This window comes from Pelophylax lessonae (genome assembly GCF_965119305.1).
Source record: "Pelophylax lessonae genome assembly, chromosome: 2".
Classification (NCBI taxonomy): domain Eukaryota; kingdom Metazoa; phylum Chordata; class Amphibia; order Anura; family Ranidae; genus Pelophylax; species Pelophylax lessonae.
This window is the reverse complement of record NC_138769.1, coordinates 391,639,563-391,711,651: the sequence shown is the minus strand read 5'-3', so window position 1 is coordinate 391,711,651 and position 72,089 is coordinate 391,639,563.

Here is a 72,089-nt window from a genome sequence, read left to right as displayed (position 1 = left end):
TTTACTGGCATTTTGATAACATCCAGTGTGCATGAGGCCTTAAAACGCTCTAAGACCTCATTGCACACTGGACATTATCAAAACGCCAGTAGATAGCTGTAGCTGTAAAAGGAGTTTTTCGGCTTTTTTTTGCAGTAGCGTTTTTTAGCTTTTTTTCAGCGGTGGTGTTTTTTAGCTTTTTTTTTTTTTAACAAAACTATACTTCCACAAAAACTTATGGCTCAAAAACCTGGTGTAGCACCCTACAGGTAGGTGCTAGGTAAATGTATAGTGGGCTTTGTCTGCCTAACAGCAGGGCCATGATTTCTTTTAATAGGGTGTCATGGTTTCCAGGTGTGTCTGCTTAAGGAGGAGTCTCCCCACTGGCTCTGTGAGAGGCTTCTCATAGGGCAGTGGAGGAAACCCAATCAGGGATACATTCAGGCTTGTAACTACCCCAGAAGGCAGATTCTGCCGCAAAGGATTCTGGGAGTGGGTATAAGTTTGAGGGAGAGCATGACTCATTGTCTTTGGCGGGAGGAGGTGGATGTCTTGGGTGCTGCCGGAGAATCCAGAGAGTGCTGAGTTGAGCTGAGGGGGATCCGGTATGCTGAGAACCAGCGGAGAGTGAGAGGTGTCCAGTCCCAGGAAAGCCTACACAGGTCGTGAGTACTGAGGATTGCCCCTGGTGGTCTGCCTAAAGTCAGTGGGGACCACTCCGGAGAAGGTTCTAGGATCCAAGTGTCAGCTAGCAGTAAAGAGGGTACCTAGTCAGAGGACCCTGAAGCATCAGAAGGGGTACCTGCAGCTTGGGCCCTGAAGAGTTAATGCACAGTGGGAGTGCATCAGTTGAGGGTTGCAGCCATACAGGAATACACAGCAAGCTACCTCAAGTCAGGGCAAGGCTGGAGAGAGTAGTCAGTGACTTTGCAGTGCAAGCAGTGTCAGATGTTCATGGTTCTACAGTCCTGGATCTGCTAGACTTAAGTCAGGGTTCCAGAACAGAGATACAGTGTGTTCAAAGAGTTAGTAAGCGTTGGCTAGCGTCGGCTGGCGTCAAGGCCACGCTAACGGGCATTTTTGCTACAAAAGTCCCAGAATTGTACATAGTCGAGCCAAAGGAGTATCCCACTCATTCCCTTCTCCCATCCCCTAAAACTACAATAAAACAACCAAACAAAGATGCCGGAGTTGTCAATGTGTCAGTTCTCACACCCAGGGCTGCAGCTCACATGGGCTGGAGAGGTAACCGGTATCAATGGCAGACCCACCGCAGGCCTGGAAACCTTGATACACTTGATAAACACTGAATAGCCGCGTTTTTTGGCATTTCTCAGTTTTTATCAGAGTTAGAGCGTTTTTACAGCTGAAAAACTCTGATAACAGCCTATATATGCATGAACACATAGGAACATATGCTGGGGAGTTTACTGGCTGCAGAAAAAAACATCTGACGCCAAAAACAGCGGCTGTAAAAACATCCAGTGTGCATGGGACCTAACTCTGATAAAAGCTGAAAGTAAAAAAACTCTGAAAAACATGGCTATTCCGCATTTATCAACGTTTATGAACCATAACCTTTTGTAGGAGTATAGTTTTGCTAAAAAAAACAAAATAAAAACGCTACAGCTGAAAAAAGATAAAAAACGCTGAAAAACGCTACTGCAAAAAAGCTGAAAAACTCCTTCTACAGGTACATCTTTAACTGGCTTTTTGATAACGTCCAGTGTGCATGAGGCCTTATTTGCATGTTATTGCACCCTCACTTTTATAGCCTTAGTGCACTCATAGAAGATGATTGAATATTTACTAAATAATTAAAGAACATATAAAAAATACTAAATATATGTTGCAAGCCTAATGTTATATGCTCCAATATAAACAGCTATTAAAGATACAGTATTTAAACTGCTATAATACAGTTTTATAGTGAACCTGTGCTTTGCTTTTACAGGGCAATATATTGTATGAGGTTGCCCCACCAGCAGTACACATTGACCTACCGTTCCCTTCATTTACTCAACCACTGGAATGAAGAGAAATAAATGGTACTTCCAGGTATGGGGAAGCATGTAACTCACTCCCCTCCCCACATATGGCAGGCTGGTACTTGTTAGCGGGCTGCTCCAGCACCAAGCACTTTCACAAGAAGTTGGGGAGAGAGTTTTTATTCCTGTATAAGGCCTAAATCATGACTTTGAATTTGCACAGGGCTAACTCTGGCACCTAATGGCAGCCAGATGGCACCCCAAGGGAGTAAAAAGAAGGCATGCACTTTCCAAACGTGAACCTATGCTTAATGTAGACCAAAAGAAAAATTCCCCTAGAGAGTGGGACTTTAAATGGCAATGACCAGAACTTGAGTAGTAGATATATTTAAATAATTTTATTAGCAAATATTATAAAAAAAATAAGTTACAAGAAAACATGATACAATAAACAAACACTTAAAAACAAGTGGCCATGAGTTACGTCTCAAGGGCTGGAGGTGGCTGAGATTTCCAAGAGAGACCAGAAGCGTTTCGGTCAATCGCCTTTCTCAACGGTCCAAAAGGAACAAATCTCAGACACATAAGAGAGTCCTAAACAAGACGAAAGGGGGGGAGGGCACAAGGATTATTAAAACAAACAGGTAAAGACCTGTGTCCCGGAGAACCCATATAAATGGGTATATATTGTTGTTCCATAATGAGGAAGGCCAGATGAAGGACCTAGAGATTGGCAGAGATTATGGAGCAGTATGAGGGTGATTTTAGCAGCAAGGATGGCCGCAACTGTCCAAAGAATTCCCACAAGGATCCCAGGGATCAGTCCACATCAGGGGGCGTAGTATTGTGTATCTCCGTCTGTAGACTCCCAGTAGGGGTAAATTGTATGCAAATATTGAAAATGGGGGGTCCCTGTAGAGAGGATCCCTGGTGTCTGGGGGAAGAGTGTGTAATGGCGGCGCGCTTAATGTAGGTAGAACACAGGTTCATACAGTGGTCGGCAAATAAAATAAAATAAAAAAACATTTTAACAGAAAAATATACCGTTTACAATGGCTAAAACTCTACTTTAAATTTATGCCATTCTGTTTACTTTTATTTTATTCATATTTAGGAACAAACATGTTTTTTGTAATATTTTTTTAAATTATATTTAAAACTATTTATAGGACATTTATCAATCCTGTCCTAAAGCTAGCCAATCTTAAGAAGGAGCAATGGGGCAGATTTAACCACTTGCCGACCGCCGCACGACTATCTACGTCGGCGGTCAGCCCCTCACAGGCAAAGTGACGTAGGGCTACGTCGCTTGCTTGTGAGGGTCTAGGGAGCGAGCGCCCCCGGAGGTGCGCTCCCGCTCCCTCGTGGTCACGGACCCCCCCGCACGTGTGACCGGCGGACCTGATGTCCGCCGGCCACTCTGCGATCGGCGGGGGAGAGGGAGAAAGTCAGGCAGCTTGTGTAAACAAGCTGCCTGTCATTCTCCTCGGTGTAAAAACACTGATCACACGGATCTACTATGTAGATCCGTTGATCAGTGTCCTTACAGCTCAAGCCACAGCCAATCACAGTAGAAAGCACACCCCTAGGGAAACACACAGCCCCTCCCTCTCAAATAAAGTTAACCCCTTCACTACCAGTGTATTTTTGCAGTAACAGTGCATATATATAGCACTGATTACTGCAGTAATGTCACTGGTAACCCCAAAAGTGTCAGCAAATGTCAGTCAAGGGTCCGATCTGTCCGCCGCAATGTCGCAGTACCGCAAAAAAAATCGCAGATCGCCGCCATTACGCGTTAAAAAAAAAACAACAAAAATGACAAAAATCTTTCCCTTTGTTAGTAAACACGATAACTTTTGCGCAAACCAATCAAAATACGCTTTTTGCGATTTTTTTACCAAACATAGGTAGCATAAAACAAATTGGCCGAAAATGTTAAAAAATTTTGATTTTTACATTTTTTTGGGGGGGAATTTCATATAAAAAAAAGTGAAAAATATTGCTATTTTTGCAAAATGTACGCTCTTTTTTTGTTTATAGCGCATGATCAAAAAATTGCACAGGTGATCAAATACCACCAAAAGAAAGCTCTGTTTGTGGGAAAAAAAGGACGCCAAATTCGTTTAGGTACAGCGTCGCACGGCCGCGCAATTGTCCGTTAAAGTCACGCAGTGCCGAATCGCAAAATACCCCCTGGTCAGGAAGGGGGTAAAATCTTCCGGGGCTTAAGTGGTTAAGACATTTATTATACTTTGGCAGCTTCATACCACCTCACTAGTCTAAAATTGGATTGTAATGGAATAAAGTTTGCCCCTAACCACTTCTTAATTGTGAATCTGTCTGGAGTGAAATTCTTTCTAATGTCTAGTGCAAATCTGTCACAGTTGGCTACCCATGATTACAGGTCAAAAATAGACATAAAAACTGCCTCACGGCAGGGGCGTAACTACAGGGGTTGCAGGGGTTGCAATCGCTACCGGGCCCCATGCTCCAGGGGGCCCGGTAGCAAACCAGTGGGTGAACTTCCAGGATCGCAAAGGTCACACTTGCGACCGGACCCTGGAATTGCACCACTGTGGGGAGGCCCCAAGATTGCAGGAAGGGGGCCCACAAGATTGCAGGAAGGGGGCCCACTGCAGAACTTGTGAAAGAATCCTGCTGCGGGACCGTAATAAAAGGCCATGCAACGAGTGTAAAGAGCCCCAGGATTAGTGGGAAGAGCCCTGGGCTTGAAGGTAAGGGCCCCGGCCAGGGGTCTGGGGGGCCCTTCATGGTTTCTTGCATCAGGGCCCTGAAGGTTCTAGTTACGCCTCTGCCTCACGGACCTTACTAACTGACAGGTAGCCTAGTTTACTTTTAAATGTATACAGTAGCTGGTTTGTATGATTTATGCCACTCACTGTGTTTGTAGGCAGTAAGAGAGATGGCTGCCCTGTACAAATAAAATATCAAAACTAAGGGGCATACTTTGAAAGCAGTGAATGTGACTTTCACCAAACATTTACAGGTGGTGAATCAATTACTGGCAATTAACACTCATGCACCAGGAAGAGTCACCTGCAGTGAATGCTTGGTGAATGTCACATTCACTGCTGTATGAATATTTACATGTTTGGCCTGTTGCTGCCTGCATACTTTGCTGACATAGACACTGGCCCTCAGGGGGTAATGTAATAAATCCAACCATGGCTTTACTAACTGCTATAATGTGAGCAGGGGCCAGATGCAGAGATTCTGATACAGTATATTACCATATGCTGTAGCAGTCACAATATTCTCACCACCTATTACAATGTCTACAACAGGAAATTAAATGTGTACAAAATCTTATCTTCTTTTGTACATGTTCTATTCCAGATTTTCTATTGTTACAGACATTGCTTGTGATGATTACGGTAAAAGAAGATAAGATTATCAATAAGACACAAAATGTATTTGTGCATCACGTATCTAAACTGTACCCGTAATGCACAGTATATCAAATAGCCATTTATTATTTTAAATCTATAGCTTTCATGGGTTCTCTCGGTAATACATGCACAGTGACACATTCTATTTGTACATGCAAGTCGGCCTTGGTCAATAGTCGTGGCCACTCAGTGATGTTGCCTCCCCCCCTTTAGCTATTAGAAAAAAATGTCAGACGGTGGAGCAGGCAGAATGAGGAAGCCTTCAACAATGTTTTTTTTTTTCTGGTCCTTTGGGGAGGGGGGCGGTGTGATTGACGAAAGATTTATACCAGGGGACATTTTTTTTTATTTTTTATTTTTTTTAAAAAGAGTTGTCAAAAAACTTGTGTTGTGTCTTTGCTCACTTTTTTGGTGAATGGGTAGGGGTATTATGTACTGCATAATCATTCACATAGGGAGGGGGGGCAGGATCGGGGGGGGCCTTCTTGTTAAAGTGGGCTTCCATTTTCCATTAAGCCCCGCCCACAGACCCCCATTAACATGGGGACAAGGTACTTTGGGGGGCTGAGCCACTCCGCTCCAGAGCATCCCCCCCATGTTGAGGGCATGTGGCCTGGTATGGTTTAGGAGGGGGGCGGTCGCTCCCCCCCCCCCTTTCCTGGCCTGCCAGGCTGCATGCTAAGATAAGGGTCTGGTATAAATTATGGGGGGACCCCACGCTTTTATTTCAGAATTTTTCATTGCGGTATTCTTTTTTACATTCTTTTTTTACATTTCAGCTGTCAGTAGGGAAGCCCGCTACTGGTGGATGATAGGGGAGCAGAGAACTCTTCTATCATCACTGTGGCAAAGGGAAGGGAAGGAGAGTGCCTTTTATTTTGCTCATTTATTTTATTTTTTCATTTTTGTACTATCTATCTTGAAACTGGGGGGATTTTTGTACCTAGAGCCCTATGAATGAGGTTTTTTACTGTCCATAGAGCATATACACAACATGTTTTTCTCTTCTTTTTCATTTGCTGGGACAGCCCTCTATATGTGTGTTCTATGAATGCGTCAGCGCTTTGATATATTTGGTATATACTATAAATATGGTATAACTAATGATGAACCTTAATTTAGTATTGTGCTGACGTATGTTTTATGTAGATTCCTATATCTTTTTATCCCTATGTTGAACAGTTATTTTAGTGAACACAAGAATGTGTGCATATGAAAAGGAGGGGGCCTAATGTGCTACCAATGAAGTATAAGAGAAGTGAATGAGAGTGTACTTGAGATGGGATATAAATGAAATAGGGGGGCAAAAAAACCACAGCCACACAATGGTGATAAGGAATAAAGCTGCCAATACAGGTAGTGTCACCACATACAATGCAAGGATAAGTGTAAATTTTAATCGGCGCTCAATTCCAAGTGCATGAATAAATAAATAAATACATTCAGCACATAAGTGAATAAAATATGAGAATATGAGTAAAGTGCAAAATATGAAAATGGATACAATATACTGTATCAATGAATAAATATAGTGCACAGTGAATCAACTGCAATAAATGCAATTAATCAATAAAGTGCTGCTAGTGCAAGATAAAGTGATCCGTGAACTATACACCACAACTGGATAACGTAAGAGGAAATATGAATCGGTGCTATTTCCTGAGTGAGAAAAAATAGCCCACTAATATAAATACCTGTTAGTTCAATTATATATTCCTTACAGCGTGTTGTGGAAAATATAACACAATTTATTATATATCTCAAAATAAAGTGATTGGGTGCAAGTAGGTGCAAATCCAAAGGGTGATGAAAGTGTCAGTGCAATACTGAATACAATTATGAACTTCCCAAAAACATGTGCGATCCTAAATTAGATAAAATCATATAATAAACGATATTGCACTAAATAGATAATCAATCGTAAGATATAATATAATCAGTCAAAAAAATGTCCATGTGCCCAGTGCAAAACGGAAACAATAACAATATATTGCACTAAAAATGCAATAAAGTGTCCATGTGCATAGTGCAAAATAATAGATAAATCAAAAAGGTGCTCCAGATGTATGAGACTCATGGATCTTCAGTTTCCACAAGGTGTGTCACCATATAAGTGTATCCCAAGACAACTAAATCCAAAAATGAGTGAAGTGGCCGCTCACCTCCAAAAACACTCACAAGAGCATTGTTTATAAGGTAGACTGTTCTGGATACTCCTCTCTGTATGCACTGGTAGGGCCTAATCCTCAATCACTCGCTTCCAAATAGGGACTGGTTAAAGCCACTTGTTGTCACAACACTTTCAGGGGCTCGCGGAAAAACTTCCTTCATATTCCCCTCATGGTAAGGATACAAATGGGGACAACCTCATGGTGCAGTATGTAGCAAACTTCATTTAAAAAAAAACGAGTATAGCCTTACAGTTCAGTAAGGATAAGCAGGTAAAAGACACCGCAAATCGTGGTGGAATCGATGCTTCCAGTCACGGCCGTAGACCGGAAGTGACGTCACCCGGCTACTCCCAAAGCCTTGCGTCACAACCAAACGTGACTTTCTCAAGCTTTTGGTACAAAATTCCTGACATAATCATACCGCCAAGGAGGTTAATAACCCTGTATGCCAATCTGTGTTATTACCATTGTTAATCCATTTCTGTGCTTACTTCCTTACCAAGCATATCAGTTGATTACACATAGTTTGATTATAGACATCCTAATGGACACCTGTACTAAGAAATATTTAGGCTGGCATTGATCTCCTTCTGAAAATGCTGGCTATCAAAAAGATCCAGTGGCTTGGATTATTTTAGTTACTGGTTTGGAACAAATTTGTCTTCACTGGCTGAATGCTTGTCCTAAATCAAGAACTAAAACCAGAGACAGTCGGACAATTAAAAATATGTCAGCAAAAGGCGGCCCACATATTTTAATAGTTTCCTTTACAGTTTAAACATTTCTGTTTAATATACACTGCTCCAAAAAAATTAAAAGAACACTTTGAAAACACATCAGATCTCAATGGGGAAAAATATCATGCTGGATATCTATACAATTCTGCACTGGGTAAGGGGACCCAAATGGGGACAACCTCATGGTGCAGTATGTAGCAAACTTCATTTAAAAAAAAACGAGTATAGCCTTACAGTTCAGTAAGGATAAGCAGGTAAAAGACACCGCAAATCGTGGTGGAATCGATGCTTCCAGTCACGGCCGTAGACCGGAAGTGACGTCACCCGGCTACTCCCAAAGCCTTGCGTCACAACCAAACGTGACTTTCTCAAGCTTTTGGTACAAAATTCCTGACATAATCATACCGCCAAGGAGGTTAATAACCCTGTATGCCAATCTGTGTTATTACCATTGTTAATCCATTTCTGTGCTTACTTCCTTACCAAGCATATCAGTTGATTACACATAGTTTGATTATAGACATCCTAATGGACACCTGTACTAAGAAATATTTAGGCTGGCATTGATCTCCTTCTGAAAATGCTGGCTATCAAAAAGATCCAGTGGCTTGGATTATTTTAGTTACTGGTTTGGAACAAATTTGTCTTCACTGGCTGAATGCTTGTCCTAAATCAAGAACTAAAACCAGAGACAGTCGGACAATTAAAAATATGTCAGCAAAAGGCGGCCCACATATTTTAATAGTTTCCTTTACAGTTTAAACATTTCTGTTTAATATACACTGCTCCAAAAAAATTAAAAGAACACTTTGAAAACACATCAGATCTCAATGGGGAAAAATATCATGCTGGATATCTATACAATTCTGCACTGGGTAAGGTGTTAGGAATAAAAGGATGCCACATCATTTGATGGAAATTAAATTGATCAACCTACAGAGGGCTGAATTCAAAGTATAGTATGGCCCCATGCGCTTGTATGTATGCCTGACAATGTCGGAGCATGCTCCTAAGGAGACGACGGGTGGTGGCCTTCGGTATTTCCTCCCAGATCTGGACCAGGGCATCACTGAGCTCCTGAACAGACTGAGGTGCAACCTTGCGGTGTCGGATGGACCGAAACATAATGTCTCAGAGGTCTTCTATTGGATTTAGGTCAGGTCAGTGTGGGGGCCATTCAATGGCATCAATTCCTTCATCCTCCAGGAACTGGTTGCATACCCTCTCCACATGAGGCCAGGCATTGTCATGCACCAGGAGGAACCCAGGACCCACTGCACCAGTGTAGGGTCTGACAATGGATGCAAGGATACCTAATGGCAGTCAAGGTGCCATTGTCTAGCCAGTAGAGGTCTGTGCGTCCTTCCATGGATATGCCTCCCCGGACCATCACTGACCCACCCCCAAACCGGTCATGCTGAATGATGTTACAGGCAGCATAACATTTTCCACGGCTTCCCCAGACCATTTTACATCTGTCACATGTGTTTAGGGTGAACCTGCTCTCATCTGTGAAAAGCACCGGGTGCCAGTGGCAGACCTGCCAATTCTGGTGTCCAATGGCAAATGCCAATTGAGCTTCACGGTGTCGGGCAGTGAGCACATAGCCCGCTAGAGGACGTCTGGCCCTCAGGCCACCCTCATGAAGTCTGTTTCTGATTGTTTGGTCAGAGACATTCACACCAGGGGCCTGCTGGAGGTCATTTTATAGGGCTCTGAAAGTGCTCACCCTGTTACTCCTTACACAAAGGAGCAGATACCGGTCCTGCTGATGGGTTAAGGACCTTCTAAGGCCCTGTCCAGCTTTCCTAGTATAACTGTCTGTCTCCTGGAATCTCCTCCATGCTCTTCAGACTGTGCTGGGAGACACAGCAAACCTTCTTGCAATGGCACGTATTGATATGCCATCCTGGAGAAGTTGGACTGCCTGTGCAACCTCTATAGGTTCCAGGTATCGCCTCATGCTACCAGTAGTGACACTGACCCTAGCCAAATGCAAAACTAGTGAAAAAGAGTCTGAAAAGATGAGAAGGAAGAAAAAAGGCTTCTACCAGTTGTTAATTTCAAAGCAGCTGAAACTAATTAACAACCCCCTCTGCTACCTAACTGACCAGATCAATAACCCAGGAGTTTACTTGACTTGATGCTATATTGTAATTAAAAAGTGTTCCTTTATTTTTTTGAGTGTATATCGATCAACCTAATAATCTCATGTAGGCTCATACTTCCTTTTATTTTTGCTAAACAATACATTTGACTTTCCATTTTCAGAATATATGGACATGTTTACAAATCTATTCATGTAATCCCTAAGCAGACATTGCATTGAAAATGTCACGGCCAAGTAGTCATTTTCTTATGACCTGCTTCCCTCCCCCGAATATTCAACTACAATTTCAATTTACAGTAAAATATTCCCCCAGTGGTATTGTGTAAACAAATGACAGAAGATGAGGTTTAATTGTGGGTTTTGCCAATGTGCAAGGCAGGAAATTTTCCATCTCACTCCTTCACCCTTTCATGGCTCATTAGCTTTTTGCACAGCTAAAAGCAACTATCTTTCTCAATTGCTGTTTTTATTATGTTTTATCACGTTAAGTATTATTTTGGGATGCTGTAACAGCTTTAGTTCCTTCGCTATGCTAGATTTGGATTTGTTTCAGTGATTTTAGGTCTGGTGCTTTTCTACTGTATTTTAAGCAGCTGGTAGTAAAAGTAAAAATGTTCTCCACACCTAGTGCAAATTTGTCAACTCTAGGTGACAAGGGATATCAATCAGTGTTCTGCTAATCTTTTCTAGGGACCATTAAAGCTGTTCTAAGGTCAGAAAATACATTAAGTTTATCTTAAAGTGTAACTGCACAATTTTGGGAAAAACAATCCTCTCCATGACAGTTACATTAATTCCAATGGTTTTAGCAAACGTAACCACCGCAATACCAAACACTTTCACCTCCTTCCTTTCCAGGCCAATTTTCAGCTTTCAGTATTGTCATAATTTGAATAACAATTACTCAGTCATGCAACGCTTTATCCAACATAGTTTCTACCATTTTTTTAACACTGGGTTTTTTTATTTTTTGCTAGATAAATGAAAACTAAATAAAAAAAACGTAATTTTAACAAGTTACTGTATGCCTCACACACAGTGTGGGCATACTTATAAATACACCCCAAATACATTCTGCTATGACTCCAGAGCATTAAGATACCACATGTGTGAACATTTTTCACAGCCTAGATGCATAGAGGGGCCCAAAATCCAAGAAGCACATTTGGACTTTCAAAGAGCATAAATTACACATATAATTTCCTGACCACCCAGTGGTTGAACTCCCAGGGTCACAGCAGTCACACTTGCGACTGGGCCCTGGAGTCCTGCCACTGTGGGAGGAGCCCGCTGTTCTGCCACTGTGGGGGAGGGGTTGTCACTGCAAAAGGAGGGGGCCCACCCTTGCAAACCCATTCAGCCACTGCAAGGGGAGGGGGCGGGCACTGTAAGAGGAGGGGGCCCACCCCTGCCGCCCCTTCTGTCGGTTGCTCAGAGCCTGTCTCCTATCCGTGCAAGGTAGGAGGGACTGTCAGTGCAGGCTCTGAATCTGAGCTGTATGAGAGAGACACTCTCAGCTCTGAGTACTGCTGATGGGCACTGATAGGCAGCATTGATGAGCATTAAGTGTCACTAATAGGCAGCATTGGTGAGCACTGATAAGTGGCACTGATGGGCACTGATAGGCGGCATTGATGAACACTGATAAGGGGCACTGATAGGCAGCACTGATGGGCACTGATAGGCGGTATTAATGAGCACTAAGTGGCACTAATAGGTGGTATTGATGAGCACTGATAAGATGCACTGATGGGCACTGATAGGTGACATTGATGAGCATTGATAGGCAATACTGATGAGCACTGATAGGCGGCATTGAGGGGCACTGCTAGGTGGCACTAATAGGCAGGATTGAGGAGCACTGATCGGCGGCATAGATGAGAACTGATAGGCGGCACTAATAGGCAGCATTGATGAGCACTGATTGGCAGCACTGATAGGTGGCACTGATAGGCAGCATTGACAAACACTGATAGGCGGCATTAATGAGCACTAATAGGCAGCATGGATGAGCACTGATATGTGGCACTGATAGGCAGCACTGATGGGCACTGATAGACAGTATTGATGAGCACTTATATACAGCACTGGTGGGCATTAATGAGCACTGATAAGCGGCACTGACAGCCGGTATTGATGAGCATTGATTGGTGGCACTGATAGGCAGCACTGATAGGTGGCACTGAAGAGGACTGATAGGCAGCGACCATGAGCACTGATAGGTAGCACTGATAGGAAGCACTAATAGGCACTGATAGGCGGCATTGATGAGCACTGATAGGCGGTATTCATGAGCACTGATATGTAGCACTGATAGGCAGCACTGATAGGGCTGCACTGACAATCAGGACACTAATGATCAGAGCCCTGATTATTACAGAATAATTACATCACTAGCCTAGTCTCAAAATACCAACCTAATCGTTCTCTTTGTTTCTCTCAAGACCTCCTTTTTTTTTTATCCTAATGCATGCAAGATAAAAAAACCTTCTATATGCAGCAGCTCCCCTCAGCCCCCTTTATACTTACCTGAGCCCCATCTTGATCCAGCTATGTTGCATGAGAGCCTCGGCTGTCCAGGACTCAATCTCCTAATTGGTTGAGACACAGCAGCAGGAGCCAATAGCGCTGCGGTCAGTCAAATTAAGTGAGCCAATGAGGAGAGGGAGGGAGCGGAGCCGACCCGAGCCGCGGCTCCTTGTCGGAAGGGACACACAGAGCAGCGGCTCAGCTCGGGTGCCCCAATAGCAAACTGCTTGTTGTGGGGTCACCTGGCTGGAAGGAGGGGCCGGGAGAGCTGGTGTGGGACCCGAGAAGAGGAGGATCTGGGCTGCTCTGCACAAAACCACTATACAAAGCAGGTAAGTATAACATGTTTGTAATTTTTAAACAAACAAAAAAACCCAAGACTTTAAGATCACTTTAAGTAATGCAGACACCGCAGGTTTTCTTATTACAACTGTGAAAATGCTCTACATGGAGATTACTGAAGACTGATCCTACCTTTTAGAAATCAGTAGGCACATGGTAAGAATGTGCAAATAGGGATGGGCTCCATGTTCAATTCCGACACAGGTTTGGACCAAGCTTTGGGGGAGCTGAACATCATATATATTAGCTGTCCCCCCCCCCCCTACTATATATGACAGCTTCCTTCTTGCCCTGTCAAAGTTGGAGGAAGGCCTTGGTATGGAACTTGGGGATGTTTTTTGTGTTGGGTCCCCCTTAAAATTCATACCAGACCTGGAGGGATATGCGCCATTTCACAGGTTAATGGCATCCTCAAGGCATGTTGTTTAAAGGAATTTTACATTTTTAATGTTTTACTTTCAACATTATTGGCCTGTACCTACCGGCTTCCAGCCACTGAGTGGGTGAGTTTTAACTCTAAGTGTCCGCATTTATGAGTCTATTGGGGAATGGCTTTTCTGCGCTGAGTGCTTACTGCTAGCTCCGAGCACAGTAACTAGAATGTTACAGGCGGCTCCTGATGCATGCTCCTAATCATGTGACTGATGCGACTACCACTCTCAGTAGTCACAATGGAGTTCAGATTAGACACCTGTACTTCTGTCATTTTCTCTGAAACTGCCAGGAATTTAACCTAGGTACTTTCACTTCACTCCTATTTTCAAACTGTTTGGTATGCACTCTGCCTGTCTCTGTACTCGGTGTGCCTACGCCTAAAAACACAATGACAGCAGGGTCTATGGGGCACACAGAAGAGGCTTTCTGAACAATAAAAAATGATAGCTGGGACTTTTCAAATGATATAGGCAGGATTTGATCTGAAAAATAAATAAATAAATAAAAACCTATCAGGTCCCCTTTTATTATTCTTTAGGACAGCCGACCTTTGCGCTGACAGAGAATGACCAAATTTCAGAGTCTGAGAGTTGAGAGAGAAAATCTGTACTTATAGAGTTGGAATTAGAGCAGGGGTCCCCGGTGGAAGATTTCCCCTCATAGCCTGTTCCAGCTAAAACCACAAAATGATTGATTAAACTTGACTTTCTATCCCAGTGACAATGATCATCAGGACAAATATAGAAAGTGAATTTGTTCATCGGGATACAGATGGCAGTAAAAAACTTCAGCCACTCTGTCCAAATCTAAAAAACAGATTTGATTATAAAGTTTTGGATGAAACACTTTACCTCCCAAAAGAGATTGCAAGGACAATGTCACTAGTCATATACTGTATCTAGTGGGCTGTCATATCAAGAACTGAATGCATGAATTTTCCTGGAAGCACCATCTACAATTACTAACAAAAAAATAGGACTTTAAAGCTGGGCACACACACTATACAACTTTTGTTGGTAGATTTCCTTTAGATTTACCTTCAACTATGTAGTACAAGGGCCTGTCTGATTGCATACAAATTGAAAGTGTTTAGGTCTGACCTCATATTATATGGTTTTGGCAAGTCTAAAGGAAAAAATCTAAAGAAAGTTGTATGGTGTGTATCCAGCTTAAGTGTGCTGCCAGAAAATCCAAATCCAAACAATACTCATTTATAATAAAACTATTGGTATTTTTATTATACAAACAGTAATAAAATTGCCCACATATGAGAGACATATATGTAATAACATTTTGAAAAATACATATTACGGCAATGGATTACATTCACATACATTCACAGGAGTCAATGCGATTCACAGATTTACTTCTTCCTCAGGACTGGCACATACATCACACACTGTCATTGAATTCACAAATGTACAGTCCGTCTTTGAAAAATATAAAATTGTACATCGTAACATTGCATAAAATAAAGAAATTTAACACATTTACTTACAGATGCTATGGCATGATCTCACAAAGATTTTTCATAGGAGAAAATCTGTCAGTAGGGTCTATGATGTCATCTCAAATACCAGGTCCCACATTAAGGAGTTAGGAAGATAGAACACAAGGTGGAGACACAAGAGGATGAGATGACTTCCATAAAAGAAGGTGGCGTGTAGCACTAATTAGACCACCAGCCTAAACCAAGATGACCCAGTAGCATGCAGTCAAAAGATCCCACCGGCTCGTGTAGACACTCTAGGGCAGGGATTCCCAAACTACGGCCCTGCAGTTGTTCAGGAACTACAATTCCCATCATGCCTAGTCATGTATGTAAATGTCAGAGTTTTACAATGCCTCGTGGTATGTATAGTTCTGCAACAGCTGGAGGGCCATAGTTTGGGAATCCCTGCTCTAGGGAACAAAAGGCAGACAGTGGGTCACCACATATTCATTAACTACCAAAACGGTAAAACTATAGCCATAGGCCATAACTTATGTTAGCCAAAACAGACACAAAAAATTAATATTCACAATCCCAGGGACCAGCACTCAATGTAAAATCAGAGAAAATATTGGGATAGGTTAAACCAATTTGAACCAACATAGTAAGGCCATATGTATATTGTATATATTGTATAGTTCCAAAATTTTAAAGCCGAAGATTACATATAATCCCAAAACATGTTCCATAAACTACTACCTAAAAACAACAGATGTACCATTATGGACTGGCTTGTATATAACAGGTGTCGCATTTTCGGACATGAGGGTCCGCCCTTTGATATATACACACACTGGAAGGAACAACTTGCCTCACACAAAGCAGCATCCTCCAAATGGGGAAGGAGGTCCCCTCCCAGCATCCTCTCCCAATACCAACTTTTGGCGCTGCCACTGCTTGCCTGCATAGATGACATTACTTCCCTCTCGCTGCACTACCCTCACAACTGCAGCATATGGCCCCACACTGCACATGTACCAGAAAAATCATCAGTGTAAACGCCCCTGGGTGGAAGAAAACACAATGTACCACACCGGGGTCCTCATTATTGACCAAGGGCCCCAACAAGCAAGCAAATATATTAGGATACAGGGACACAGACCGGGCATACACATCCACGCCCCCACCCACTAAGAAAAGGAGCGCATTGAAAAAAAAGGGGGGGGGGAGAAGGAAAAATAAAATAAAAACGAGGAATAAGAAAAATAAAAGATAGAAATTAAAGCAAAGCACATTTGGAAATCTTTGGGGGAGAAGGGGGAGTGGGTACCTGTTTTTGACAGGTTCCCACTCCCATTTCCTGGAAAGATCACCGCATGGAGGTCCTCATCCTTCCCCCTGCTGCCTCCTGGGTCCTGTGTGTGTCCCAAAAGCTGACGGGACCATTCAGAAAGCGCAGCGCAAATCGCACATAAGCAGTAGAAAACTGGCAGTAAAGCCTGAAGGCTTCACTTCCGGTTTCCCTTACTTGCAATACTGCAGCTGCACCTGAAGCCAATGGATGAATCAGCCTGGGGTGCCCACATCAAATGACCCCTGGACAGGTAAGTGTCCTTATATTAAAAGTAAGCAGCTTCAGTATTTGCAGCTGCTGACTTTTATTTATTTTTTCCCCAGGCTGGAACTCCGCTTTAGGTAAAGGACACCCTCAATCGGGCTTTGCTCCTCTAAAGACATTAAGGTCCAACACGCACAATCTAGTGATCACATTAAAAATCACAAAATGATAAAAAACGATTTAATACTAATCAGGAAATAGAATAAAACAAATGAAATCATCAAGTCCCAGCTCCTGTGTTTGTGCTTTGAGTTTGTGCATCCAGCTCACCTCTACCTGCATGAACCTCCCATCCACATCACTCCCTCTAGGATCCTCATAATCCTTACTAATGCTAGGAATCTCAAAGTGTCTCATAATATACCCATGACTAATTGCAAAATGGCTCCATACGGAGCTTTCTAAACTCCCTGTAGTTATTTTCCTATGTGTGGTCTCATCCCATATGGAAGAAAAATATATTTCCAATATATTTAGGGAAAAAAAATTAGAAATATATTGAATATGGCCAAAATTGTTGCATTTCAAATATATTTCCAATATATTTGGGAAAAATAAATTAAAAATGTTTTTTTTTTAAATATATTTGAAATATATTTTTCTTCCATGTGGGATATTCTTTTCCAAAACATAAAAAATACTAATACAAGCACAACTAGCATATTGCTAACTTAAGTTTGAAAATAGAGCAGAACAATTATTGCCTAGGACTCATCAGATGCTATCTGAAATAAGTTTTCTGGCAGCTTAGAGTAAGTGATTGAAAGTTGAATTATGATTGGATGGTATTGGTTACCACACACCACTGCTTTTTGAATTAGGTTATTAAGTCCAAAAGATTCTGTTACCAGTAATAAAAACATAAACATGTGTTAATACAGTTTTTAAACACAATTATAGCAATAAATGGCAGAGAGATTTACTATATATGTATTCTTTTAAAGCAGCAGGGTTGAATGACTTATTGTATGGGGTGAAACCAATTCCTCATCCTGATATAAACCTGTCATTCTTAGTAGCGCAATTTTCTTTTCATTAATTGGCTGTCTTTTTATTTAGAGGTTTGTGTTCTGTGTTAGATTTGGCTGATAATGCTTTTAAGAAGATACTCTGACAAACCTTGATAATAAATCTCCATATAGAAACTAATTTATAGTTGTTAAAAAAGAGAATGATTGTAAGATAATAGAATTCTGTTATTAATAAAAAACAAACCAAGAGAAAAGGATTTTTTTTTTGTTGTGCAGTAAAGGTCATTGAATGCATTTGAATATATATGTGGAGAATATTAATGCACGCAGCAGTCTGGTCAGTGTCCATGGAATATAGAGCATTACTAGAAGTATTAAACTGTCAGCACACCCTAAACTGAAAAATGTGCAACTAATGAAAAATGGGAAACCGGTTATTCCCTTTGAAGGGTTCATATTCAATCTGGTAAAATTAGTAGACCGGCAAGAAGTTGTTCAAATGATCACAAACCAGAACACTGTTTTTCATGCAAAGGGCACAGCAAACTGGAAGCCCAAACTCCAAAAGAGCATGCACACTTACTGGCAGAATGTAATGCAGATTCAGCTTTTAACACACAGTGGGATAGAAATAAAGAATCCATCCCCACCTTGATATCTTAAAAGTATTAAGGAAGTAGCATAAATAACCATCAACCTAATAAGCAAGTGTTTTACTGGACAGCAACATCACTGGGGTTCAACTGAAGGTCCACGTTCCCTTTGGGAAGGTTTGGGGATCTAGTGAAGCTCTGACTCCAAGTAAGAGGGCAGATTTGTTATGAATTATCACTTACATGAATTGGTTAATCCGTAGTGTTGCCAAAGGTTGAATAGCTCATGTGCAGGTTTTTAAAGCTTTTCCAGTGATAATAAACTCTGTGTTTGTTTCTAGCTTTGAGCACCTACTGCGGATATTATAAGAGGTTCCAACTCACAAGAATGAAAATTGAATTAGAAGGGAGGAAGGGGCAGAGCTGAATATGCTCCCATCCAAAGTACCCATGACATATACAGAAAGCCAGTAGCTTGATTCAACCCATTAGTGGACCGGTCATGAACTATCAGTTTTGGTGGGCTAAATCACTTAAGCTGAATTTTCCCGCTATCAGATTTTTTGTAGCAGTGCATGTTTCCTTTACATTGCAGCTCACTGTTCTCTGTCACCACTTATGTTGAATTGCACTTTTGACTATTTATAAGCAATCTAATAATTCAACCAGCTCGTTCTGTGGGGAAAAAAAATCAAGGTAAAGCAAATATAATGTGATGCATACATGAGAGCCACATGACACTCTTATGCCTTTGATAGATTGTAGCTTCTCTTCTGTCCTTGAATTTTCTGAGAGCTGACTGGCTTTATATATATATTTTTTTTTTTTTTTTTTACAGACACTGCTATAAACTCTAATGAAAATATCTAAAGATGCAAGACTTCTAAGGCTTTCTAATATTATATATTAGGGAATGCTGTACACAACAGCTGTTTTGGATGAATGCCAATAGAGTTCCCTTGCCTCAATCTAATTTCTCTACACTGGGGACAGTATGATAGAAACACATACAGTGTATATATGCCCTTTTATGTATCCTGTAGTAGCATGATTAACTATGATGATAGGATGATCAAATGTGTCTTGGTTAAGTTTAACTGTTCAAGTGTAAAGGGGGGGGGGGCGGAAATGGTCACCATCTCTGGCCTCTTTCAAGGCTGAAAGGCCAGGTATTGTCAAAAGGCATGGGTAGTTGGGTACTGCCATGGGAAAAGAGTAAAAAAAAAAAAAAAACAACCCACAAATACCAAATATACTCGAGTATAAGAATAGTTGGAGATACAGAGAATCTCCTGAAAGAAGTCAACTAAGGGCACCAACATGAAGGTGAAGTAGGTAGAACTTTATTAAAAAAATAGTCTATATATGTCTGTAACCCGGGTTGCTGCAATATCCCATTGTGGTGTGTTTTTATGTATTGCATTTTATCTGTGATATATGTCATGTCCTGAGTCCTCCACGTGTGTTCTTACTTATTTTTTCAATAAAGTCCTACCTACTTCACCTTCATGTTGGTGCCCTTAGTTGAATTCTTTCAGGAGATTCTCTGTATCTCCAACTATTGCAGTACTTTGTATTCCCAGTCAACGGTCATTCAACCAGGTGCCCCTTTTTTTCTCCGGAGGAATTTATTTTCTAAATTTTAGGAACCTCCAATCATTGGCTACACCCACAGGAGTCTCGCCCATTTTCTGATACTCGAGTATAAGCCAAGTTTTTCAGCACATTTTTTTGTGCTGAAAACGCCCCCCTCGGCTTATACTCAAGTCATAAAAAAAAAGAAAGTCGCTGGCCGGCCCGACGTGCTCCTATTCGCCTTAGATTTAAAAAATGGCACTGCCCGGCGCCAACATGTCACTGCATGTTCCCGGGATTAGCTGAATGTATACCAGCTTTCCTGAGCGGCGGCGGCACATGCGCAATGACGTGTTGGTGCCAGGCGGTGCCATTTTTAAACATTTTTTTTTTAATTTAACGTCTTTCTTAATATTATTCAGATTTTTTCTCAACCGGATTCGTTATTCGCGGTTGGTTCTACCTACATACTGTAACCCACACATACATTCAAGGAGATAAGTAACGTGCGTGCTACTGCACCTGGTGAACTTTTTTATATCAAACATTTCTCCCATTTGTTTTGATTGAAATTGTGTAGTTTTTCTATTGCCTCTGCACGTCCTGCATGTTATACACCCCTGGAAACTCCAACCTCTGATCACGCTTCCAGGGGTGGATCAAAATGTATTAGGTGACCGGACTTCCGGTGACATCAAATCCTGGTATTGGAATGCAAATGCAAACATCGCCTATTGCGGTATATTTTTCATGCTTTCAACAAGAATACATTTTGTGTGTGCGCATTTTATATTATTTAAAGCTTTGTAAATTTAATATGGTATCATGCCATGATCTTTTAATCTTCCTCCTATGATAACGTACAACCTGAGGGGAAACGAGGAACAGCTGGGAAACCATCTGACAGTAACCCCTAGGATTCTTACTACAGGCGATATTCTTTATGGGAGTCGGTGAGTGAGGGCGCAGGAGGAAGGGGAGAACAGCTCTTATTAACTTTTTTTATATTCATACTGTTGTGATTTATTTGTTTATGGATGTATTATCAGCACTGTTAAACAGTTTTTCATATATGAAATTGAACCATACCCATAGCAGGTAAAGTTGGGGATATACACCATCGCCCAAAATTTCATAGAATTGGATGTTTACACTTATATATTTTGAGTTTTTCTTGCATTGTTTGGCTATAACACATTGAGTAGAGCACAGACAGTGCTGAGATCTCACACTCATAATTTTCAAAGGACACCACATCTTTCACCTGGCAGCAGTCTAATTACAAATTTAACCCTTACTTAGCACATAGCACGGGAACACTCACATTACTAAATATATAAAAATACCATCTATTTATTAATAACAATGCAACAATACATAGGAGAAAGTTAAAAAAAAATATTTTGTAAGGGTAAATTTAACTAATAACCATCCACACATGGCAAAAGGATCTATCCATAAAATCATTTCACATATTCAAAATCGTATTTCATAATTGATAATTATAGTCCCTATGTAATGAACATGGCTTATCTGTTCAGGAAAGGCATTGCTCAGCTCTTTATATTGGTATTCTGTATCTCACATATTATATATAGATCATTTAATTTCCATAACTCAGTTCTATGTGTGGTAGATACTAAATACTATTTTTGGTTGGGTTATGCCTATTGCAATCATATCTGGATGGAAACACAAAGGTAAAATCCCAGAGGGCAATCCATCTTTTAACATATGAAACTTACAGTATACTGGCCAGAACTCTGGCACTAAACCAGGACTGGCTCTGCATCCAGAAGTTAGTGCATTAGGAACTGTATATTGTACAAGATGTAAGTGATATCACATCCTCTTAAAAAATGCAGTAACAAAATATTCTACAGTCCATCATCAAATGTACATAACTACCACTGTATTGGCAAGAGCATGGTCACTGCAAAAGGACTAGCTCTTAATCTGGAAAGCCATCAATCCATGCTGTGTACTGTATAATTTGTGAGCAATTCAAAGTTCCCATACAGTAGTACAATACCAATATCAGGTAGTGATATGCATATCTCCCAAGTCTCCAAGATCATCCATTATATCACATAATATCCACACATGAATTCTGCATTATAAGTCATGATGTGGAGGATAGATCAAAGTAAATACTTTTCAGTCCATAGCTTTCTCTATATACAGTAAATAACTACCAGGTGGTTACAGTTGGTGTTGGTGTTGGTGGAAACAGCCTGACGGTTTTACCTGTGTAGTACCGGTGCCTCTCTGTGTGGCTGGGCTGTGAGAAAGTCTCACACATGTGGTGTTTCCATACTTGGAAAGGAGTAGTAGAAAGTGTTTTGAGATTTAATTCTAAGCATGCCTGTGCTGTGTTTTAGAAATATCTTATTAATCGATAGCTTTGAGTAAAAAAAAAAAGGTGATTTTCTTTCAGCATTTTCCAAAAACTTGTGGTAAAAATAACATTTTAAAAAGACTCCTTATGCCTCTTAGAAAATACCTTGGGGAGTTTTTTCCCATAATTTGGTAATTTTGAGAGTGTTTCCACTATCCTGGTGCTCCAGGGCCTCCAAAAATGTGATAGATAGTCAGGAAATTAGATGCACAATTTATGCCTAAAGAACACCTTGGGGAGCTTCTTGGATGTCATGCTAGGAAAAGGACAACAAAAAGAAAAGGGGCGTACCGACCTAGTGCATCACCACTAAAAACATTTATTAAAATATTAAAAAGTATACATCATACTCACAAAGCAGGTGTGAATGTACACACATCAACATAATGTACATAAAATCTCCAAGGTAGCCAAGATCCCACACAGTGCTGAATGGCATGCAGTGTGCCTCATGGGGCTGCTGTGGCAGGGCTGACGCATTTCAGGGGCGAGCCCCCTTCCTCAGAGCCGAAAAAGTTGCTGCTGAACCACACTCCGGACAGGCCAGGGATTAAATGGGAGCTGACCACACCCTTTCCTGTTCCGCCCCAAAAAAGGGGTCAATGGGCAGCGAGGTGGAAAGAGCACCCGCCCAGGCCAGAACCGCCCGCCTCCCAGGGCCGAGCCAAACTGTGTCACCAGCAATACAGAACAGCAGTTTCTGAAACACTTCATTTCGAAAACAGGGGTTGAGGATGATAAAAGTATATACATGTAGAACCATATGGATATTCCAAGACTCATTCTTGTACATCCTATACAATAGCAAATGTAATCATACCAATGTCTAATATACACTGACCTTACACACTAGAGGGTACACATTATCCACGATTATAAAATGCATAGTGTCTGTGGTCTTGATCTTTAACTCAGGCAGAATGGCTTGTAGCTTATTCATATAGGGTGCATGTCATCCTATAATCCTATAAGGGCATTGGAGATGCAGCTGGCAGACCGAAGATGACCAGTGTCTTCACGGCTGTGCTGTCCCTTTCGATCTTGGCTACCTTGGAGATTTTATGTACATTATGTAGATGTGTGTACATTTCATACCTGCTTTGTGAGTATGATGTATACTTTTTAATATTTTAATACATGTTTTTAGTGGTGATGCACTAGGTCGGTGCGCCCCTTTTCTTTTTGTTGTCTTTTTCCCAGTTGGTTCTGGATGCCCTTGGTCCTGAGGGGGCAGCAAGACCATAGGCTTCATCCACCCTCTCAAGTCTCAAGTATCTCCCTTTCCTCCGTCATATTTCACTTGAGCGCAGGAGAATTGTTCTACTACTTGACTAGGCTATGAACAAATCTCACACATGTGAGACATACTCAGGAGGAGTAGCAGAATGTGTTTTGTGGTGTATTTTTACATATACATTGCCTTGCGAAAGTATTCGGCCCCCTTGAACTTTTCAACCTTTTGCCACATTTCAGGCTTCAAACAGAAAGATATAAAACTGTAATTTTTTTGTGAAGAATCAACAAGAAGTGGGACACAATCATGAAGTGGAACAAAATTTATTGGATATTTCAAACTTTGTTAACAAATAAAAAACTGAAAAATTGGGCGTGCAAAATTATTCAGCCCCTTTACTTTCAGTGCAGTAAACTCTCTCCAGAAGTTCAGTGAGGATCTCTGAATGATCCAATGTTGACCTAAATGACTAATGATGATAAATAGAATCCACCTGTGTGTAATCAAGTCTCCGTATAAATGCACCTGCACTGTGATTAGTCTCAGAGGTCCGTTTAAAGCGCAGAGAGCATCATGAAGAACAAGGAACACACCAGGCAGGTCCAAGATACTGTTGTCGAGAATTTTAAAGCCGGATTTGGATACAAAAAGATTTCCCAAGCTTTAAACATCCCAAGGAGCACTGTGCAAGCGATAATATTGAAATGGAAGGAGTTATCAGACCACTGCAAATCCACGAAGACCTGGCCGTCCCTCTAAACTTTCAGCTCATACAAGGAGAAGACTGATCAGAGATGCAGCCAAGAGGCCCATGATCACTCTGGATGAACTGCAGAGATCTACAGCTGTGGTGGGAGACTCTGTCCATAGGACAACAATCAGTCGTATACTGCACAAATCTGGCCTTTATGGAAGAGTGGCAAGAAGAAAGCCATTTCTTAAAGATATCCATAAAAAGTGTCGTTTAAAATTTGCCACAAGCCACCTAGGAGACACACCAAACATGTGGAAGAAGGTGCCTTGGTCAGATGAAACCAAAATCAAACTTTTTGGCAACAATGAAAAACGTTATGTTTGGCGTAAAAGCAACACAGCTCATCACCCTGAACACACCATCCCCACTGTCAAACATGGTGGTGGCAGCATCATGGTTTGGGCCTGCTTTTCTTCAGCAGGGACAGGGAAGATGGTTAAAATTGATGGGAAGATGGATGGAGCCAAATGCAGGACCATTCTGGAAGAAAACCTGATGGAGTCTGCAAAAGACCGGAGACTGAGACGGAGATTTGTCTTCCAACAAGACAATGATCCAAAACATAAAGCAAAATCTACAATGGAATGGTTCACAAATAAACATATCCAGGTGTTAGAATGGTCAAGTCAAAGTCCAGACCTGAATCCAATCGAGAATCTGTGGAAAGAACTGAAAACTGCTGTTCACAAATGCTCTCCATCCAACCTCACTGAGCTCGAGCTGTTTTGCAAGGAGGAATGGGCACAAATTTCAGTCTCTCGATGTGCAAAACTGATAGAGACATACCCCAAGCGACTTACAGCTGTAATCGCAGCAAAAGGTGGCGCTACAAAGTATTAACTTAAGGGGGCTGAATAATTTTGCACGCCCAATTTTTCAGTTTTTTATTTGTTAAAAAGTTTGAAATATCCAATAAATTCCGTTCCACTTCATGATTGTGTCCCATTTGTTGTTGATTCTTCACAAAAAAATTACAGTTTTATATCTTTATGTTTGAAGTCTGAAATGTGGCAAAAGGTCGCAAAGTTCAAGGGGGCCGAATACTTTCGCAAATCACTGTGTCTATGCTGTTTGTTAAAAATTTTGCATTAAATATGCATTCAATTAACAATGTTGTGTAAAAAAAAAAAATGTCATTTTATTTTCTACATTTTCCAAAAACTTGTTGGAAAAAAAAATTACATTTTCAAAAGACTCATCATACCTTTGGCATTACACCTTAGAGGGTTTGCTTTCCAAAATGAGGTCATTTTGTGGGTGTTTCCACTATCTTCGTGCACCAGGGCCTCAAAAAATGTGATATTTAGTCAGGAAATTATATGCATAATTTATGCTCCTGAAACACCTAGAGGTGCTCCTTGGATTTTAGGCTCCTCTATGCATCTAGGCTGTGAAAAAGTTCCACACATGATGCGTGTGAGAAATAACTTGATAAATTACAACTTTGTAAAAAATACACAAAAAAGTTATTCAATTTCTTCATTTTTCAAAAAACTATGACTAAAAAATATTAACTTCAAACAACTCTTATTAAATAGCTTAGACTGATGCTTTCCAAAAAGGGGTCATTTGGAGGTATTTGCACTGTCTTGGCATTTTAGGTCAGTGTATCAGGACTGATCAACTTTCTAATATATATATATATATATATATATATATATATATATATACACACAGTATCTCACAAAAGTGAATACACCCCTCACATTTTTGTAAATATTTTATTATAGCTTTTCATGTGACAACACTGAAGAAATTATACCTTTCAACAGTGTAAAGTAGTAAGTGTACAGCTTGTATAACAGTGTACATTTTCTGTCCCCTCAAAATACAGCCATTAATATCTAAAGCGCTGGCAACAAAAGTGAGTACACCCCTAAGTGGAAATGTCCAAATTGGGTCCAATTAGCCATTTTCGCTCCCTGGTGTCATGTGACTTGTTAGTGTTACAAGGTCTCAGGTTTGAATGGGGAGCAGGTGCGTTAAATTTGGTGTTATCGCTCTCACTCTCTCATACTGGTCACTGGAAGTTCAATATAGCACCTCATGGCAAAGAACTCTCTGAGGATCTGAAAAAAAGAATTGTTGCTCTACATAAAGATGGCCTAGGCTATCAGAAGATTGTCAAGACCCTGAAACTGAGCATTCAGCATGGTGGCCAAGACCATACAGTAGTTTAACAGGACAAGAAGTTGAGTACTCGTGCTCAGTGTCATATCCAGAGGTTGTCTTTGGGAAATAGACGTATGAGTGCTGCTAGCATTGCTGCAGAGGAGTGTCATGGTCTGGGGCCGCACAAGTGCTGCCGGCACTGGGGAGCTACAGTTCATTTAGAGAACCATGAGTGCCAACATGTACTGTGACATACTGAAGGAGAGAGAGACACACTAAATAATATACACTGTTTTAGGTTATTTTTACATTTTGGCCTAAATTTAAAAAGAAAAAATATTTATATGCATTGCTTTTTTTTCTTAACTTTTGTCCTTTTTTTATATATAAAGCAAAAATTACAAAATCCAATGAAAAAGAAGTAGATCCTACCAAAATCGAAGTATTCATTGTGAACAAGACTCATATAAAATAAGTATAAATTGTCTCATAAACAAACACTCCCATCCACCAACATAAAATGTCAATAAAAACCAATAAGGCCCAAAAGTCCATATAAAGTGCAATAATAGTGCATCTTCTTCTTTATTTTTTCAATAATTCAATCACCACCGTGATTAACCTAAAATCACACAGTGCTCCACCACCTGGTGAAGTGCATGCTCACCTTACTAGTTGATCTGCGTGAGCAGGTCTAAAACGCATTAATGGGGTATTCCTCCACTGGCTCTCACATCCCAGGTCTAAGCTCATTCCAGCTCTAAATTTAGCTTAGAGCTTCTTAAAGTGGGGCATCTCTGTACAGCTCGCCAGAAGGAGAAAATAGCTAATATAGTGTAGTAAGTCTGTAACCAGGCATGAATGCACCAAATAGCAGCTTCCAATTTACTACTTACATTTATTTAAGTAAAACCAAGCATATAAAAATCCAATTCACATAAGCATATGTTCAGACTGTTTCCACCATTACACTCGCGTCCCTAGGCTCTGCCTCCACGTGTTACGTCATCCACTCACATAGCTTTGTGAGGAAAAGGAAAAAAAAAGAAAATCAGCATTTGAATTACATATGGGGCATCACTGGACTGAGAACAATAATACTAGGACCATTTTTCACTGTTAACTTTACATCGATAACCTGTAAAGAATTTTAAACCAGTCTATGAACAATTTTGGGTTTTAAAGTTTGTGACCATTGCACAGGTATATACGATTTTAAGGCTTGACATGTTTGGTATTTATTTACTCAATGTCACATCATATTTTTTACTTTACAAAAAAACAAGGTTAATATATTGCATTTAAATGGTCAATAAAGATTTCAGTGTTTAATCTCAGAGATAATAGCAACATATATTGTACAGAGGGTGGATAATATGTAGGTAGCTTGTAAGAAGGAGCGACTAGGCAGATTTTATTTTGTAAAAAAATGATGGTGTATTATTTCAGAGACAATAGCCCCAAATATTGTACATTCGCTGAAAAGTATGTAACCAACTTCATTAGGCCATAATGTAAGAGGGTGAGATAATGAAGTTTTTTTTCCATAACATAAAATCAGAGTGTATTGCTACAGAGATAATAGTCACAAACATTGTACAATTGCTGTACAATATGTAAGCCGCTTATATAGGTTGCAGTGTAAATGGGAAAAAACTTTTGTTATCATTAATATGATTATTATTAAGGATTCATATAGTGCCAACGGTTTGCAAAGCATTTTAAAAATCAAGGGAGACAGTACAGATACAACACAATTCAAAATAAGACGGTTAGGAGGTTGTAATTGAGAGCTTACAATCTGAAGGAATTGACATGAGATTTGTTACTCTATTATTTCATGACAAAACCCATAAATATTGTATGTTTGTGAGATAGTATGTGATAGCTTGATTAGGTCACATTGTAAAAGTAAGAAACATACCAAGTTTTATTGTAGTGTATTAGTTAATTTTGACAATAGCCACAAATATTTTTGAGTGCCCGGGCACTGGAATAGGTGCAAACACGGAACATGATTTACTTTAAGGCAGAGCTAAATCTCTCAATAGATGTTGACTTTTTGAATCCTTTCCTGCTAGCATTTGCAAATAGATAAAAAAGTATATTATATATTTTTCTTACATTTCTTCAGTTACTTCCTGTTCTCCAGGCCTAGGCAAAATGATGTCATTCAACTCAGCAGACTTTAGTAGGGGAGGATGCTAGGGGATGCTTTTCAAAGGTCATCAGAGGTGACAGGAGTTGGTAATGATGGCAAGCCAGCAGAGGAGGCAGGAGTTGGTAATGATGGCAAGCCAGCAGAGGAGGCAGGAGTTGGTAATGATGGCAAGCCAGCAGAGGAGGCAGGAGTTGTTGATAATGGATGTGACAGTCCGGTTAATACTGGTGCCAGGAGCTAGTAGTAGCAACAGGCCAGAAGAAAGGGCAGTAGCTGGTAATGGTGGCAGGGAACTGGAAATTATCGCAGTCCAGCAGTTATTGATGTAAAATGGTACCTTTTTTGGGTGGATTACATGGAAAAAATGTAGTCATTACCATCAGCTGCAGAAGTGCTATAATCATTGTTTAGGAGGGAGTACCACTACTCAGACAAAAAGAAACAAAAAAACGAAAAGTAAATAAAACTACAGACCATGTTTAACAAGTCCTTTATAAAAAAAAAAATCCCAAGATATAAATTCATCTTAAATCACATTGTCCATAATGAGATGCACGTCAATCATGATGAACAACACTCGATGCAAAAAACAAAAAAACATTGGTCATCGACACACACACACACCTTTTTTTGCATGGAGTCCCCAATTAACATCTATACCAGACCCTCTCCTGGAATGAGGGCCTGGAATAGATGAAGAGAATCCCTTGCCATTTGATTAAAAGCAGATGGAGCTGTCATTTACCAGCATTACAGTATTTTAACAGCATATTCATTCTTTGGAAATGTACATTTTGCTGCAGTAGATTGTATACATCAGATAGATGTAAACGTTTTTTAATGTTGCCCTTTAGTCATTATTAAAATTGCTGCATCCTGCCAAACAGAATTTTTTTTTAAATAGTACCCAGTAGGTTGGTGCCATTGCCACATACCACCTTGCCTGGCACAAGATGGCATGGGGTCAACCACCTCTTAGCCTGCCCCTGGAGATCTGTCTAAATCTCTTGCTCTGTTTGCTTCCTATCACCCAAGCATACCAGCTGCAAAACAGTGTGACAATGCTTTGTTTGGGCCATTGCATAGGCACTGGGGAGCCTGGGGGGGAGGGATTGGTGGTTTTTGAGGAGGCACTGGATTAGGGCATTGAGGAAGAGGGGGGGGTGAATGGTGACACCATACCCAAGGTGCAAGACACAGAGGGGCATCACCATCTCCAGAGGTGTGTCCTGTCCTGCTTCCTGCCCAGCTGCCAGCAATCATACCCAATTTACCCATGAAGGAGAAAACATGTTCCTGCCCTTGCTTGCTGGACCACATGTGTAAGGTCATGTGGATCCTGTCATTGATCATGTAGTATAGTGACATGGAAACATTACCTTTCACATGCTGGTGGAGGGCAGTGATAGCCTTCTGGGCAAAAATTGCAGCTGGATACTTACCACTGTGGTGCAGCACTGGCCATAAGCTCACAGAAGGGAACATGGAAAAAGCTATAAAGCAAACATTTTTGCCAAGCTGGCACTGTGATGCTGGGCATGTGGGTGATTAAGGTACATTTTTTTCTTCCACTACAGTAGCTGTAACATAGAACCTGTTTGGTTCAAGGAAGCTGCTGGAGATGGGGAGTGGAGTGGGGTTAGGAGTTTTACGGAGAGGTGCAAGCCTATGCTTGTTCCTACTTAGTGTGTGGACCCATAGTCATGAGGATAACAGTGGCCTGGAACTGTAGGGAAGCAAAATTCTGTTGAATAGGAAAGGTGGTTTAGGTAGTCATCACATCCTTCATGTTTCCCTCCTCATTGGGTGACAAGCCAGGGTCACATGAAAGGCCTTCCTTGAGGTGGGTTTTTCTGGGCTATGCTAGGCACTCTGGATGGGGTGGCTTGTTTTATACATGGGGTACCTTTACTTGAACAGACACTTGAACTCTAAGAAACTCTCTTGATGTAATATTCCCCACCACTACAGTCACTTGTGCATTTAGGAGGGGAGGGACATGCTGAGTCTATGCTCTCTCCACATGTCCATTGTATCACTGTTACCTCACTCCCAGTACACGTATGGAGCCCCACTGTGCACCTAACGCTGACTCCATGAAAGCACTTCACTTACTGTAACTCTTCCTGTACCTCTGCACAGGTCAAGGGCTTCAGCAGTGCAGATCTGGTCCCATTGCTATGGAAGAAGTGCCAACAACATTTCCCTTGCTGCAAAATGCTATCACACTTGTCACATGTACTCGCTTAAGACAGGCCGCTAGAGAGACCTTTGTTACCCTTATTAAACACTATATCTTCACTCAAGCTGTAGACTATATGCGCCAAGTTATTTACACAACACACCTTGAAGAACTTCAGACCAGTCAAGGACAACTTTTCAAATATTTACTTAAATAACTTAGCATAATGACTAGGGATGGGCTGTGTGTTGGAGTTGAGCGTAAGTTCGACTTGAACATCAGCTGTTCATGTGTTCACTGAATGTTCGCCATGTTGATGGGGACAAGGGCCTCTTCCTGACAACCCGGGGCTGTGGTTGTGGGGGGCTGTGGGTGGGGGGCTTATCAGAATCTGGAAGCCCCCTTTAACAAGGGGGGCCCCAGATCCGAGACCCCCCCTATGTGAATGGGTATCGGGTAGTACCCTTACCCATTCACCAAAAAATTTGTCAAAAAGTAAGTACTACAGGAAACAGTTTTTGACAAGTACTTTATTCAAAAAGAAAAATAAACAAATAGCGTCCCTCTACATGCTTCAAATCCATCGTCAATCATGACGCCCGCCGGACCCGGAAAAAAAAAATGTTCCGCCTCTTAAGGGAGGCCTCCCGCCGAATGCCTTCTCTCTACTTTGACAGCTCTCACATGACGTCAGAAGGGGGCGGTGCCACGGGGTGACGTAGCCGATGGCCCCACCCCTTGCCTATATTAGCGCTGTCAAAGAGAAGAAAAGGCATTCGGTGGGATGCCTCAATAGAGGCGGAAGCGTATTTTTTTTTTTCTATTTTGCGGGTCCAGTGGACATCGTGATTGACGATGAATTTAAATTGAGGGACGCTACTTTTTTAAATTTTTCTTTTTTTAAAAAAAGGACTTGTCAAAAACTGTTTCCTGTGGTTCTTACTTTTTGACGCTTTTTTTGGTGAAATGGTAGGGGTACCCGATACCCATTCACATGGGGGGGCTAGGATGTGGAGGCCCCCTTTTTAAAGAGGGCTTCCAGATTCCAATAAGTCCCCTGCCCGCAGACCCGACAACCACAGCCCAGAATTGTCAGGAAGAGACCTTTGTCTCCATCAACATAGGCGCAAGGTATTTTGTGGTGGGGGGGAGAGCCCCCCTGCCCCAAAGCACCCACCCCCCATGTTGACGGCATGCGACCTGGTCTGGTTCAGGAGCAGGGGCGCTTGCTCACCCCCCCCCTTTCCTGAAATGCAAGTATTGCTGCAGCAGACTCTATACATCGTACAGATGTGCCACTTCACAGGCACATTAAGGGGACCCCCAGGCACGATATTTAAAGGAATTTTTCATTTTTATTGATTCGCTTTAAGCATCATTAAAATCACTGCTTTTTAAAAATGATTATTTTAAAAAGTTTTTTTTTTGCATTGATACATGTCCCCCAGGGCAATACCCAGGTCCCCATACACTTTTTATGGCAGTAATTTGCATATGAGCCTTTAAAATGAGGACTTTTGATTTTTCATGTTCGTGTCCCATAGACTTTAATAGAGTTTGCATGTTCACTAGAACTTTTTCCCTGTTCGAGATGTTCTGGTGCAAACCGAACAGGGGGCTGTTCGTCCCATCCCAATATACAGATACTGTAGCAGTCCAAGATAAAGTGCAGTCTTTTCCTAACATCCCTAATCCCTAACTTTAGGTTTGTGGCTGCCCCAGCCTACCTTCGGAGGATGAAAGTCCATATTTGGCAGAGTCGATAAGAGGAGGGAGGACTGCAAGTCCAATCGATTATTGGCATGACACTGGCGATCCAGACTCTGGCCACGGCGACCAGCAATCTCTCTGGCTGGGTGATTTGTCAGGCTTTCCCTTTCCCCATGCAGCTGGGACGCACCCGGGCAGAGCCTTCTTTCTGAATTCATACGTACAAGGAGGGGGGCAGAGATCAGCAGAAAGCCTGTCAAGAAAGACTAGGGAAGCATGTTAACTCTAACCCTCCCGGCTGGGGCAGCATTAAACTCCACCTGCCTACATGCCTCTAGAATAAATACTCGCTTGCTCCTTTGCTGCTGTTCTACCTCTCTTTTTCTTGGTTAATAAAAGTACAGGACTCTTTGCACAGTTTCTGGTACACTGGTATACAATATACCAGTAGAATCACTGTGCAATTTGTTTAAAACGTGCATATAGCATATACAGTCACAATGACAAATGATTCCATAGAAAGTGATTCTTTTGGTGATCATTTGCAGGGCCGCTGATAAGGCAGTACAACCAGTCCTGTTGTACTGGGCCCAGGCCCCATCATCTAAACAGGGGGGCTCAGGCCCCATCAGCTAAAAAGAGGGTCCCAGGGCAGTTTTAATGTTCATTTCTGCCTAAATAAATAAATAGATTTTACTAGTCCCCACCCACACTCCTACTTGCTTATCAGGACTTAAATTACATCCCCTGGGCCCCATCAATAGATGGGAGCAGAGGAGGGACTTTTTTTTCACAATTTTTGAGGTGTAGGCAGATAAAGTCAGTGCAGCTTTTCCACTGCACTCCAGGGGAGGGGGGGGGCAGGGGTGGGCCCTGATCATTTTCATTCAAAAGTATTGTTAGGAATCTGAACATTGTGTAAATCTACTTCTTATTCTTCTTTTTAAAATAACAAAATATATAAAAAAATGTCAGTTAGGGGTCCGATCTGTCCGTCGCAATGTCTCAGTCCCGCTAAAAATTGCAGATCGCCGCCATTCTGCTATATAACATTCCCCCAAAAAAACGTAAAAATCTAAATTTTTTAACATTTTAGGCCAATTTGTTTTCTGCTACATATGCTTGGTCTACTAACTAGACTTGAATTGAAATTGAATAAAAAGCCAAGGATACCAAAAATCAACAGACCAGCTTGCGGTTCATGCTGGTTCCCCACAGGCATCCATCAGTGTTCCACACTTTCTATTGCCATTTCTTAGTGATGTCATTTAGGTGCGCCGGCATCTTTAGCTGGATCTCTTTACACGGCTGGTTCCCCGAATGGCATACAGGCTGACATTTTCATGCAGCACGGAGATTGGCGTCTCTTCCTGCTGCCCAAGTTGTTGGACCACCTTTGGTTAATCCATTTATGCCCAGAACACTGATGTGGTACCATTGGCTTTTTATCCAATTCATTTATATTATGAACAATAAATGATACCGATCAACTATATTCTGTTTTCAATTGCTGTTGATCACCTAAGACTGCTGAGCGCTGTCTTTTTGCCCTGATTGTCATACATCCCAGCAGCCTTCAGGAGGGAAAGGAGGGTTCTAAGCTCAGCCTATCCCTGAGCATGGGGCAAATAGATTCCAGGAGGTAAATGATATATGAATCATCTGCCCATCCTCAAGATGGCCAATGCCAGAAATGCCAGGGGGTGTTTTTAAAAATGATTTCCCAGCAAGATAAAGCATGGAGAAATGGATGGATGGGGGAGTTTACTTTGAAAATTAAAAAATAAATAAATAGCATTTTTGGTTTGTGGTGCCCAGATGCAGTGCAGTTCCACTTTAACCACTTTACAACCGGAGGATTTTGCTGTCTTCCGTCCAGGCCACTTTTTGCGATTCGGCGCTGTGCGACTTCAACTGACAATTGCGCGGTCGTGCGACGCCGTACCCAAACGAAATTTACGTCCTTTTTTTCCCACAAACAGAGCTTTCTTTTGGTGGTATTTGATCACCTGTGCGATTTTTACTTTTTGCGCTATAAACAAAAAAAGAGCGTTTATTTTGAAAAAATAACAATATTTTTCACATTTTTTTATATGAAATTCCCCCCAAAAAAGATGTAAAAACCAATTTTTTTAAAAGTTTTTGGCCAATTTGTTTTATGCTACATATGTTTGGTAAAAAAAATCGCAATAAGCGTATTTTGATTGGTTTGCGCAAAAGTTATTGCGTTTACTAACAAAGGGAAAGATTTCTGTCATTTTTGGTGTTTTTTTTTTTAACGCGTAATGGCGGCGATCTGCGATTTTTTTTGCGGGACTGCGACATTGCGGCGGACAGACCGGACCCCTGACTGACATTTTTGACACTTTTGGGGGTACCAGTGACATTACTGCAGTAATCAGTGCTATATATATGCACTGTTACTGTAAAAATGACACTGGCAGGGAAGGGGTTAATTTTATTGGAGAGGGAGGGGTTAATGTATGCCTGGTGCTTACTGACGTGTAGGGGGGGAGGTGACTATGTGATTCATGGACAGATCGGATGTCCAGCTATGCTGAACAGTCCGATCTGTCACTCCCTGTCACTATGGAGATCCGCCCGCTGTGTTTACACACAGCGGGCGGATCTCCAGACTCGATCCCCGACGATCGGGTAAGAGCAGCGGCGATCGCCGCTGCTCCTCCCCTGGCCCGACTCCCGCTGTGAATGAAAACAGTGGGAGCGAGCCTCCGGCGGCGTGCAAGCGCCGCCCAGAAGGGGAGGAGTCCAGTCACGTTAATACTACGTGGCTGGACGGGAACGAGCCACTCTGCCGCAGTAGTATTAACGTGAGCGGTTGCAAAGTGGTTAACCAATATCTATTTTAATTTTTAAATATTTCTCTAATTTGTTCTATTAGGGAGAATTGAGTTAGCAAGAAGGTCAGTGTATCAAAAATCGAATCCCAAGGCACTTAACACAATAGTAATTAATAGACACTATGGACTCTTAAGGCGATGAAGGACAGTCTAAAATTCCATTTTACAAAGTTTGTTCACATATAGACTTAAAGTGGTTGTTAAGCCACTGTGATATGTTCATATAATCCTGTGTTTTTCACTATGCTATGTTCTATACCTAATTCCAGAGAGCCATTCGGCGCTCACATGAGCGGCCACCTCTCGACTTTTCCAATCTGACAGCTACAGTGAGAGGGGCTAAGAATCGCCTGCTGACATCAGTAGGGACAAGAGGAGGAGAGAGGCAGACGGTCACGTGTGCGCTAAGTGGCGCCCTGGAATCAGGTACAGAGTGGCATTTTTTTATAAAACACACAGACTGGGGCACATAGCATACAGAAACACATAGGGTGTTATGAAACATTAAAAGTAATTTCAGCAGCAGGAGGGAAAGGGGTGGGCACTGTCACAAGCTGACAGGCAGGGAGGGAAGGGGAGAGGAGGACAGAGGAGGATAGAAGAGCTGTGGATGACCAAGGCATGTAAACTGACTTCGGTGTCAGGGCTCAGCAGCCATGATAAACCGTGGTCAGTTTACAGAGGGGAGGGCAGAAACTGGCAGGATCAGCCAGGTATTTCAGGTGATACAGGGGGCCAAATTACACAACACAAGCACTGCGCTGTTGCTCATGCTTTAAAAAAACAGGATCAATATTTTTTTTTTAGGGTAACAAACACTTTAACAGTTAAAAACATAGGCAGACAGCATTAAAATCAAATGTAGATCCCTGAGTTCTGCATAAGACCCCCCTCCAGTTACCAATATTACACTTGATATGATTGTCACAATGTATACAGTACATATATTATATGCACACATTAGTTTGGACCATTGTTTGAGATTATCGAGTTTTGTGTCATATATACTTATAATTTTTTGTTTTTTTGGGGGGGTTATCACATTGGGGATATCAATATAGGGGGTAATGCAACACACATTTTATTCCCATCTCCCCGGCTGTGCCTTTGTGTTCTGACAGGGTAGACTGCCCCCCCAGCCAGAACACACTGCTTAGCACTTGCAGCCATTGGCTGTGATCGCTGATCGAATGCTGCTGTTGCCAGGTTCTTGTTAAACCGGCTGATATCAGCTGCTACCCAGCCCGTGTGTCTGCCTGAAAGAGGATGATTACCACATTGCTCTCTATTTTGCTAACTCATAGTGTTCTGGAAAACCTTTGCAATTTTTTTTTTATATGTAAAACAAAGATAAAACTTACCCAAAAACGATTTAGTATCCTTTTAGAAGTAAAGATTCAAAAGTTTTAACAATGTTTTTTCCTAGTTGTCTGTTTTTAAGGAAAGGGGCTGGTTTTGCCCATGAAACCCAACTGAAATATGGCTATACCATTATTAGGACAGCTAAAAAAAGCAAGCAATGTCTAACCTTGTCTCACTTGCTGTAAACTTTCTATTGGTAACTGGAAGGCAAAACTGGAGAAAAAAAAACACCTTCAGAGCTGTGAAAATGTGTAATAGACTTCCACAGTAGTAGATTGTTTCAGAACAAAGCTGAATGTATTTATACATGTACAAAATATGAACAGCTTCTAATCCTTCTGGGGAAACATACACTTTATAATGTTGCCTTTTGAGGGTCAGAAATCATTTTTCATATTAGAATATTGGAGTAAATTGGCTCATACGTTGCAAGGGATTTTTGATCAACTTTGAATGCAAGTTATTATCCTTTTTGGGTTGAACTCAAAGGCTATTTTAAAGCTCTTTTTCAGTCTACCATTTATTTTAACTGTATGTGGAATCTATGTAGTTGCTCTTAATATTAGTTAACTTTGCTGTGATATTTTTTTTTTTTTTATGTTTTTCTGTTTTGTTATTACATTTAGGCAAAAGTAGAGGTGCTGTTTCTTCTGTCTATGCTGTGAGACAGGAGGTGCCAACTGAAAAGCTTTTATAAGTAGATAAATCATAATCAATATAATGATAATGATAATGATTAGGATATTATTATTAATATTATTATTACTACTGGTTTGGTTTCTACACATTAGAGCCAACACATGTGCTATTCCCTACATATAATTTCACTATTGTTAAATCAATAGATTTTATTTTATTAGTCAGTTACTGTACAGAGCTCCAAATAAGCTCTGATTTTGTGACCAGAAAACAGCATTCTTTTTTAGAACCAAGAGTCATTATTGTAATTGTCCATCCTTATTTAATAAAGCAAAGAGGAATGTGCAATGTGTAATAGCAAATAACAAAGCACAATCGACTTTCATTGTTGTGACTGCAATTTGGTTGCCATGGATATCATTATTAAATAGTCCTGCTTATCTTGATTATGATGTGGCAGACTGCACCATATCTGACCAGTTTTACGATAGTGATATACAGTATCTCACAAAAGTGAGTACACCCCTCACTTCTTTGGAAATAGTTTATTATATCTTTTCATGTGACAACACTGAAGAAATGACACTTTGCTACAATGTAAAGTAGTGAGTGTACAGCTTGTATAACAGTGTAAATTTGCTGTCCCCTCAAAATAACTCAACACACAGCCATTAATGTTTAAACCATTGGAAACAAAAGTGAATACACCCCTAAGTTAAAATGTCCAAATTAGCCCCACAATATTTTGTGTGGCCACCATTATTTTCCAGCACTGCCTTAACCCTCTTGATCGTGGAGTTTACCAGAGCTTCACAGGTTGCTACTGGAGTCCTCTTTCACTCCTCCATGATGACATCACGGAGCTGGTGGATGTTAGAGACCTTGCGCTCCTCCACCTTCCGTTTGAGGATGCCCCACAGATGCTCAATAGGGTTTGGTTCTGGAAACATGCTTGGCCAGTCCATCACCTTTATCCTCAGCTTCTTTAACAAGGCAGTGGTCAATTTGGAGTTGTGTTTGGGGTCATTATCATTTTGGAATTCTTTCCTGCGGCCCAGTCACCAAGGGAGAAGATCATCCTCTGCTTTAGTATAATCACAGTACATGTTGGCATTCATGGTTCCCTCAATGAACTGTAGCTCCCCAGTGTCAACAGCACTCATGCAGCCCCAGACCATGACACTCGCACCAACACTTGACTGTAGGCAAGACACACTTGTCTTTGTACTCCTCACCTAGTTGTTGCCACACATGTTTGACACCATCGGAAACCAAATAATTTTATCTTGGTTTCATCAGACCACAGGACATGGTTCTAGTAATCCATGTCCTTAGTCTGCTTGTCTTCTGTAAACTGTTTGGCAATCTTCTTATAGCCTAGGCCATCTTTATGTAGAGCAACAATTCTTTTTTTTTAGCTCCTCAGAGAGCTCTTTGCCATGAGGTGACATATTGAACTTCCAGTGACCAGTATGAGAGAGTGAGAGCAATAACACCAATTTTAACACTCCTGCATACCATTCCCACCTGAGACCTTGCAACACTAAAAAGTCACATGACACCGAGGAGGGAAAATAGCTGATTGGGTCAAATTTGGACATTTTCACTTAGGGGTGTACTTACTTTTGTTGCCAGCGATTTAGACAATAATGGCTGTGAGTTAAGTTATTTTGAGGGGAGAGCAAATTTACACTGTTATACAAGCTGTACACTCACTACTTTATATTGTAGTAAAGTGTCATTTCTTCAGTGTTGTCACATGAAAAGATATAATAAAATATTTACAGAAATGTGAGGGGTGTACTCATTTTTGTGAGATACTGTAGCTATATGGGCAGTCATGTAAAGATAAAATTCCTTCTTACTGGTATATCTGGTGTACCTTATTTACCACAGAAGGACCATGTAAGTTCATAGTCCGCACTGGTATCTTTTGTTATGCAGAAAAACTGCCTAAATAATTGGTATTGAAAAAAACTCAAAGGTTCTGAAATGTCACTAAAAGAGCTAAACGCAAAAATCAAATATCAATCTTACTAGGAAGGATTGTGGAACATATCTGTACAAACATGTAGCAAGCTCAAACAATATTCACCACATTTATTTGATTTAATTTAGTTTCCTTTTTTGTTCTAGAAAAATGCATAGTGAATTTAAAATTGCTATATTCTTACTACGGTGAACCAAGTGTGGTACAATTTAAAAATCCTACACCCTGATCATATTGTAATAAAGGTGTACAGACCCCAGATGGGGTTTTAGCTCCAGCATTTTCCAGCAATGGAAGGTGGCATCCACACCCGGGCTCTGACCTCCACCAATGGCTCTGGCTCCCCAGTGACAGTGGCTCCTATCCCACACTCCTTCTCCGTTCCCTTGCCGATGGCCAAGGCAAGGCTTCCTGGTTGCCTCTCCTTCCATTCTAGCCTCAGATGTGTCCTGACTGTCATGCTGAGCTCTATTTTTAATCTTGTGAGTGCAATTTACATTTTCTATCAACATTTTTTCCAACGTGCTCCACCATGTTTGTTGCACTTCTGCTCTCCCTTTGTTTCTTACATCACGCTTCCACATGTTCACAGTTGAGTAATGGTTACAGCCTGCAGTACTGCTGTGTCTCGGCAAGTTACAAAACCACTAGACCACTATATAGAAAAAAAATAGCCAATAAAGATGTCTATTTTTCTATACGGCTGGACTGATGCATATATGTATTTTCAATTCACAGTCACAGTGCTGCAGGACATCAACCCTGCTTGGCCCTGTGCAGCCTACAGTAGTGGGATTGCTTTAAAATATTGTTTTAATCAGTTTTCTTTCATTTCCTGCCATAAAGATGCAACAGAGAGTGAGCGGAAACCTTTCAAAATGAGAGCCAAATTTTGAACCATGTGTGGCCACTGCAGTTGAACAGAAGTTGATCTTGCGATGTTTTCTGATGTTTTTCAGATGACTTCTATTCAACCTCCCTGTTGGATAAAAGCTGCTCAATCAAAGCTGCAAGCAATAAGCTGCAGCACTGATCTGTGTATTTCGACAGCAGGGAAATCTCCCCACTGTCAGAACACAATAGTGCAGTGGGAAGGATTCTCCATCCTCCTCAAGTGGGTGGATAAGGCAGGCCATAGATGATTCGAATTACGTACGATTTATCGTTCGATAAACGAAAGCGGCACTCGTGCACATCATCGAGTGTACCATCAATGTGAGCCGAAAATCGTACGACAAAACACTATTTTTTGTGCCTTTTAACCACATCTCTACCGGACACACTCCCTACTGTTCTGTGTTTTGTTAGGCGAAATCATACAACTCCCCCACTAATGATACGAAATTCGGCCGATTTTCGCAAAAAAACCCAACATGTTGGATATGTGAATTTTTGCTGTCGTACGAAAATCGAACGTTTTACATACCACACTAACGATACGAAAATCGTTCGATAACACTGCCATTTACGATTTTCGAACGAAATTCGAATCGTCTATGGCCTGCCTAAGAGAACCAGGTAAGTTTCTTTCATTCAACCCGCTAATTGAATGAAAATAAATTACATATATATATATATGTAGTAAGTGATGGGGTGCGCTAGACAACAAATATAAAGACCCAAATGAATGGGATAACAAAAAAAATCAATAAACATAAAATGAATAAATGATATTTCATAAACTGGTGACACTCATGTGATTCGTAATATACTACATCAACATAAACAGAAAAGTTCATAAGTGTCCATAGATGAAGTGATGAATAAAGCTGGAAATTAAAACAACGTGCTTCCAAATCCAAAATATAAATCCACCACCAAGTGAAATTCCTCCTTACCAGACGGAAGAGATAAGGTGCCAAAACATAACAAATGTGCCTTAGGAGGTGTACCCGTTACACAGGTTACTTGCGGTCCGTGCTGCAGCCGGCCGCAAGCGTCTATAGAAATTTCCTGCATGAATTGTAACATACGCTGAAAACAAGACTACTCATGTATGTGCAATACTGCTTGTTGCTAATAAAAGTCTAAGAGGTAATACACTATCAGCCTGCTTCTGTCTTTATGTCATATGGTGGAGAGTGACCGGCAGCGTGGCATATTGGAGACACTCTTTTGCATGTGAAGGAGGAGGAGAAGATAGTGTTCTCTGGGAGTCATTTGCAAGCGTTTATTGAATGCTATCTGGTAAGAGACCAATTCAGGTGTTTTACAAGGCGATTTGGAGCACAGTGGGATTTCCATTTTGTTTTCGGCACATTTGTTATGTTTTGGCACCTTATCTCTTCCTGTCTGGTAAGGAGGAATTTCACTTGGTGGTGGATTTATATTTTGGATTTGGAAGCACGTTGTTTTAATTTCCAGCTTTATTCATCACTTCATCTATGGACACTTATGAACTTTTCTGTTTATGTTGATGTATATTACGAATCACACGAGTGTCACCAGTTTATGAAATATCATTTATTCATTTGGGTCTTCATATTTGTTGTCTAGCGCACCCCATCACTTACTACATTTATTCTACATATTCACAAAGCACTGAATACCGGGAGCAGCTTCAAGTATCTATCAGCGCACCCACCCTCCAACACACATATATATATATATATATATATATATATATATATATATATATATATATATATGTAGCACTGCCCCCTAGGGAGCTGCTGAGTGTGGATTTCCCTGGGTTACCCATAGCAACAGTCTGTAAAACTTATCACTTTAAGACTTGTCTCAGACAAGGACCAGTCCAGGGAATTTGGGTTTTTGGGGTTTTATTTTAGAACTTGGATGGGAGAAGGAATGAGTGGGACACTCCAACTTGAACTATGCACAATTTCTGAGGACAACTGACTGTAGTGTGTGCGACAATGCTGCTGCTTCACCTTGCCACTGAAGTGAATTAGAAGATATGTTCCTGAATTAAAAGATATGTTCCTGAATGAATTCCTCTTCAGGGTCCTAACCTGGCACCCCCTTTCTCACTTTCCGTGCATGCTAGCCCTTGTCCACTGACTCTCCACTGGAGTGGTCCCCTTCCTGGGCAGACCCCTGGCAAGCTTTCTGGTACTCACGGACACTGTTTTTCCCTGGGTTGCTCTGCCTTCAGCTCCACTCATCAGTATCCTGGACCTCCTGGCTCAGCATCACACACTCGGTCCACTAGGCCGACTGCCTGTGTGACCACCTTCCTTGCTGACAGGAGGAGAGACAGCCATCACCCTCCTCCTGGGATCTGGCTTCCTGCCCAAAGACGCCCTGTCACATGTGCCCGTGGCTTTTATAACGTATCCCAGGATGCCTGTGTGTCACTGGCTGTGTTTCCTCCACTGTCCAACTATTGGATACAATGGGGACACTCCCTCAGACCAGATGAATCACACATGGACACATACAACAGGCAAAACTAACAATCAGGCTCCCCTGATAAGCAGATGGAGCTACTAAGCTTTTATCAACCTAGCACCTACCTAGGAGGGTGCTACATCTACTGTATATATCTATATCTATATCTATATCTATATATATATATATATATATATATATATATATATATATATATATATATATATATATATATATAATCTGTCCCAAACAAACTAAATGAACAGGGTAAATTTCTCCAATAAGAATAGAAATAGCAATAACATTCTGACCAACATTCTAACCCTTCCCTTCTCTATCCTAACCTTACAGCATATTTCTACTTTTGCAGTCAAATTTGAGAAAACCCCATTATATGTTTGTTATATGTTCCCACTCACTCAGTGTACTTTTTTTTTTTTTTTTTATTTTATTTCTGACATTTTAGCTGTTTCTAAGGACAAAGTATCATGACTAATTCTCAGAATTTCTGAAGAGTTTCAAAGTGGTTCTGTACCTAAAACAAACTGAGCTGTCCCTCATTAACATACAAAACAGCGGGTTCTAAAGTTTTAACTACTTTCTGACCCCACTATAGCCAAAGCTACTTCTGGGAGGCCATCAAATGACAGCTTCCCGTGCTGGCGCTTCTCACTACACCCTGGGGCATGCAACCGGAAGCGTCCATAATGACTAGGTCCTCGGGACCCAGCACATCACAAATAAGGGTAAAGGGCCAATCACAGCTGCCCTTTACCTTGTGATCGCTTCATCCAATGACGGAGCGATCACTTGTCAGCAAACTGGTGTCATGGCCGGTTCAGCTTGTGCTGCTGCGAGGTTTCTCTTTCCTCTCATGCTGTATTGGTGTAAGGGGAGGAGAGAGAAACACCACAGCAGCGCAAGCTGACATGATCATCAGTTCTCTATAGTGCCACTACAGTGCCCCACTGTGCCACTACAGTGCTCATCAGTGCCCTATGGTGCCACTACAGTGCTCATTAATGCCACTACAGTGCTCATCAGTGCCACTACAGTGCTCATCAGTGCCCTACATTGCCATTACAGTTCTCATCAGTGCACCTACACTGATTATCCGTGCCACTACACTGCTCATCATTGCCCCACAGTTCCACTACAGTGCTCATCAGTGGCCTACGGTGACACTACAGTGCTCATCAGTGCCACTACAGTGCCCTATCAGTGCTTATTATTGCCACTACAGTGTTTATCAGTGCCATCACAGTGCCCTATTAGTGCACATCAGTGCCCGTCAGTGAGTGCTCATCAGTGCCACCCTATAGGTAGATGATCATCAGCGCCAGTCAGTGTCGTAAAAATGTGTAAAAAATGTTTTCATTTTCTTTCCACATTTTCCAACAACTTGTAGAAAAAAAATTATATGTTCAAAAGACTCGTTATGCCTCATAAAATATATGTTGGGGTGTTTGCTTTTTCCAAAATGGTCTAATTTTATGGGCGTTTCCATTGTCCTGGTGCTCCAGTTCAAAGGTGTAATAGGTAGTCAAGAAGCTAGATGTGTAATTTATGCTCCTAGAACACTTGATGGTGCTCTCTGAATGTTAAGCCTCTGTATGTGGCTAGGCTGTGAAAAAGTCTCACACATGTGATATTGCCATACTCAGGAAGAGTAGCAGAATGTGTTTTGGGGTGTAGTTGTAAGTATGCATATGCCATGTGAGAGAAGAAACCTGTTGAAAATGACAGTTTTGTAAAAAAAAAAAAAATTATTTTGCAAAGAATTGTGGGAAAAAATGACAACTTCAAAAAACTCACCATTGCCTCTTATTAAATACCTTGGAATGTCTACTTTCCAAAAAGGGGTCATTTGAGGGGTATTTGTACTTTCCTGGCGTGTTAGTGTCTCAAGAAATGAGATAGGCCATCAATACATCAGGTGTAATCAATTTTCAATGATTGGCACCATAGCTTGTAGACTCTATAACCCTCACAAAGACCAAACAATATACACGGATTTGGGTTATTGTTAATTTTTACCAAAGAAATGTAGCAGTTTAAAGTTTGGCCAAAATCTATGAAGAAAAATTACAAATTTGCTAAATTTTATAACAGAAATAAAAAAAAATGCATTTTTTTTTAACAACATGTTCAGTCTTCAGTTAGGAAGTAAAAAGAGGGGGGGCGTGGCCGGCTACTGATGTGAGAGCAGCACGGTCCCGGAGCTCTCTCCTGCTTGCCCTGATCCTTCAGCGATCCTGCAGAACCCCGAGCCGCTACTCACCTGCTTCCGACGCCTGTGTACTCCTGATCCCTCGGTGCATCAGCGGAGATGGTGAAGATCGGTCCCCCTGGTCCGGAGGCGCCTGGATCCCGGCCGTCGGCCTCCTTCCTCGAGCGGTCCCAAGATGGCGCCGGCCCGCCACGGAGCTTGAGCCAGCCAGCTGCTGCTGTACGATCCTCGCAGCCATCCGCCTCTCTCTCCCACGGTGGTGGTTCGGGGCCTGACGACTCTTCTTCCCTGCACCGGCATGAGACTGTGAGTGATCTTCTTCTTTCCCCCCCCCCTGGGCCCCACTGCTGAGGCAGGGGTGGAGGTGGATAGGCCTGAGCCATCCCTTGCTGCCATTATGGATGCCATCCGTCACTGTCAGGCCTCTCTCACTACTCAAATTGAGTCTGTGAGGATGGAGATGTCGTTCCTGAAGCAGGATGTCCATAATCTCCGCCATAGGGTGGGCAACGCGGAACAACGTATTGGCGACCTGGAGGATGCCCACCGCCCCTTGCAGGCCTCTGTGTCCGACTTGCAGAGGGGTCACACGGCCACCATTGATAAGATCACTGACATGGAGGATCGCCTCCGACGTAATAACCTCCGCTTTCTGGGATTCCCTGAGGGGGCGGAGGGAAAGACCCCCGAATCATTTATGGAAAAGTGGCTCCTTGACACCTTTGGGAAGAATGTTTTTTCTCCTTTATTCGCCATTGAACAGGCGCACAGGGTGCCGTTGCGCCCCCTACCACCAGGGACGCCACCTCGTCCTCTTCTCATTAAACTTCTGCATTTCCGTGACAGGGAGGCTGTGCTACGGGCCTCCAGGGAGAAGGGCCGTGTCTCCTACAATAATAATGCTATCTCCATCTTTCCTGACTTCTCTGCAGCCACCCAAAAGCAGCGGGCCTCCTTTATGGCGGTTAAGAGGCGGCTGCGTGATCTCCAGTTGCCATATAGTATGCTTTATCCTGCCCGTCTCCGGATCATCTCTCAGGGCAAGGCTCATTTCTTCCAGGATCCTCGGGAGGCCGCGCAATGGGTGGACTCCTTGGGCCGTGGCTCTCCTGGCCGCCAGGACCGGCGGTCTCCTCCTAGATGAAGGACTGTCTATCTGCTGATAGTCTGGTTGGGCTCTGGGCTTGTCCTGGTGCTCTTCATGGACCCTCTCTCGCTTGATTTTTTGGGACAGATGGTTATTCCTTTTTTCTGGGGGTCGGGGTTCCTATTTTTCTGTTTTTTCTGATGGGCATTTTTGGGGTGGGGGCTCCCCCCTCATCTCCTTCCTTTTTATTGTTTTTTCTCGTTTGTCTACTACAGAACGAGCAGATCCACGTTTCCCTGCATTTGACTTCCTTTTGTTGTTATGGGCTACAAAGCTCTCAATTGTTGGGGTTTGAGGGCCGGGTGGGCTAGGGTGGGGGGAGGGGGTGTTTGTTACTATTGCCATCCGCAACCTGCGGGTGTTGGCGGGTTTCTCCTTTTTGGTTTGTTTGTTTGCACCATTTTGATCCACAGGGTCGGTACAGTTTTTCCTTTTTTTGTTTTTGGTGTCATGCTCTCTCCTTATGCGATACAGTTGATTTTGTTTAATATGTTATTGTGGTCACTTTTTTTATGTCTTATGCGTACTCCTTTTTCTGGGCTCCTCTCAGATGCTGGTTGTGCCTTGGCCCTTCGGGGTTTGCCTGTTTTTGGGCTGACCTACGGGGCGCTAACGCTGATTGTTGGTATATTCCTATGTCTACTCTACGTATAATCTCATGGAACGTCAGGGGGCTAAATTATAAAGTGAAACGGTCTCTGATGTTTGACTATTTAAAACGCCATAGTCCTCATGTTGTTTTGTTGCAGGAGACACACCTCCAGGGGTCCAGGGTTATGGCCCTTAAGCGGGCGCACGTGGCGTATGCGCTACACTCTACCTACTCTTCCTATGCCCGAGGCACGTCCATTTTAATTGCCAAATCCGCTCCGGTCACTATTAAACATCTAAAGACGGACCCCTCGGGGTGCTTTGTTATCCTTATTATTGAATATTTGGGTAAACCTTATACCCTGGTGAATGTTTATGTCCCCCCGCCATTTACTAAGTCATTCTTTGACCGTGTTTTGGGTTTGGTTTTGGAAATGGCGGAGGGCCCTCTTATTATGGCGGGTGACTTTAACACGGTCCTCGACAATGCTTTGGACCGCTCTGGGGCTGCTTCTTCCCAACATACCCCCCTGCGCTCCTATTTGGACAAATTGGACCTCACGGACGCCTGGAGGTGGAAACATGGGGGGATTACTGAGTTTTCTTGTTATTCGAGCTCACACCACACTCTATCTAGGATTGACCTCTGTTTGCTCTCTCGGGAACTGCTGGGTCCGCTCTCGGGGATCAGGTACCTCCCTCGGGCGGTATCTGACCACTCCCCTTTGCTGGTGGACCTTGCTTTGGGGTCCCCACCTAACTATAAACTGTGGCGACTGAGCCCTCTGTGGCTGGCGGACCCCGCGGTGACTGATCAGGGGCTCACGGAATTGAATTCTTTCTGGGCGCTCAATGGACAGGAGGGGTCGGCACTGCTGACCTGGGACGCCTTCAAGGCCACTATGCGGGGCACTTTCTCGTCTGCCGTGGGCCATGCTCGGAAGGCATGTCAGACCAAGTTGGTTGACGCCGAACGGGCATTGCATGCGGCTGAACGGCAATACTCTGACGACCCCTCCCCTCAGAATCACGCCGCTTGGCGGGCCAGAGCCCGTGATTTGGATCTCGTCCTTATTGAGCGCACCCAGAAAAAACTGTTGTATCAGAATCAAAGAATTTTTGAACTGGGGGATAAAAACAGTCGCCTGTTGGCCTACTTAGCTAGGCCGGATTTTCAACCTTGTATCATTCCCCGGGTCACCAGCCAGGCCGGTGTCATTGTGGAACAAACTCCTGATATTCTTCATAGTTTTGTTGAATTTTATTCCTCTCTATATCGCACCCAGGCCCATTACACTATTATCGAACTTGATGATTTTCTGTATGATTTTGATTTGCCCGCATTGTCGGCCGACCAATCTCGCTTCTTAGACTCCCCTTTGACCACAGATGAGATTGACAAGGCCGTAGCTACGTTTGCGCATAATAAGACACCTGGCTTGGATGGTTTCCCCATTGAATGGTATCTTCACTATAGGGAATTATTGGTCCCCCATTTGTTGAAAGTGTTTACTTGTGCTCTGAAGGAAGGACGTCTGCCGCCCTCCATGACCGAAGCCCTTATAGTACTCATCCCGAAGCCGCGCAAGGACCCTCTTCTCTGTGAATCGTACCGTCCGATCTCACTTATTAATACAGATGTGAAGATTTTGGCCAAGGTCCTGGCGAGACGGCTGAATACGGTTGTCACGGACTTGGTCGGGGCGGACCAGTCGGGGTTTATTCCTGGCCGGTCTACCTCGATCAACTTGCGTAGACTTTTTACCAACCTTCAGACGACTCATGCTTCTGTGGGGGCCAGGGTTGTGGTAGCCCTGGACACTCACAAGGCTTTTGATTCCGTGGAGTGGCCTTATCTCTTGGAGGTATTGGCGAAATTCGGATTTGGACCGGGGTTCATAAAATGGGTAAAACTTCTATATTATCTCCCTCGTGCCCGTATCAGGGTCAATAATTCTGTGTCTGACTCCTTTCTCGTTTTTCGGGGTACTAGGCAGGGGTGCCCGTTGTCCCCGTTGCTTTTCGCCCTGGCCATTGAGCCTTTGGCTGCGCAGATCCGCCAGTGTGCGGCTGTTGCGGGCTTTGTGATCAATGGCTTGGAAGAAAAGGTTTCATTGTATGCGGACGATATGTTGATATATCTAGCGGATCCATATCAATCCCTCCCCACTCTATTGTCCATTATTGATCGCTTCGGTCACTTCTCGGGTTTTCGGGTGAACTGGAGTAAATCTACTCTGTTCCCCCTGGATCCCCAGGTTCTGCCCCCTTCTCTCGCATCATGCCCTCTCCAGGTGGTGGATCGGTTTCGATACTTGGGGGTTGACATTCAACTTCCCTTGTCTCGTTTCCTCCCCAATAATTTAGACCCCTTGGTCGCCCGACTTAAATCTTCTTTACAGCTCTGGTCCCAGCTTCCTCTCACGGTTTTAGGTAGGATCAACATTTTTAAAATGATATTCCTTCCCCGATTTCTGTATGTGTTGAGTCACTCCCCGATCTATGTTACCAAACGTCGTTTCCAGGTCATTGATTCGCTCCTCACTTCATTTATCTGGGGGGGTCGGCCGGCACGTGTGGCCAGAGATGCGTTACAGTTACCTGTATTGGCGGGGGGACAGGCGGCACCCAACCTACGCCTTTATTACTTCGCCTCCCAGTTGGCACACGCACATTGGTGGTTCCATCCCGAGGACAATCACGCTGCGGCGGCCTTGGAGGCGGCTATTTTTACGTCCTATGAATCTCTGCAAAATTTACTGCACCGTAGATCTACTATGGGCAGGCCGAACACTGCACTTATCTCGGTCACTCTACGGGTTTTTGCGGCTACCGCATTGGGCGAGGCCGACCCTCCGGGGTCGTACTCCCCTAATGCCCCCCTTTGGCACAATCCACGGTTTCGGGAGTTTTTCGGTCGGGATGACGATATTTTTTGGGCCCGTCTTGGGGTGAAGTCTGTTGATCACCTGTATGTCCGGGGAACCTTCCGGTCCTTTGCGGACATGCAGTCCACTTTTGCTGTACCATCTACGGCTCATTTTCGCTACCTCCAGCTGAGACATGCGGCGGCTGCGCAGTTTGGCCCCCGGGATGTCTCGCTGGAGCCATCCCCCTTGGAATATCTCCTTTCTGACTCTTCACATGAGAAACTGGTCTCCACATATTATCGTAGGCTTTTGCATTCTAAGTCTAAGCGCTTGGCGGTGGTTGAGTCCCAGTGGCGTGAGAACGTCCCGGACTTGACGGAAGAGGTATGGCATGACGTCCTTCCTGAACAAATCCCGGTTGTAATTTCCTCCAGGGATAGAGTCATACAGTTAAAATTCCTGTATAGGGCTTACTACACTCCCCTGTTCCTTCAAAAAATTGGTACATTATCCTCCCCCCTCTGCTCTAAGTGCTCTGATGGTGTGGGATCCTTCTTTCATATGTTTTGGGATTGCCCCCCTATCCGTGCCTTTTGGTCAGGGGTGACGGCCTTTATAACTGATATCTCTCAATTGTCCAATGTCTGTAACCCCCTTCGTTGTCTCCTAGGGTATGTGGATGATGAGGATGCTCCGGCTCGCACAAAACTATTTCTGCGTTTGCTCTTTTTCTATGCTAGGAAAGCTATTGCTCTCTGTTGGAAATCTTCCACACCCCCTGACGTTCCATTTTGGATCTCTATTGTTAATCAGGCTCTACCTTTGTATAAACTGACGTATGAGGCCAGAGGATGTCCGAAGAAATTCAGCAAAATCTGGTCCTTCTGGGTAGACTCTGATCTTACTGCCTCCTCGGTGTCTGACGCTTCCTAGGCGATGTCTAAAGTGCCTTCTTTTGCTCCGCATGTGTCGTTATATATTGCTTATAATAATGTGTTACCCCCCCCAGGGGTTTTTTTTTTTTTTTTTGCCGTGCTCCTTTTACCACGATTACTGTGTATTCTCTGTACTGTGGTTCTATTTTGTCAGCTGATTGGAGAGGATGCTTTGTATGTTCTGTATCCTCTCTTTTATGTTGCACTGCCATTTTTCTTTTGGTGTACTGTGTTTTGTTTGTTTAATAAAAACCTTTAAAAAAAAAAAAAAGGAAGTAAAAAGAGCCTAAGCGCAGGTTCACACTGCTCTGACATGAAAGTCACACAACTTCCGATCCAACTTTGTCCTGCAATTTCAGTCTGACTTTTATCTGACTTAGTGTGACTTTTGACACTCTATGGCATAGAAGTCGTATCAAAGTTGGACCAAAGTAGTGCAGGAACCTTTCCTAAAGTCGGAGCCACTTGTGTAGCATCAGTTAAGATGGCTCTCATAGGGAAACATTGAATTTGACATGCCATGCGACTTGGGGTCTCACATGTCGGATCCTATGCTGCACCATTGTAAACTGGGCCTAAAACGGTAACCAGTATTTTTTTGTATTTTTTTTTCTTAAGTTATGCTATGTTAATGGATTTATTATTCATTAATTGTATTTGTATTAAGTAATGCTATATTAATGGAAACATGTAACAAATATAAAGTAGGGATTATACCAATATGGCTACAAAAGTGGAAATACACTTAAAAAATGTGGCTAGAAATACACTTTAAAATGCAACTGTAAGATTATATGGTAATTATACTAAAGAAATCACACTTTTTCATTATATTTGATCATTGTGCTGGACCATCCTGTTGAATTCTACCTATGGTAATTGATTTATGCCGGTTGTTTTGGATAAAATAGTTGACTCTACTGTATAATTGATTGTTGTGTTTGGCCAGCATTAAAACCTCTGCCTGGTTTGTTTATTTTTCTGTAAATCTGTTGGTGACAGATTTTTTTTAGGGTTGAATAGGAAAAAGTAAAAGAAAAACAAAATGCCAGTGTGGGGAAAAAAAAGAATTGCTAAACCCCTGTCTGGGAGGGATTAAGGGAGAGAGAAAAACTAAAGAGATTTGCCAAATTGCCCTATGTGTCAATTTACCCCCACATTCATGCAATCCATACAAACTGCTCAAACACATTGGCAATGCTTATTTGAACTATAAAAAAGAGAGGAGTGTAGGGGGAATGAGAAAGGGGGAGAGGGAGGTAGAGATGCAGAGGAGAGAAGAAAGAGAAAGAGGAGAGGAGAGGAGACAAAGAGGAGAGAAGAAAAAAGAAAAAAAAATGAGAGATAGAAAACAGAGAAAAGAGTGAGAGAAGAGAGAGAGGAGAAGAGATAGAGAAGGAAAAAGGAAGAGGGAGGCCGAGACAGAGGAGAGAAGAGAAGAAAGAAAAAAAGACAAAGGAGAGGGAGAGCGGAGAGAAAGGAAAGAAACAAGAAAGAAAGAGAAGTGAAAAAGAAGAGCAAGATAGAGAGGTGAGAGAGAGAGAGGAAAGGAGAGGGAATGAGAAAAGGAGGCAGAGATAGAGAGGAGAGGAGATAGAAAAGGAGAAAGAGAGGATAGGAGAGGAGATAGAAAAGAAGAACGAGGGGGGGGGGGGATCAAAAGAGAGGAGAGAAGAGAGAGAGAAAGAGAAAAATGAGAGGGAGAGAGAAGAGAAAAGAAAGGAAAGAGAAGAGAGAGGAAGAGAAAAAGGAAAGAGAGAAAGAAGAGAAAGGAAAGAGAAGAGAGAGAAAGAGAAAGAGAAAAAGGAGAGGGAGAGAGAGGAGAAAGGAACGAGAAGAGAAAAAGAAGAGAAAAGATAGAGCAATATAGAGAGGCGAGAGAGAGAGAGAGAGAGAGAAAGAGAGAGAGAATTGAGAGAGATGAAAGAGAAAGAGGGAAAAAGAGAGAGTGGAAGAAAAGAGAAAAAAGAAGAGAGGAGAAAGAAGTGAAGAGCTAGAGAAAGAGTGAGTGGGAGAGGAGAGGGAAGAATCTTTTTGGCCATGCTAACATGCATTTGCTCCTGCCAATATTATTTATTTTGAGAGGGAGAGAAGCAAGAGAGAAGAGAAGGAGAGATCAAGAGTGAGTGATAGGTGACGAGAGAGAGAGAGAGAAAAGAGACAGAAAAGAGAGAGAGAGAAGAAGAAGAGGGGAAAAAGAGAGAGGAGAGAAGAAAAGGAGAAGAGAGAGAAAAGGGAAAATAATAGAAAGAGGGAAGAGAGAGAGAAGAAAGTAGGTAAGAGAGAGAGAGAGAGAGAGAGAGAGAGACAAAAAGAGAGAGACCAGCTTTGCGAAGGATTTACTTTTAGTATTTAGCAGTCATTATCAAAAATCATATCTAAACTATAGCTAGAATGTATTTTTATCTGTGTAGTACAGAAACATTTTCACAGTGTCTGCATCACCACATCCTTGATAAGCTGGAGTTCTATAAAGTGCAGTGTGCAAGAGTACTAGAAATGTATTACAATTCTGAGCAGAGGTACATTTTTCTTTTGATTCCCCCAGAGATTTGAACAGTGACATAGTAAGATTGATTTTCCTAAATTAACCCTCCCACTGGCTACAAGTTCTAAACTATACACATCACTACAACAGACAAGAACAGAGCAACCTTGACATGAAAATTAATAATTTTTCCACCCTTTCTGAGTCAGATTTTAGAGAATCCAGACAAAATTGCATATGAGATTTAAACTTGTCCGTTCTTTTACATGACAATATTTCATAGTGTATATCCCAGTCCTCAGAGTGTCAGTCGTTTGATTAAAAAAGCAATCTGATTTTCTATGAGAATTGCTACTTAGACGTTGTATAAAAGCACTGAGTCATCATCTGCATTATGTAAGAATACAGTATAACCCAGAGTTTTCTTTACCAGCTAGCATATTTTTAAACAAAAAGGTATTTTGTATGGTACATTGCAATGCCATTTATATGGAATGACACAGGCTGGTAAGAGCCAACGTGTAGGCAGAGGCAGGTTTTCCTCCAACCTTTAGATAGCGCTGTGCCATTGTCACAAGTTAATTGGGGTCTGTGAGGGAATTGAACTCTTGTGGACTTCAAGCCAACTCTCTGATTGAATGCTCCAATCTCTAGAGACCTCTGGTGGCCATCATGGCCAGGAACCTTATACTGTATATAGGGTCTCCTGCATCATTCAGTTGTTCCTGGAGCAGGTGGTATGGCAGGAGCAGAGACCATACTAGTGAAGGAAAGTGTATAGTGCAGGGAAAGGTTCTTGGTGAGTGGGGTCAAAGCAGGGACAACACCTACCTAGAGGAAACATCCCAGTATCCAGATTATTAGTGTGGGGCTCTTCCCAGCAGCTTTACAATGCTGTCCCAGTACAGCCCAAACCACCACCCCTCTGGACAGCCGTACTTTGGCAATAGAGGCCCAAGCCTGGTAAGACTTGGTAAAGATTTGGCTTTTTTAAAATAAAAAAACAAACATTTTATACTGTGCAAAAACCCCACACAGAGCAGCCTCCATTCTCCTCTTCTTGGGTCCCCCTTCATTGCTCCTGGCTCCTCCCTCTTGACCAGTGCCCCCAAAAGCAAGCCGCACTGGTGTGTGCTCGCTCCCAGGCCCTGCTCTATGTATCCAAAAGATACATAGAGCAGCGCCTTGGCCCTGTCCCCCACTCTCTCCTCATTGGCTCACTGGCTGTGATTGACAGCAGTCTCAGCCAATGAGGAGAGGGAGTCCTGGGACAGCCGAGGCTCTCGTGCACATTTCTGGATCAAGCGGGTGCTCAGGGGAGTATTGGGGGGGGGGGTGAGGGGAGAAGCACACAGAAGGTATTTTACCTTCATGCATACAAGCATGAAAGTAAAAAACCTTCAGCCTTTACAACTACTTTAATCATTATTCCTTACTACTAACCTATTTACAATATACAAGATAATTACTACAATCAAGAACTCTGTGTGGTCTCTTCCTGACTGGGTACCTTGAGCCTAGGCCCCACCTACAAATATACTCACACTGCAGAGCACCACAACACACATGCTAATAGTTGTTTTCAAAAAAATTCTGCAAGTCCAGTATCTGGTCCATTGCCATGAATCAGCAGCCTATTCAAAATTAAAAGGGTGCTATAACACAATGTACGTTAACAAAAAACAAAATACCGCACTTTGACATGCATGTGGTCACACACGGAAATAGATTATGAAGGCCTGAAAGGGTCTTAAAACCTTGTTAAAAGTGTTTGTACATACCAAAATATCTCTAGCAAAGTGCTAAATATTCAATTCAATTCAAGTGCTAAATATTTATCATACTGAACTGTAGCTTGCTATTAAAGTCATTTTAAATGGAGTCCTTATAAGCAAACAACACAAACTGCACGTGAACATATGTGTTTTAGTGTGATCTCAGTGCAGCACTAACCTGCTAGTATGCAGCAATGTGCATTACTTTCTCAGATTATGTAAATAGATAGAGCAGGGAAGGAACTGTATGTTTTAAAATCCCAACACTCATAACCAGCATAAGAAGAATGGGGGTGACTGGGGTGGCACTTAGGATCATGACACTCTTGCCATCTTGGCTCTGGCTACAATCTACCAGCAACAGGATGAATGGAAAGGGCAGCGAGAAATGACAGAAATGCTGCAGAATGTCTCTTGCCAGCAAGGAGTGACACCATGGAAACGAGAGAGTATTTCCCTGACCTGTATAGCAATTCTGTTGCTGGCAAGTCTTTGCAAGTGTCACATATCCACTACAGCATTCCGTGGGCTAGGCCAACAGCTCTAGAAAAAGTAGCCTATGCACGACCAGTATTTTAAATATGGTATAAGCAATTAATATATACAATATATATATATATATATATAGATATATATATATATCTATATATATATATATATACTGTACATGTGTATATATATATATATATATATATATATATATATATATTTATTTTTTTTTTTTTTACAAACAGAATTGGTGGTTCTTAATGAAAAATGGCATAGTACAATAAACTAAGATAACATTGCAAATCAACACATATAGTGAGGTAGTAACTGACAAATAATATCCAACAAACATTAATTCAAAATACAAGCATTCAACAAGGGCCAGGCCACCAACAGGAACACTGAACATAACCCAGAACATAGCATCCAAGGATTGGTGCCAAGGAGCCATCATTGCTTCGTCCAAGGCTGTCATATTTTCTTGGGCACCCCCTACTGATGTACATCAACTTGTACATGGATAACACTGCATCAATAGTGGATTACCATAAGGCCACCATGGGGGGAAGCTATCTACCTAAAATGTCCTTTTTGGCATAGTACAGTAGAAGAATAAGTAGGGTTTTGGTATATCGAGGCCTCATTGTCCTGAATGCTCAAGAGCGCCAGTTTAGGTGACAATGTTAGAGTTAACTGAAGGCGGCGTTAATACACTCAAATACCTTTTCCCAGAACCCCGCCACTCTAGGACAGGAGCAAAACATATGATAGTAAGTACCTTCAACGGAATGGCATCAGGGGCATTCTGGGGAGTGCTGTGGGTAAATTCTGTGTAGCCTTTGGGGCGTATAATACATTCTATTTAGAAACTTTGTTTGAATAAGTTTGTCACGGAGGAAATTACCGACTTAGTATTATTTTCAAATCACTTCTCCCATTCCTCTCTGTCTAAGGTTGGAATGTCATCACTCCATTGTTCCCATACCTGAGACTCAACACTATGAAGAGCCAGGTAAAGGGAGGACAGGGGTTTATCGAGAGTCTCTTGCAGAAGAAGCTGCTCTTTTGGTTCTGCCTTTAAGCTAGGAGCAGTGGATAACACAGCTGGGTAACACAATTAGAAATACCAGAAGAGCATCCACCTACGTAATCTGTCTCTCGTGTTCAGGTCTCAGAATGGTAGCAGCACCGCTGCGAATAATATCCCTAAGTGTTCTAAGCCCAAAGCAAGCCCAAATCTGGGGATCAGAGATCATCCTAAAATGGGGCAAAGAAGGGTTTCCCCATAATGGGTGATATAGGGACCACTGGTTAGGGTTCAATTAATATAATATTAATATTGAGGTGCTATTCTAATCATTCTTTGAGGAGATTAGTGGAGTCATTTCTCATTTAAATAGGATATTAGGATGTATTGTCTATTAAGGTTAATGTGTTTTTCAAAACACTTATGGTTAGTGTTAGTCGTAAGGAGGTTTTAGGTTTTAAGTTTTAGGTAAGGTGAAGTATAGCGTTTACAGTCTAAGGTTTGGGTAAGCTCAAGTGTTAAGCCTAACACTTATATTAACCATTAGTTGCAGGGTTAGACAGGTTAAAGTTCAGGTTTAATAGAGGTTGTTTGGGGAAGTTGATTAATAAGGATTTTTTTTTGAGGGGATAGGTTTACTTTGTCAGGGTTTTTCCCCCTTAATTTTAACCTGCCAGTAACATTTCCTGTCCTAGGGTGACAATGCTCATACATTGTACCCATGTACCTCACCGCTCACTGTACTTAGGGTGGAACAATGTTGTCACCCTACAATGGGAAGTGTGTTAGCACTACAAAACCTGTCCCCCTCTCCTCCACTCCATAACATACTTCCTGATCAATATAGTTTGATATAAGACTGCAGAGTGCACAGGACAGCACTGGATTTTCTGGCAGGATCAACATTTTTTTAGGCACCTTTTTAACAGATATTTAACAAAAAAAAAAAAAAACTATTTAAATTCTGTATTTAATAGACTAAAATGGAGCAAAAAAGAGAAGTTCAGATATAAAATGTACACTTTAAAATTTAAAGTCAGTTGAAGGGAGAAGTATGGGTTTATAAAAAAATAAATAAATAGGCACCCATTAATAGACAAAGAAAAAAGGCGCTGGTCCTAGTGTTGTGAAATATAGCAAGAAATAAAATATTGAATATATATAATATATTAAATATAGTGAGTGTGCGTGCTAGATACAGTGCTAAAAACCATAAATAGGTTAAGTGCACAGATCAATTAGATCACAAATAAATGTGGCCCAAACATCGCCTGGACTTCCTGCAAGCAGTGATATTCATTCCTCTACAAGCGGTGAAATGCATTCCGACCGCTGCCACGCTACCAGGCTGTCAAAAGGGGCACTACTCCTGTATACTGAGGCTCTGCTTAAGCAACTTTGGCAATCTTTCCTGTGCCAGGGGGGCACTTTCCATGTAAGCACAAACTTTTATTTTGGCTTTTATTGAAATAATAAACTGGATTACACTATTGTGGCTTCAACCACACATTGAGTGAGGGATTCCGGAGACCTTTATCAGTAAGTAAAACGAGGAGGAGGCGAGCAGATATTCCAGGGATGTGGAGTGGATAACATGCTGTTTAGGTCTGTGTGACCTGCCTATTTCTGGTGAGCATAATAGTGTGTCACGTCTCAAGAGGTGGATCACTTTGATTGGATCACTTTGATTGGAACACATATTTCCACATACCCTGCATGGACTTATACTATCTGAAATCACATTGTTGCACTTATTTGTTGCATTTCTGATTATATATTCACTTTGTAATATATACACTATTGCATAATTGATTTAGTACCACCCATTTGTATCACTTTATTTATCTCCTGTGGGGGATCTCTTGTACATTATTTATGTGTGATCTGATTGATCAGTGCACTTCACCTATTTATGGTATTTAGCACTGTATCTAGCATGTACATTCACTATATTTAATATATTATATAAATTCAATATTTTATTTCTTGCTATATTTCACAACACTAGGACCAGCGCCTTTTTTCTTTGTCTATTTCATTTATTTGTGTCACATACACATTTAAAGGGGCAGCAGGTCATTTCACAAGTATCAACCCATTTACTAACCAGACGCTTTCACTTAACTATTGATTCTATAAATAGGCACCCATACCTCACACTGATGCTGCTGCTGTCCCATGTCAGCTGCTCTAACAAGGAGAACTTGACTTCTGATCACCCACTATCAGTTGACTCTGTGACCCACAAGAAAAGTATGGTAAAATAAAATAAAACAAAAAAAAACTTTAGGAAAGGCTTCTCTTCAAATGAGTTTGTTTAGGTTTGGGGGTAGGGCATGCAGGGTACCTTTCTTTACCCTTCCTGATGTAGCCTTCTTTTGGGGGAGTTCTAAAAAAATGTCCCTCCACAAACATTATATTGTGTCCTAAATCCGCAGGTACATAAGAGAACCAGAACCTTCATTAAGTGGAAGTATCGGTATGATGAAAGTTGGCAGTACCTCCACCCAGGACAGGGCCTCTGTGAACAGAGTGGATTCCCTTCCTGGGAAATTGACCAGTAATCTAAACAGTATTGAGAGTAGAGGAACTGCTGCAACCAGAATATAACATTAACCATAGGTATACAGGTGCACATGGAAATAATGCAAGCTTCATATAAGAAAAGATTATTAATAGTGCATATATCCATGCACAAACAAGTATTATCAGCAAAGGGCCCAACAAGAGTCCTGCTGGGATTATGTACATATACTCAGGTACAGTATATACATCTAGATAAGGCATGTCCAACATGCGGCCCGAGGGCCGCATGCAGCCCAGAACCGCAGGCAATGCGGCCCACTGCCCCCTGACAATTTTTTTTTTTGCTGGGGAGGAAGGAAGTGGGGTCGGGGGCACGGCCACAGCAGCTACCAACTGTAGGCAGAGGCTGCCTCGGAGGGAAGGCGCTTCTGACTCCTACCACCATGACCAATTCAAGTCACTGAAGTGGTCATGGTGGTTAGAGTGTTCCTTTATTATCTCTCAGAAGAAGTAAACCTCTGTATACTGATTCCATTTCATTTGATAATCCTCTAGTTGTGTTAAACTAGTGCGGGGGGCGCGGGAAAGGCGCGGCAGCATTTTATCACTTATATACCTTAACTATAGTATATATTTTATATGCGGCCCGAGAAAATTTCTCCACACTCATTGTGGCCCAGAGAAGCTAAAAGGTTGGACACCCATGATCTAGATGAATGTTGCAACAAAGTCCAGTTGCAGGGAATCCCTAACCCCCCCTCCCACGAGGATGGTCACAATGCCGTGCTGTCAGAGACTTAAAGACAATATCTGCGGTGATGGGGAGCCATTGTCTAACCAGCCTGAAATGCAGCTTTTCAGAGTCACTTATCTACTATGCCACTTAAATCATTAGTAGTTTCTAATCTGTCATGCAACCGGAACTCTAACTACCAGAAGTGGCTAATTGAATGTCTAACCTGGCTCTAGCTTATGCTTAACTACCTTAAGATTCCCCCACCAGAAGGGACAGGGTTAACTAAAATAACCAGAGGTGTATGAAAACTCTATCGCAATAAACAGGCTCCCTTACTAATACTTTTAATTACTAACAGGCCTAGCTACCTGGCACTGTGCTTGTGAGATAATAACAATAGGACAGAAATAAGTGTAGCGCCACCCCAGTAGGAGCTGCTTATTGACTTAGATTCTGTGTTCTGCCTTCTGACCCCAGGAACCGTCTCAGCCCCTCTGGTATACCTAGTATAATTTCCCTTTTAATGACAAAATAGTAAGTCCCTGGATTCTAATAGAAAAAAAGGAACGTAGATTTTACTGTTAACTCTGTAATACTCAGAACAGTAATTTCTCAACACAGATAACAACCTGGAGCAGTTGTGGGTTTTCACACCTGGACACAGAGTACATTCCTGGTAAACTATACTCCCAAGCTTCAAGTTGACCCATGCACTCAGGTATGAAAGGGAGAGAATGGTATCTAATGGGACAATCCTCTCCCTTAAAGTCTTCAGAAGACGCCATGTTTGTGACAAAATGCGTCAAGTTTACACGCACGTCGCCTCGTTCTGCACACTAGCTGGAATGCACGCTTTTGCTGGCTCTTCCGTTGTTGTGCAGCTTCCTAGTACAGTGCGGGAAACCGCACGGGAGCTTCGTTTTGTTTGTGCATTACATTTTTTATGTATTGACCCTATCGGGGAACAACTTTTTTACTTAATAAACCAAAATTTTTTATGATACTACACTATGAGGAGTCCGCTTCCCTCTCTCTTTGTGTTTTTTTTCCGATTGTCACATTAAGTATCCATTTAGTAGAGAGAACCTATCGGGAGGACAAGCTGAGAATCTGTATTCAGATCAGGGAGATCAAATAAGCCTACTTGGATCTCTGTTTGCCATATGGCAAGAGGGGTCAACACCATCTGGCGAGTGTGAATTTCTGCTATTTTATCACATGGAGGGTGTCACCATCACTAAACTCGGGAATACTTGCACGTTAAGAAGACTGTGTTCACCTGGTGGAATATCTTTAAAGGAGCCAGCACACAGCTGTTGTTGGACTTTTGAATTTTTATAGCAATCTGCTTTTTTTTTTTGTGCACTAACCTTTTCTTCACTTTTACACTATTTGCACTTATTTATTGTTTGCATAGAGCACTGTATTGCCAATACTGTTAGTATTGTTATTATTTATTAGCACAATGTTTGATAATTAATTAATTTATATCTGTACAGACGCTGATGTGGCGATGGATCTGCGCCTGACTATGGAGATCTTTAGGGAAAAGGCTATCCGGCAATCCTGGCCGCAATGCCCTTTCTCTCTCATCCACACGACACAATGCTATATTCTCTCTCCCATATTCTCGCCCTTTGGTTTCTTTCTCTCTCAAGTCCTGCCCCTTGATTCCGCATGCTGGGGATTGTATTTCTCCCACCGGAGGATGTCATGGAGTCCTTTGGTTCTAGGATTACATGTCCCAAGATTCTCCGCTCCTTCCTCCATTTGGCCTTAGCTTTAGCCAATTAGGAGCAGGTATTGTCGGTCCGTTATACAGGTGCCGCTGTCTGCGTGTCTCTTCCATTGGCAGCTGCGTCTGGCACACTGGGGAACAAAAGTTAATACCCACTACATAAGGCTGTCACAAGAATTTAGATATACACTTAAGAAGCAATAGGAGCACTTACCTAGTAATGCTTTCTGGCCTGGTATTAGCAGCAGCGTTTTCATGGAGACGACTTGTGTATTAGACTTTCTCTCTCTCTCTCCACTACCTCCTTCTGGCATTTTCAAAGCCAGCCTCCAAAGACAGGAAGTGCTAATACTACATAATTATACATAATATTTTATATTAGCAGTAAACAGTAGAGGGCAGCAGATCCCTACAGTGATGTAAAGCTAGTTGAGAACTACCAATATTAAGATATAACATACCTCCACTCAGAAACTCTGGTAGTTTGCCACTGGTGATAATAAAAAATCACCACATTTATGCTGAAAAATCGATACTATCTCATGTGTTGAACAAAGCTTGCAAGTGAAACCAATCAGTAAGCAACTCATTCTGTCCCGCATACAATGCAACTTCTAAAGTCAGAAACACCATATCTCTCAAAAATGTCCACATTTGCATGCATAAATCTGATTATGATGATCTTAGTGCGTTGATATTACACTTTGCCTGTGTTCCCTGGTTAAACTGAAATCCTAGCAATGCCCCTGCTTTGATGCTAGACTGTATGCAGGTGCATTTTAGCCTCCCGCACCGGTGGTTCTGTTTCAGCAGCCGATATGCAGTATAAAGGTAGGTTAGGGCCGCCATAGATGTATTTAGGGAAGCAGCCATCTGTGCTTAACTATAGAGAGGAAAGTGCTAATAAATAGCACTGTTCCACTGCAGTTGGGTGCATTTGCAAAATGATTAGGGACAGTGTGTCTAGAGCAGGGATAGGTTCCAGTGGAGGAGAGACAGAGCAGGGACCTCACGCCTGATCCTACCAGCCAGTATACCCTTGGGGTTGAGTATTGAAACTACCTTCTGCTTCCTGAACACTTTTTCCAGAAGGTGTGTATCAGCCACCTTCTGCGTCAGATGCTGTCTTCTACAGTTTAGAGACTGTGCTATAACAATCTTACTCTGAGGAACCATTACACTGAGTTAGCTTTGATATTTACGCCCTGTTGCCACTCAGTTGGAATTACTAGGGGAGCTTGTGCTGCTATTACCAAGTGTTGTTTGTTGTTTACCTTTATTCTAATACAATGTGCCTCATTTCCTGGTCTCTGTGTGCAGTTACTCCATGTTGGATACCAACCAGCTGGCCCAACCCACAAGACTTTAGACTGAAAACAAACCTTTTCTTCTTTCTGCATCTGTAGTGTTGCAGCTACTGTGATATATATTTTATATCACTGTCTGCAGTGCCAAGACAAGGTCATCCAGCACCCAGGGTTAAGCTGCTCTCTTGGACACTTCTGCACTCGGTAGTGCAGTCTGTGCTCTCTCTCCTCCACCTTCTTCCTGCTAGTACAGCTCCCGTGTGTCTGTGAACACTGCCTCCTGCTTGTTAATACAGGAGTACTGCAGTGGCAGGAAGAAGGAGGGGGAGTGAGAACACAGCCAACACCACGTCCCAGCTCTCTCCTCACTCTGGGCTTGCTCCTAGCACTGGGCTGGCATGAGTAGTGATGCTGTTGCCAATACTCCTATCAGCCTTGTAACGGAAAGAAAGCGCCTGACTGTCTGTGCAATGCTACCTTCTTGCTGCTTGCACCTCATAACCAAATTTAAAGCAGACAAAGTCAGTACCAAGGTATAAGGATTGGTGGGCATATGAACGTTCATGTACTGTAAGAAATAGAAGTTTTACCCAACAGCTGGTTATTTATTAAAGGTGGTAGGCAGAGAGTTCTAATTTATTTGCCTCAGAGATAGTTACCAGGCTTTTGGGAACTTACAAGGTCCTGCGTAAGGCGAGTGATTCAGACCTACCTTGCTGTAGCTTAGGCTTTCTATTATTTAACAAACTGCTAAGGCTATGCACTGTAATTTTGAACATCGACTCTTTATTTAATTTATATTATGAGAATAATGAATAAAAGTATAGATATAGGAGGTCAGAGAAAGAATCAATTCAGACGCCCACTTGATGTTTATTTTAATGACAGTAGTCATACAGGGAGTGAGAGGATCTGTATTTTTAATGTGGGGAGAGAGGGTGTCTGCTAACATGGAACCTTAAAGAGTAACCTCACTTTTCTTGAGAAAAAAAAAAACAATCCCCCATGGGTGATCAATGTACATGGCAAGGATTTTAGAGAAAAAGTAAAGTATTTACCTATGTCCTTAAAAGCTGCGTACCTGAATGAGAGTGTCTGTGTTCATTCTAATCAGCTGATGCACTTGCAATGTTCTAATGAGGAAGGTTACAGTGTCCAAATCTATTTAGAAGTATTAATAATAAAAAATAATAAACTCTATGGGGGGTATATCACCACAAATATAATTTGTGGTGAAATACCCCCCATAGAGGCTACAAAATTGGTGAATCCACTTTCCAACCCTTCCCTCCCCCCCTTCCCCAGATTGACAATTGCATTTGTCCCTCCCTCTCTCTGATTGAAAAAGACTGCCACTTTGACAGCAGCTGAGGTGGGGATATGTCTCCTCCTCATCCTCTGTTTTATCCCCCTAAATGATGCCCCCACTACAAACATGTGCATTGCACACGCTTTTGGGGAAGTTGCAGACCCTTTTATTTGAAAGGGTTGCATTTGGTGAGTGGTAGTGCCCGCCAAACGCAGCTGGTCCACCAGTTAGAAGGTGCAAATTACTTGCTTTGCGCCAGTAACTGACAACCTACACTACACCAATGACTAAGAGGTAATGGCCAGCTAATTTGGGACTCTATGCAAGCAGTCCCAGTCCCAGTCTGTACTCCAACCTCTGGCACTTACATCCCTAAGCACATGCACACCAAGAGTCTTTAATTAAGGGTCCTTCTCACAGTGTCCAAAGATAGCTGTCGCCTACAAGCTTCCATGCAACATTGCTCCATGATACCAAGATCCCTCATTAGGTCAGTCTCCACAGGTGATGCCTTCCAGCAAGTACCATTTAATCTATATTCTTCAGACCCTCAGCCTAACACAGACTGATGCCCCACAATAGCTCTCAGGAACATTCTGAGCAAACGTTCCAAATATTTATCTTCTTCTTCAGCCCCCTTCTGGTTCCCCCACCCAGGGATTGGCTGAGAATAGATAAAAATTCATAACGTCAGTGATTGGCTCTCCTATTCTATCATCTGGAAGCTTCTTCCAGAGATAGGCATGAATAATCAGTCACCAAGTTTAGGGAGACCTGACCAGGCCTAAAAATCAGATCACAACTCCACTGAGTAAAGCAGAGCCAAAAACTGAATTTTGCTTAACAAAGGTAGGACGCTACACATAGATAGATACGATATAGATTGATAGACAGACAGACAGATAGATAGACTAAAATAGTATTGGGATGCCTGCCTTTACACACACATAAAAATTTAAAGACATCACAGTTTTAGTCCATAGGGTTCAATATTGAGTTGGCCCACCCTTTGCAGCTATAACAGCTTTAACTCTTCTAGGAAGGCTGTCCACAAGGTTTAGGAGTGTGTCAATGGGAATGTTTGACCATTCTTCCACAAGCGCATTTGTGAGGTCAGGCACTGATGTTGGACAAGAACGCCTGGCTCGCAGTCTCCTCTCTAATATATCCCAACGGTGTTCTATTGGGTTGAGTTCAAGTCAAGTTCCTCCATCGCAATCTCGCTCATCCATGTCTTTATGAACTTTGCTTTGTGCACTGGTGTGCAGTCATATTGGAACAGGAAGGGGCCATCCCCAAACTGTTCCCACAAATTTGGGAGCATGAAATTGTCCAACATGTCTTGGTATGCTGACACCTTAAGAGTTCCCTTCTGGAACTAAGGGGCCAAGTCCAACCCCTGAAAAACAACCCCACACCACAACCCCCCCCCCCTCCAAAAAAATGGTTTGGGCCAGTACACAAAGCAAGGTCCATAAAGACATTGATGAGCGAGTTTGGGGTGGAGGAACTTGACTGGACTGCACAGAGTCTTGACCTCAACCTGATAGAACACCTTTGGAATGAATTGAAGCAGAGAATGTGAGCCAGGCCTTCTCAGTGCCTGACCTCACATGACACGTCAGCGTCGCATCCCTTCAGCATTGAAAATTGAAGCAAAATTGCGCTTTTGGAAGAGTGGTCAAACTTTCCCATAGACACACTTCTAAACCTTGTGGGCAGCCTTCCCAGAAGAGTTTAAGCAGTTATAGCTGCAAAGGGTGGGCCAACTCAATATTGAACCCTACAGACTAAGACTGGGATGCCATTAAAATTCATGTGCGTGTTAAGGCAAGCATCCCAATACTTTTGGTAATATTGTGTAGATAGATAGATAGATAGATAGATAGATAGATAGATAGATAGATAGATAGATAGATAGATAGATAGATAGATAGATAGATAGATAGATAGATAGATAGATAGATAGATAGATAGATAGATAGAGAAAACTGCAGCTCTACTTTTTCCTGTATTTCTATGAAGCTATTGACAACCTTCATCATTTTTAATAGTTTTCTTTTAATAGTTTTTCCCCCTATAATGTATGACTTGTTCTTCCTTTTATACACATATCTTATTAATTAGGTCTCTTCTTTGAATAGAATAAAATGAAACAAACCATAACACTTGTAATTTGCTTGCTGAAATTACAGAAAAATACATTATAGGCCATTACACAGAAAATTTACTCTTGGCAATTTGATTAATAAAGTTATGAACAAAATAAGCCTTTAGGAGATTTATTATGCCTGCATATCCAAGACACCTGCACTATGTCTGTGAACGTCAGCACTGCCACAAAGAAGCCATATAATAGATGACGCATGTCTCCTGTGTATAGGCTTGTAGTGACTGTGTCATTGCTTAAGTGTGAGTAAACAGAAAATGAGACAGCTCTTGGTCAGCCGGAACCAAGCCCTTAGGTGGTTCTTTAATATATGGAATTATGCAAGAAACACGTGTTGCTGGGTATTTCTTTTCAAACGAATTTTAGATTGATCATAACCGAATAGCTGTATAGAAAAGCCCTGGGGTCAACTACGAAAAAAAAAAACATTAAATACACATAATACGTCAGAGATACCATTTCGGATTGATTTCTTATTATTTCTCTGTCATGTTTTGGAAAAAAGACTGAAAGTGGATTTATAGGACCAAATTTTTAAGAAGAAATAAATAAAATCAGGGCTTGTATAAGTGTATGGATATAATCACACATAGCAAATGTGATCCTTAAACCCACCTAGCAAATCATACACTAATGTTTGATGCGTATGGTGCTGCCCTAGTTTCCAGTGCATGTTAAACATCCAAATAAGGGCCCGTGTCAATGGGCATTGGTTTGCGTCAAATAGACCTGGCATTCCCATACAAGTCAAAGACAATGCGAAACCTGCAGGTCAAATGCAGGTCAGAAGAATATCAACTGCAGGTCAAATGCACCTGTCAATTAATTCTCACAAAACTCAGAATCATCTCAAACAGGTGTTTTGGCCAGTTAACCTCTGTGTGCTGCATTTTAGGTACGTTTTACGTGTTACCATTTAACTCTACATAATATGCTTTTTTATGAAAGTGAATCAGAGATGAAGTAAGCAGGATTTTTTTTTTTTTTTAAGGAACTACACATAAAACCCACAGGTGTGAGCGGGGCCTTAAATTGAAGCCATCAACATAAGCTCTGCAATAGACAATATGGGCGCAGAAAGGAAGGTGGATAAAGTCCATAAAAATCTGTTATGGTCCCATAAAATCATAAGCTGTATGTAGGCACTTGTAGCAGCCTACATACAGCTTATGTAGCCAGCTCTAGTATACAAGAACAGGGGGAGAAGAAAAGAATGCACCATCTAAGTGCAGCATTTAAGGAGTTGTAAAATCATAAGTTTATGTTATCTTAATGCATTCTAAGCATTAAGATAAAAAGCCTTCTGTGTGAAGCAGCCTCCCCAGCCCCCCTTGTACTTACCTGAGCCCCCTCTCTGTCCAGCGATGTCCATGAGTCCCTTGGTCATCCAAGACTATTCCTTCTGATTGGCTGAGACACAGCTGCAGCACCATTGGCTCCCACGACTGTCAATCAAAGTCAGTTAGCCAATCAGGAGAGAGAGGGGGCAGGGCTGAACCACAGCTCCATGTCTGAAAGGACAGACGGTGCTGCCGCTTGGCTTGGGTGCCCCCATAGAAAGCTGCTTGCTGTGGGGGAACTCGACAGGAGGATGGGACTAGGAGCTCGAGCCAGGGACCCAAGAAGAGAAGAATCTGGGTTGCCCTGTGCAAAACAACTGCACAGAGTAGGTAATATAACACATTTGTTATTTTTGTTAAAAAAAAAAACAAAAAAAAACAAGATTTTACAATCACTTTAAAATTCATGTTAATAAGAAATGGCTATAAAAACTCACAAGATGTATAAAGGTTAAAGCTCACCAAAAGTCTTGAATTTTTGATGAGTTTTAACCTTTGAACATCCTGTGAGTTTTTACAACTATTGCTTATTAATGTGTAATTTTAATGCTGCACTTAGATGGCGCTTTCTTTTCTTATGCCCCTGTATCAACATAAGTCATAATGCTGTTTTTGTCTTCCAGTAAGGTGCACAAGGGAATGCCAGTATTTCAAAATTACATAAAGACCCTCCCTCCCAGCCAATTAGCATAGCATTTTTAATACCTTCTGAAGTTCTGAGGCACTTTTATAATCACCTCCACCATCTTTTACTGACATCTTCATTCCGATTTCTCTTCCTAATACTGACAGAACCCTGCTGCTTGACAGCCACACAGGTCTTCTGTGCACAGAAATACAGGAGGAGATTTACTAAAACAGGAACCCTCAGAAATTGGTGCAGCTGTGCATGGTAGCCAATCGACTTCTAACTTCAGCTTTCTTCAATTAAGCTTTGACAATAAAACCTGAAAGCTGATTGGTTTCTATGCAGAGCTGCACCAGATTTTGCACTCTCGAGGTTTAAAGCCCCGTACACACGTACCGATTGTCGGCCGTAAATATTCGGCCGACGACCGATCGGCCGATTGTAGGCTTGTTAGTATGATGCTTCCGACAGCCGACAGCGCATTTTCGGCCGAACAAAATCTGTCGTGCAGGCATTAAAATTTTTGTTGGCCAACACCAGAACGGCCGATTGTTCGCCAGTCAGTACAGATTTCGGCCGACAGACAGCAGATTTGCAAGACTGGGCATGCTCAGAAAAGAAAAAAGACAAGGAAAGTTAACCATCACATGACATCACTTCTGCAGTCGGCTGTTGTTGGCCGACAAAATTCGTGTGCAGTCTTTTGCAGTTTTCAACAGACATGACAGCCCTGGACAAAAAACAGCCGATCGTTCGGCCGACGATCGGTACGTGTGTACGGGGCTTTAGTAAATCTCCCCCAAAGAGACAACCTAGGAATGGATACATAATAGCACTGATCATTTACAATTACATATTTTACATTTACATCAGTACCTGTCCTCAAGAACTTTACAATCTAAAGTCACATATATAAACACACACATTTTTTTTTCTTTTTTTTTTCTGTCCATGGTGGTGCAAAACCTACAACGAAAAAACCCGTAAGTGGAAAAAAAAAACGTGCATGTGAAACACGCACACAAAAAAGTGCTATTAAGGGGTAGGACTTCTACCCTGATCTCCCGGGGTGCAAGGCTCCTGACAGGGATTAAGGTTTCCATGGTCTGTCTAGCCAGAAGGCCTGGTAGACCCCGTTCTCCAAGCCATCCGAAGATGACCCCGAATACTTGGTCAGGGGGCTCTCCCAAAGAGAGAGACAGGGGAGGAAGGAACCTGAGGGCCACACATCCTCCCCCTAGACATCAGGGTAAGCCCGAGGACTCACACCCTACAATCCATGAAAACACACACAAAAGTGAAAGTGACAAACAGTGAGGCAAATAAACACACACATACTAGGACTAATTTAGACAGGAATCAGTTGACCCACCAGCATGTCTTTACAGTGTAGGTGAAAATCCATTAACCAGGGGAAATCCATGCAAGCATGGGGAGAACATGCAAACTTCATAGAAGTAGAATCCTGGTTGGGATTTAAACCCAAAACCTAAGTGCTGCAAGGCAGGAGTGGTAACCTCTAAGTCAATGAGCTGGATACTAGAGCCTGCACACATATTTCAGAGTGCTTCATGGGCACATAGTAAATATTCTGAGGAATACGATTTGGCCATGCATGATTGATTGATGAACTGGCATATACGTAAAAGCTTTAGTAAATAAAGGAGAACATGGCCTGATTTAGCTCCTATTCACACCTGAGCAATTTGAAGCACGTTTCCAGAGGTGCTTTAACACTTGACACCAATGCTTTACACTGCGACTTTATCTGCTGTGGAATCGTTAAAGCTAAAATGGGAAATTTTAATGCTGATCATCATCAGATAGGTTATCTCCTTCAGTAAGCACAGTCCCGTGTGATTTACTGCAGCAAAATTTATCCAAGCCAGCTCAAACCTAATCCACACATACAGACTGCACTATAGTGTTTCAAGTTCATTCCAGCAGGATCAGCAATTAATTTTCAGGTGGCTATACTGTGATTGCTTTAGATAACATTCCTATAATTTATTATCAGTATAAAGATTACAGTGGGCCTTTACCTACACAAGAACTCCCTATTACAATGATCAAACGTGTATCATCAATAAGAATATGACAGATAAACTTTCAAAAGGCAAGAAGTGAGTGTCACTTATCAGTTATCTTTCATTCACTGGTTGTTCAAGTCCTGGATTTCTGGGAGGCATGCATATGGTTACAGGCTTAGCGTAATACACAGCCCAGCCAAAAGATTCTTTATTAGGCTGCACACAATGAGCTAACATGCTCTCCAGCCAGCAAGGGCCAAACTCAGTGAAGTCAATTACTGTTGAGACTGGTAGGATTCTAACTAGTTCTGTAGATCTATAATCTTGTACATATTCTCAATCCATATAACATTTGTAGTCAGCGACAGGCGGTATTTGCGCCCATGCCACAGGCAAAACCATCAGCCAGTTTCAGTAAAATAGCCTCTGACTTCTTTAAACTGTAACTTTAATTGTGAATGTAAAGGGTAATTCCACTCCGTGACTCTAGTGCTCACTCCGTGCCCCCCTTTTATTCTCCCACACTCACCAGAGATATATGACTCTCTGCTATATAGCATATGAGTCAACTGCGCTTGTGGAGATCTCCCCTCCCAGGTTCTTCTATGCACTCCAACTCTCCTTGGTGCCTCCAAGATAGACTATATACTGTGGCAATCCTATGATGTCTTGGCTCCTTTACCACCTCCAAAGTAGGTCAATAACATTCAGTTGGGAAATTAAAGCCTTAGGCATTGTTAGAGACTAAAAGGGGAAATCATGTCATAGTGTAGTAATTTCATTATAAAAACTCTTATACCAGTTAGGCAAACATATAAATAGACAATATAAACAAATTGGTAGCGCTAATACATGATTAACATGAACTGACAGTGTTAAACCTGATAAGGTAACATAAATGGGCAAAAAACAGTACATAAAAAAATATAAATGTGATGCAGGAGATCACAATGCCAAAAAGTGAAATGAAAAAAAGATAAAAAGAAAAGGTCCTTATTGCCACAATAAGCGTGAAGCCAGGGTTCTTCAAAGGTGTGCTCAAAACCGTGAATATGAACAAAATTGTTTGACACAGTCCACCAATAATAATATAGAGAGGCATACCAGAATGAGTGGACCAGGGGAGGGCTGGCAGCCTTAGGCCTGGAGGGCAAGTCTACTCAAGTGGCCCGTTGAACCACTGAATCAGCTCTCCATCCATGCCCACCTGGTTTTATATTGGGTATTGATGTTATGAAGCAAGACATATATGACATGGCATGACCCCGATCTGTTGAAGAGCCAATGCAGCAACTCATTATGTGTCCAATCACAGCCGATCACGTGTAAATGTGGAGAGCCAGATTAGCAGCATCCTCGCAGGGGAGACCTGTACAGGTAATCAGAGCACAGCATTACAGTGCAGCCTCAGCATTGCCCAGCAGGTGACGCCAGTCTGTGTCTATCAGTGACGCCAATCAGTGCTGCCTTTCAGTGCCCATCAGTGCCTGCTCATCAGTGCTGCCCATCATTGCATCAGTGCAAAACAGTACTACTTATCATGTGGAAGAAATGGACTGGATGGCGGCACTCCAATCATGCTATGACTAAGCACCAGCTTGGGTGTGAAATGCGTTAGCTGCCAGTGTCATCATCTCCGCTATGGTATGATCATCCTTCATGTATTTTTGTATCTTTTTTTTTCTTCAATAAATGGTTCATTTTTTTGGAGTGCCACTATCCAGTCCATTTCTTCCATATGCTTCTGTTGAAACCAGGGCGTGCACCTGAATTTCCTTTCTGAGCCTGAACTTTGAACGGAGGCTTTTTGTCCTGGAGCAACACAATGTCTTGCTAGTACTGCTTATCAGTGCCGCCCATCAGTGCGGCATATTAATGCCTCCACATCAGTGCTACCTATCAGTGCCTATCAGTGCCCATCAGTGCGGCATATTAGTGCCTCCACATCAGTCCCGATAAGTGAGGCATATTAGTGCCTCCACATCAGTGCTACCTAGAAAAACATTTTATCCACTTCTGGACAGGAAGGTTTTGCCCCCTTAAGGACCAGGCCATTTTTTGCAATTCGGTACTGTGTTACTTTAACTGACGATTGCGCGGTCGTGC